The sequence below is a fragment of the Procambarus clarkii genome, chromosome 88, assembly GCF_040958095.1.
Source record: "Procambarus clarkii isolate CNS0578487 chromosome 88, FALCON_Pclarkii_2.0, whole genome shotgun sequence".
NCBI lineage: Eukaryota > Metazoa > Arthropoda > Malacostraca > Decapoda > Cambaridae > Procambarus > Procambarus clarkii.
The window spans coordinates 12,420,880-12,492,968 of NC_091237.1; the positions used below are offsets into that span (position 1 = coordinate 12,420,880).

A 72,089-nucleotide genomic window follows, 5' to 3' on the forward strand; every position below is an offset into this window, starting at 1 on the left:
AAATTTGAGAACGATGGTCCAGGACGGACCGAAACGTCGTCGTCCCTTCACATTCTAGTGTGTGGTCTGGTCATCATACTTTAGCCACGTTATTGCAACTCATCGCCTGCATACTGTACCTTTCTATGTCACACTGCAGCCTCTGAGATCGCCGCCTCCAGCCGCTACTTCCACCCACTCGAGAATTCCCCCAATTGACGGTGAAGCAGGAAACCGTCAATTAGGCATAATCCCCCCGAAAATGTATCCCCAGTTAGGGGGGACTGTAAACTGGAGGGTGGCGGCCCTGGGAGCTGGTCCAGGCGGACTGTAAACTGGAGGAAGATGGCCCGGGGAGCTGGTCGAGGCGGGCTGTAAACTGGAGGAAGATGGCCCGGGGAGCTGGTCGAGGCGGGCTGTAAACTGGAGGAAGATGGCCCTGGGAGCTGGTCGAGGCGGCCTGTAAACTGGAGGAAGATGGCCCGGGGAGCTGGTCGAGGCGGACTGTAAACTGGAGGAAGATGGCCCTGGGAGCTGGTCGAGGCGGGCTGTAAACTGGAGGAAGATGGCCCTGGGAGCTGGTCGAGGCGGCCTGTAAACTGGAGGAAGATGGCCCGGGGAGCTGGTCGAGGCGGACTGTAAACTGGAGGAAGATGGCCCTGGGAGCTGGTCGAGGCGGCCTGTAAACTGGAGGAAGATGGCCCTGGGAGCTGGTCGAGGCGGACTGTAAACTGGAGGAAGATGGCCCTGGGAGCTGGTCGAGGCGGCCTGTAAACTGGAGGAAGATGGCCCGGGGAGCTGGTCGAGGCGGCCTGTAAACTGGAGGAAGATGGCCCGGGGAGCTGGTCGAGGCGGCCTGTAAACTGGAGGAAGATGGCCTGGGGAGCTGGTCGAGGCGGCCTGTAAACTGGAGGAAGATGGCCCTGGGAGCTGGTCGAGGCGGCCTGAATATATTTCTAGGTTGTTTAGCTTGTGTTCGGTTCGTTGGCATTTAGTCGTGCAGTTAATTATTCATTTGTTGTACATTTAAGTATTTAAGCCGAGTGCCTGGTCCATATGTTGTCATTGTCTTCAGAGGTTGTTCAGTGCTATCTTGAGATCTTATCTTGATGATTTCGGGGCTTTAGTGTCCCCGCGGCCCGGTCTTCGACCAAGCCTCCACCCCCCAGGAAGCAGCCCGTGACAGCTGACTAACACCCAGGTACCTATTTTACTGCTAGGTAATAGGGGCATAGGGTGAAAGAAACTGCCCATTGTTTCTCGCCGGTGCCTGGGATCGAACCCAGGACCACAGGATCACAAGTCCAGTGAGCTGTCCGCTCGGCCGACCGGCTCCCTATGCTGTGTAATTTATTTGTAATATTTTAGTATTTTTAAAGCTATTCAGTTCGTATGTTATCTAATGTAACCGTGAATAGTGTCAGATTTATGTGTTGTACATTTCGTTGTGCATGTCATTTGTGAGTGATGCTCCTGCACCCGTTTCTTTCATCAGTTTCTCTGTCATAAATGTGTTCAGTCATTCTGCATTATTTAGACAGGTATATCGTTGCCCCTCTTACCCTAATGGAGTAGGTCGGAAGCTGCATCTTCCCCATCTTCCGCGGCCATCTACCTCTTTCCGGAGTTCAGGAAGGGAACAGAATTGTACATTTTCCTCCTTTCCCTTCGACCCATTCCACCTTTCCCCCGATCCCACTCTAACCGTGTCCAAGCTGGTAAGGCTTGGACAGGGTTCAAGCCTTACCAGCTTGATACAAACCAGTTCATACAAACTCTGCCTCCATTGCTGTGGGATTCCAAGGGATTCCAAAGGATTCCAAGGGATTCCAAGGGATTCCAAGGAAATTCCAAGGGAATTCCCCATAGTTTTCATAAAGCAAATCTGGCTTTCAAGAATGAATTTAAACCTTTTTGCAATGTTAGCACACGCAAAAATCTAGTTTTAATTCTTAGGGTGAGAATGATAACCAGGCAGGCTCTGACACACCCTCGGACTGCAAGAATGGTTTTAAAGGTGGCTCCAAGAGTTTAACTCCAGCAAGTGTCAAGTAATGAGGTTGGATGCTGGAAGCAGAAGGCCGGAAACACAATATCACGTGGGATAAAATCTGAGCAAATATCAACTGGACCTCCTGAGATAAATATGGAGAGTTGACTAGCATAAATACACATGAAGACGGAGTCGTTTGGGATCATTATACCAGACAAGTGAGGTCACTTCTTGAGTATCTTGAGATGATTTCGGGGCTTTAGTGTCCCCGCGGCCCGGTCCTCGACCAGGCCTCCACCCCCAGGAAGCAGCCCGTGACAGCTGACTAACACCTAGGTACCTAATTTACTGCTAGGTAACAGGGGCATAGGGCGAAAGAAACTCTGCCCATTGTTTCTCGCCGGCGCCCGGGATCGAACCCGGGACCACAGGATCACAAGTCCTGCGTGCTGTCCGCTCGGCCGGCCGACCGGCTCCCTTCTCATGACAGTCACTGATCTCTTGCCGCTTGCCCCGTCACTGGGAGTAGCGAGGGAACAAATCCCTGTTTTACCCTGTCGTAGCTCAGTCGATTAAGGCAGTGTCTGGGATGCTCCCAGACGCAGGTTCGAATCCTCGTCACGGCCCTTGTGGATTTGTTAATTTGATGCATCACGTTAGTGTGATCTGTGTGTGAATAACAAGGGCTTTCCATATGTTGAACATTGAGACAGTAGACAAAAGCACAAAGTGACGTAACAAAAACACACCATGAGGAGACGAAACATGTCCCATGGAAACTCAAACCGAAACTCTCTCTATTTTCCGCTTGTTACAACTTTTAATAAAGTTATTACATCTTGGCTTAACGTGTTTATGACGTATTAGAACGTTGTTACAACTTGCTATATTGGTTGTTATAACTGGTTAGGAAGTGTTAAAACTTGTTCGAACGTTGTACCGACGTCGTAGTTTCGGTGTGTGTTTGGCGGGTTAGGATAGCAAAGAGTAAAAAAAATATAGTATAGTAGGGGGGAGGAAAAGAGAATTAAATTTAAAAACAATTTGGACTCTAAAATACACATTTCAAGAGATGAAACATGTGTATGATGACTGCAAGAAACGGAGAAAAATGAGTGAGGAATTTAAAATGATAATTGAACTCTGCGAAGAATTACGAAAGTTTTTGACTATTGAGTGAAAGGGGGCAGTCACTTACGAAAAACAGAATGAAAATGTAGAAGAACATAATATGCAGTAATTTGGCGAAGTAATTGGAAGATGTTATTATTGGAAGCAGCAGCAAGGGTCACGAATCCCATCAGCCTTAGAGTAAGAACACATTAGAAGAACAAATCCACAAGGGCCGTGACGAGGGTTCGAACCTACGTCCGAGAGGATCCCAGATGCTGCCTTAATCGACTGAGCTACGACATGGTTAAAAGAATTGCAACCGGAAAATCATCCTGATTTACCAACGGTTCCTGCAGTCTCTCAGAGAGACAAACCTCGTGTAATGAAGTAAGGTGGAAGAGGTAGAACAACTTATTAACATAGCTCGGGTGCATGGGGGAATTACGTAAAACCCTGGTTTTTGTCTCATTCACTCATGCCATCTTAACTTCCCTTATATCCCACTCATTGAGGGTAAATATCAGATCAAGCATTGCTGGTTCATCCTCCTCTCTCATTCATGTCGGTCCCTTGATGTGTTGGCTTAGAAAGTTTGTTGTGGCCGCGTCAAGCAGCTTAGCTCTCCATGTATCTGGTACTCCATGCGGGTCTCTGTTCTCCCAATCTATCTTCCCGTGGTTAAAGTCCCCTGTAATTAGTAGTCCAGATCCATTCCTACTAGCGAGAGATGCTGTTCTCTCTATTATGTTAATGGTGGCCATGTTGTTTCTATCATATTCCTGTCTGGGTCTTCTGTCATTTGGTGGTGGATTATATATGACTGCGACTAAAATTCTCAAAATTTAAAAATCTTCTCAAAATCCCAGCCTTTTCTTGAATGTGTGTACTCACCTAGTTGTACTCACCTAGTTGTGCTTGCGGGGGTTGAGCTCTGGCTCTTTGGTCCCGCCTCTCAACCGTCAATCAACAGGTGTGTGTGTGTGTGTGTGTGTGTGTGTGTGTGTGTGTGTGTGTGTGTGTGTGTGTGTGTGTGTGTGTGTGTTTTAAACAAACGATTTAGATAAAGGATTGAACAACTAAATGTGGAGAGAAGACAAAGTACTCCTGCTTTTAAGACTACCTCGATAAGCATTTGAAGTGGACGAATGATTGGCGGATGTCATTCAATATTGACCAATATAGATTTCTGAGCTTAGACAATAGTAATAGTTAACAAGTATCACATGAACAATGTTGACGTTGAAAAATATGAATGTGAGAAAGGTAAGTCATCATTAGTAGGGATCTTAGCCAAGATAATCAATCATAATTGTAGGGAATATGACAAACAAGATGTTGGGGGGTTTACTTCAACAAGCACTAGCAATTAGACATGTGTTGTTAACCAGCTTGATCTTGCTGTTCTTAGGCCTCGTCTACATTATTCAGTTCAGTTTTGGTTCAAGTATGTTTATTGAGATAAGCAATAAATACATCTCAAAGGGATAGAGTAGCTTAGGCTATTTCTACCCCCGCCCAGTTTTGGTTTCCATATTGTAGAAACAATCGGTAATGGACATGAATTACTGAAAGGCGCACAAAGAAGATTGGCAAAATTAATTCCAGGATTTAGAACCCTTCCTTAAGAAGAGGGATTAAATAAGCTTAATATGCATTCTCTAGAAAGATGATGAATCGGAGTAATATTAGTGAAGTAGTGGAGTTGGATCAAAGGGAATACAAGTGATGAAAATAATATTTTACATATATCGACAAAATAGATTACGAAGTAATTGTAAATATAGTGGAGGAGTTTAGATTCATGGAAGACCTGGGTAAATATTGGTTTGGAAACTGTTGTTGAATTATGGAACAAATTACTTGGTAACATAATAGTTGTGGGTTGTTTCAAGCGTAGGTTAGACGTATATATGAGTCAGTTTGGGTGGATATAAATAGCAGCTACCTCGTATTGGCGAATCGGCCTTCTGCCCTTTCCATAATTCCAGCCCATCCTCCTGGTTTGATAGTACTTATAGTATCGACGAGGACCATGGTACATATACCGACGTACATCGAAATTAGAACGTAGAAATCTGACCTATTGAGTTGGACAAACCGGAAAACTATTTTTTTTACTTGTGTTGCTTTGACAAAATAACTAACCTATCCCTAACCTTCCTAGGCCTAATACACTATCTGAGGCCTAATATAGTACATATGTATGCTATATTAGGCCTAGGAATGTTTAAGTTTGTGTTTTAGCTTCACATATTTTAAAATAATTCCTTACTAGTCAGTATACTACTATCTGAAAGCTAAGAACGTACGAATTCTGACTATTGAGGAATGTCACAATAGGTACTATGTAAACAGGAGGATGAGTTGCCTAATTCTTATGTTTCCTTGGCCAAAGGTAAACACTAGCAGGGTAACCTGTGTGACACTTCTACGCCCCAGAATGGAGACTATACCTAAACAATTATATAAAACCACAAGAAAATGTACCAAGATTCGTAACCAGACAAGACACGTTTCTGAGCTGATGAGACTGAGGACATGGAGGACATGGAAGAGGACTTGGAGGACATGGAAGAGGACTTGGAGGACATGGAAGAGGACTTGGAGGACATGGAAGAGGACTTGGAGGACATGGAAGAGGACTTGGAGGACATGGAAGAGGACTTGGAGGACATGGAAGACATGGAAGAGGACTTGGAGGCAACCAGAGGAGAGAAGGAACAGACTAGATATATCGATTAACAATATATCTAATTGTAAAGGAAATTTATAAAGTAGAAAGAGAGGTTATCTTTAGATGATTTCGGGGCTTATTCCCAGATATCTATATACTGCTAGGTGAGCAGGGGTATCAGGATGAAACAAACTATGCTCATTTGTTTCCGCCTCCGTTGAAGATGGAACCTGGAGCCTAAGGACTACGAAGCCCGAGCGCTGTCTACTCAGCCGTCAGGGCCCCCCTTTCATTGCGTCAGGGAATGCAATACTCAAAGGTAGGAACAGCAAAGCTAGGACACTGTGTTAGTTGTATATAAGAATACTTCGTCAAATATAGAAAGAGCCGTAGCTAAATCAATATCCAATTGTAAATGTAAATCTTACAGGAAAACTAGTGGGAAAACATTAATTTAATCTAAAACAAAAAGAAATGTGTTAGCGATGAGTCACAATAACGAGGCTGAAGTATGTTGACCAGACCACACACTAGAAAGTGAAGGGACGACGACGTTTCGGTCCGTCCTGGACCATTCTCAAGTCGATTGTGAGACTTGAAAATGTGATGCAAGACAATCAACATGAGAATGGTCCAGGACGGACCGAAACGTCGTCGTCCCTTCACTTTCTAGTGTGTGGTCTGGTCAACAAAAAGAAGGGTGGACTGAAATCTTGGCTTAGGAGCTAACACTCTACCCCCAAACGCATCAATGTGAACACTTGGTGTCGTAGACATTTGACTAAGATGATTTACGAGAAAGAAATGCATTTTTCCTATTCATTTTCTCATGTGGCGTGATGCAAGAGAGAAGTTTATTATTCATTACGCCATTATTGGACTAAAGTGTGATTTATGTTTTTATTATCAAGCTCTGGCTCTCTTTGTTGGTGTTGTTTTTAAATTTAGCCCCTCAGGACGAAGTGTTCATGTAGCACGGGCTATGGTGAGCCCGGGCTATGGCTCTCTTGATTGATTGATTGATGAAGATTAAGCCACCCAAAAGGTGGCACGGGCATGAATAGCCCGTAAGTGGTGGCCCTTTTGAGCCATCACCAGTATCAATAGATGATACTGGAGATCTGTGGAGGTGCGACTGCACCCTACGTGACGGGAGATGTCTCCCGTGTGGCTCCCTTCTTCCCTCCCTCTCTATTTCTCCCTGTTCCTTCACTCCTGTCTCCACCTCTCCCCCCATATTCCTGGGCGTATGGTGGGGGATTAAATAATGTGCCCCCCCCCTCCTCCCAATAACGGGCTCACCATAGCCCGTGCTACTTGGAACTTGTTCCGAGTAGCTGAATCTATAACAACAACTCCTCCTTCCCAGATGGGGATGGGTAGGGGAGTAGTCTGAGGGAAGAAATGATAAACGTGAAATGGTTTAAAAGACGGAATTTTTTTTTTTAGTGGAGCTGTGTTTTAGTGTGTTAATCCTTCACTGTGACGTGGGGGGGGGTGATTGGAAAAAAATTGGAGGAGATGGAAGATTAGGAAACTGAATTAGTGTGGATGGGAATGGTTGGGGGCGATGAGGGAATGTTAAGAGGACACGGGTGTTGGGAAGAGACCTCGTGCAACACTTCCCCGTCTGGGCAGAGGGGGGAAACGATTAGGCAAGGAAACTAGTGGGAGGGGTAATTAACACTAAATAGATCTGGACACAGAGGTTTGGGATGTACTACAAATACAAATAATCGCCAACAGAAATTAAACACCTAACCAATACCTAAATATGCACAATATGGTAATAATAATTTATATTTTATAAAATTCCTATTTTTTTTAAATGTGAATGAACAGCATTTTAAAATTTATGAATGCGTTTTTGGGGTCGACCACTGGATGGAATGAACACAGACTGAGGACGGGTTGTATAGGGATAACCTACCTTTTATTGGTTCCGAGAATCTATATACCTGTTGCCCGCGCCATTATTTAGTAATTTTATTGTGTAAAAAGGTAGTATATATGTATTATCAACGACTGGAGAGGTATGGGTCCCCACATGAAGAATGAATCCCACGTGAGAATGTGAGAGAGGGACAGACAATTTGGCATGGGAGAGAAGAGGGAGGAAACGAGGACCCATCTGGAACCTCAAATGAGTTACATGGAAGTGTAATATATTTTGAGGGGAGGAGGCAGTGAAGGGGCGCCTCCAAGCATGACTCCAGACGCCACATAAAAACCGGGTCGGGAACCTGAGCCTAATTCCCGCAAGACTAATCCCTTAATCCCCGAAAAGTGGGTACACACACATAGCTCACTTCTCGCCTCGCCTCTCCCTTCTTATCTCTCTTCTCTCGTCTCTCTCTTGTCTCTCTCTTGTCTCTCTCTTGTCTCTCTCTTGTCTCTCTCTTGTCTCTCTCTTGTCTGTCTCTCTCTTGTCTCTCTCTTGTCTCTCTCTTGTCTCTCTCTTGACTCTCTCTTGTCTCTCTCTTGTCTCTCTCTTGTCTCTCTTGTCTCTCTCTTGTCTCTCTCTTGTCTCTCTCTTGTCTCTCTCTTGTCTCTCTTGTCTCTCTCTTGTCTCTCTCTTGTCTCTCTCTCGTCTCTCTCTTGTCTCTCTCTTGTCTCTCTCACACCGCTCATTCGAGTGCACGTCGTTTATATTTAATAAAGCATTCCTCCAATCTCCCCCCCCCCTCCCCTCCCCCTCCTCCACCCACGCGCGCGCGCTCACGCGTACACAACTGAAGCCTAACAAGACACCATGGTTAGCACAATCCACATAACCCTTGCTCAAAAACATACACACACACACACTCCTTGCATAAACACAAACATTGCCACTACCAAAAAAAAAATAATTATTTGCACAACTCGTGTTGATTTAGCCAGCAGATGCCTGTGGCAGTTGCAGGCCTTAGTTGGTCGTTGAGCAGTGCACAGTTGGGTACTTGTGCAGCCACAAGCAGCAAGGAACTTGCCTGAAGCAGTAGGGAGCCTGCTAGCAGGTTGTGGGAGGGAGGTGGGGGGGGGGGGGGAGACTAGCCTGAAACAATTGAGTAGAAGGGGATAGGGGGAGTACATGCCTTGTGCAGCAGGGGGGGGAGGACTAGGCTGGGGGATTGGGGGGAGTGCATGCCTGGTGCAGCAGGGGGGGGGACTAGGCTGAGGGGATTGGGGGAGTGCATGCCTTGGGCAGCAGGGGGGGGGGGCTAGACAGGGGGGATATGGGGGGAGTGTGAGGGGGGATAGAGGGGAGGGTGGGGGGTTAGGGGGGGGATACCCGCTATGTTGACTTCACATGTTTGAGGTTTGAATAATTTACGCTATTGGTGGAGGGGAAAGAACATTGTCTTTTGTTGAAGGTCATGTTTTTGGCGGAATTTTTTTTGAATGATTTGTTTGCCAATTGCGTGTTGCATATTTGCCAGTTGATGAATATATTTTTCTTCGTATTTTAGGTATTTTTATAGTTTCTAATTCACAGTTTAATAACTATAAAAAAAATTATTCAAAATAAGCTATTTAAAAATTACAAATGTTTGTTTTTGGACATATATATATATATATATATATATATATATATATATATATATATATATATATATATATATATATATCGCCAACATCGCCAACATCACAGACGAAAAGGCCCTTATCAAGCTAGATTTCAAAAATGCCTTCAATTTGGTGCGGAGGGACGCTGTACTCCGTGCGGTTCATAGTCATTTCCCTTCCCTCTACCCTTTTGTACATTCATGCTACAGTATGGATCTTAAGCTACTTTTTGGCGAACATGAAATTGACTCGCGAGAAGGCGTCCAACAGGGTGACCCCCTTGCTCCTCTCCTTTTCTGCTTAGTCATCAAACAAGTCACAGAGGTCCTGTCCAGCGAGCTTAACATCTGGTTCTTGGATGATGGTACCCTAGCTGGTTCCCAAGACTCCCTCCTGGAGGACATCAGAAAAATCCAGGAGCAAGGTGCAGTTTTAGGCCTCACCCTGAACCCTTCTAAATGTGAAATAATATGTTCCAACCAGGCCATCGTAGAGAGAATAGAGGGTCTTCTGCCAAATATCCATAAAACTAAACCTGAAGACAGCACACTCCTAGGAGCTCCCCTGGGGTTGAAAGCCATCGATGAGGTCCTTGATAAGAAAATCGCCGACCTTAAGAGGATGGATGGGAGGATTGAGGATATTGATGCTCATGATGCACTCTACCTCATCACCAGATGTCTGTCCCTCCCCAGGTTAACCTACTTTCTGAGGTGTTCACCATCTTACAGTAGCCAAAAACTAAGTGAGTATGACCGGTTACTGAAATCAATGCTAGAAAAAGCCCTTAACCTCTCTCTCGATGACCTACAGTGGAAACAAGCCTCTCTTCCCGTAAGACTTGGGGGCCTCGGAGTTCGAACAGCAACGCAAATCGCTGTTCCAGCCTTCCTGTCCTCCTTATCAGCATCCGACGACCTTGTGAAGGAAATTCTACCTGCCCACTTACATCAGCTGGCAGGTGTACATGATCCCAATTTTACACGCTGTGCCACAGAGTGGGCCTCTCGTGCAGGCCAATCACCTCAACCACCATCCCCAAAAGCCCACAAGCAATCCAGCTGGGATGGTCCCATTGTAGACAAGTTGCTGCAGAGTGCCTGGGTGCTGCAACAACACAACACGACATTGCTCGCCTCACAGCAGTAGCAGCACCACATGCAGGGGATTTCCTGTTAGCAACCCCAATGTCGGCAACTGGCACGCGTCTCACACCACACGCCCTCCGAATTGCTGTGGCCCTCCGCCTTGCTGCCCCAATCCACACCAGATATAGGTGTATTTGCGGCGAGGTGGTGGCTGACAGGTACGGCCACCATGGCCTACTCTGCCAAAGCACAGGGGGATGGCACTCGAGGCACAGTGAAGTTAACGACATCATCAAGAGGAGCCTCACCACAGCTGGATGCCCAGCTGAAAGAGAGCCCCGTTACCTAACGCCCCGTAACTCTGATGCTCTTATTGGTCGCCCGGATGGTATCACAGTGAACCCCTGGAAGAATGGCAAGCAGTTGGTATGGGACTACACGTGCGTATCAACCCTGGCTAACACCTACATTAACCTCAGTGTTGCACAACCAGGTGGCGCTGCCACCCACAGGGAAGCAGCCAAATCCCGTAAGTATTTAAGTATTAAATACATCTTCAGAAGGAATGATTCCTTCTGAAGATGTATTTAATATACGAAAGTACTTAAGGAAATTCCTGTTTCATTTTCCTCCGTGGTCTGACATTGTCATATATATATATATATATATATATATATATATATATATATATATATATATATATATATATATATATATATATATATATAATAACTTTACTAGCTAAAAAGATTTGAATGATAATTTGCTCATTTGTAGTTTTATTATTAATTAAATAACATGCACTATATTATAGTCGGAAAATCTTCAGATTTTCTGAGGACGTTTGGTAGCGAGGCGTGGCAGTGTGGTGATTCAGTACAGGAACAACGTAACTACGTTAATGCAATCATTCATACAAATAATGTGTATCATGCCATTAATAACGCCGACGAGGAGCGTTAGTAACACGCCGGGGACGCGTTAAACAATAGCAATACTGTATACATATATAACAGCATTGTACGTGACAGTCTATCACATGTATCTTGTTGTTTAAGATTCGCTACCTGGAACAAAAACGTCCCAAGTAGCACGGGCTATGGTGAGCCCGTAGTGGACTATCGCTTGTAGCCTTGAGCAGAGCCTGTAAGAACTCTGCTGTAGGTTGTCCCCCACACCGGCTGTGGGAGCCGGTGGCTGAGCGGACAGAACACTGGGCGCGTGATCCTGTGGTCCCGGGTTCGACCCCAGGGGCCGACGAGAAACAATGGGTTAGTTTCTTTTATCCTGATGCAACTGATACCTAACAGTAAATAGGTACCTGGGTGTTAGTCAGCTGTAACGGGCTGCTTCCTGGGGGGGTGGAGACCTGGTCAAGGACCGGGCCGCGGGGACACTATGCCCCGAAATCATCTCAAGATAACCTCAAGAAGATACACGGCCGCTCAGAACAGCATTCCGGATTGGGAATCCGTCACCTCTTAGCTCAGCATCCTTTCCAAGTTGGAATCTCGCTTAGTTCCAATCAGGATTGGGGGGTCCATCATGGGAGGTGATTATCACATTAAAGAGCCAACCTGAACAAGAATGGGAGCCCAGCAGGCAGGTAGTTTTCTACATTAAGCAGCCGTCTGGAACTGGAATGTGCAGCATGTTCCCGGCTGGAATGGGAATTCATTAAACGGAAAGTGTAGGAGTTCCCAAGTATGTTTTTTTCCAGTTGTGAAATTAGAGCCGCATTATTTATTGTGCCACGAGCTGGACTGGTGTTACACACACACACACGCACACGCACACACACACACTACACACACACACACACACACACACACACACACACACACACACACACACACACACGCACGCACACACACACACACGCGCGCACACACACACACACACACACACACACACACACACACACACACACACACACACACACTACACACACACACACACACACTACACACACACACACACACACACACTACACACACACACACACACACACTACACACACACACTACACACACACACTACACACACACTACACACACACACACTACACACACACACACTACACACACACACACACACACACACACTACACACACACACACACACACACTACACACACACACACACACACACACACTACACAAAACAGTGTGTGTGTGTGTGTGTGTGCGCTTTAAGTGTGTACTTTGTACTTTTGGCGTGTATTATGAGTACTTTGTATAATTATGAGTGCCTGTGGTGTCGACTAGTGTGTGTGTGTATTGTTACGAAATGTACATCACCTCACACCTCATTTAGGTGTGAGGTGATGAACTGAGGGTAAGTTTGGTAGCGAGGCGTGGCAGTGTGGTGATTCACCACAGGAACAACGTAGTAACTACGTTAATGCAAGGCAAAACATCACAGAACTGCAGCGGGTTTTATATTCCTCTTAATTCAACAGCAGAGAATGATTCCAGGCAGGTCATCGACGAGAATGTGTAATTATAGATAGTATATATGACGCAGATTCGGACGGACGGACGGGCGGGCGGACGGACACACACACACACACACACACACACACACACGCACACGCGCACACACGCACACACACACGCACACACGCACACACGCACACACGGACACACGGACACACGCACACACGGACACAGAACGAGAGACGGTCATACTCGGTCTTCAAGTTGAGTGCCACTTCCCTTTCCTTCCTGAAGAAGAGTGGCACTGTGCCAGGACGCTGGCGTTCAGGGTTGTGTGCCTCTGTCCCAGCCTATCCTTCCTACCCTCTTCCCCCATACCTCTATTTTGTGACTAAACTTACTCCCTTTCCCCTTCCCATTTCCTCTCCCCTTTTTCCCCTCTGTCATCTCACATCATTTCCCCTCCGAATAATTCCAATTCATGTCCTTTGTTATAAATGTTATCCCTAGAGCTTGCCTTTCAGTCATTTTATTTGTGCGTATTTTTCCGTCTCTGCATTTTTATTCGTCCCGCCATGTTGTCGCAGTTTGCGTACACCTTCTAGCCCTTGTTCCAGTCCTTAGCGCCTAGGGTGAAGTACCTACGGGCTCACCATAGACCGTGCTACTTGGAACTGTTCCAAGTAGCGAATCTTTAACAACAGCCTAGGGTGAGCAGGGGTGGAGGTGTGAGGATAGGGGGTAGGGGAGGAGCAGCAGCAGACCCTTGCATCTTGAGGATCTGAAGACGTGGCAAGGAAATTTGTCTCCATTTTGGTGTTAAGATACTTTTGTCTCTCTTATATGGACTTGTTCATAGTAGGAAGGAATCGGTCTTGTCGAGGCACTAGAAGTTTCGAGACGCCACATCTTCACTATATATTATCCTTATCACTAACTACCCAGCTCCCCCCCTCCTATATGCCACCTTCCCCCCTCCCCCTCCTATATGTCACCCTCCCCCTCCTATATGCCACCCTCCCCCTCCTATATGCCACCCCCCCCCTCCTATATGCCACCCTCCCCCTACATTCTCTTTTATAGGTATAGATTAATTGGTGTTTTTGTGAAATGTTAATTCTTTGTTCTTGCTAGAGGAATATTTGTCTGTGGTGGAAGTTGGTAGTCCCGGTGGAAATTTCTTAAAATTTCCTTTTGTTTGAATATTTTTTCCTTCTAACAGGCTTCCAAGTCAATATCTCGATAACGCCTATAAGTTTGAAACTTAAGTATGACTGCTGTTGAAATTTAGTAATGCATGGCATTCTTCCTCGCAATCAGTTTCTTGAGAAAATTCCATTGTATTGACTTTAGTTACAATCACATGTGTTGTAGGTTCTGAGGTTCCTTTCGTTATTGACCAGTATAATGACCTGAATACAACTCGCGTATTTTTATCAGTTTGGTTTTAGGGTGGAAAAGATCTGAGCTCACCAGGAGCAAATTGAGTATGTTGTATGGGGTACAAAGCTCTCAACCCTGCCCAGGGAGCCGGTCGGCCGAGCGGACAGCACACTGGACTTGTGATCCTGTGGTCCCGGGTTCGATCCTTGAGAAACAATGGACAGTTTCTTTCACCCTATGCCCCTGTTACCTAGCAGTAAAATAGGTACCTGGGTGTTAGTCAGCTGTCACAGGCTGCTTCCTGGGGGGTGAAGGCCTGGTCGAGGACCGGGCCGCTGGGACACTAAAAAGCCCCGAAATCATCTCAAGATAACCTCAAGATATAACCCATTACCTCACAGCTAATCCTCCAACATTACACCCCCCCCCACCCCCCCCCTCCACCCCCCCCCCCCCCCCCCCCCACCAACCTCAATCATTTCTACCTCAAATCCCCACTTGTGTATGCTGCTATAGATGTGTACTTCTGGTGTTAGATGTGGAGTAATGGCTACTCTTAAGGTCTCTCTTTGTATAGTGGGAAGCTACCTCTCTATGCTGTATAGTATTTGGGCTTTTCTGTTTCTCTCTCCATAGCATTGTTTTTATTTTGATTAGGGTCCAGTGCAGATTTCCCAGACCGTCTGTGTTGTCTATTACATTTTGCACGTATTAGTCTCTTGAACAAATCCACAAGAGCCGTGACGAGGATTCGAACCTGCGTCCTGGAGCATCCCAGATACTGCCTTAATCGACTGAGCTACAACAGGGAAAAGGTATTGGTCTCTTGTTCTAATTCTCATTTTTGTATCATTAGTAAGACGTGATAAGAATTAAATTATTGTGTGTATATATATAATATATAATCACTAAGAACTCTTTGACCCGGCCAGGATTCGAACCCATGCCGTCCAGGATCACCCCTAAACGTACACAGTACCGTGATCACCGCATCAATGATCGTCTATAAGGATTGGTCAGTCTTGGTGCTTATTAACTAAGCTCCCTGACTGATCAACCCCCGACGACACTCATGGATCCATTTGGGTACAGGTTTTCATCAAATTCTGGCGCATGCACGGGCCGCACTGAGTCTAACATGTGTGAGAAAGCTGCATGAACGCGCAAGCCATAGATTACTAAGAACTCTTTGATTCGGGATTCGAACCCGTGCATGCGCCCGAATTTGATGAAAAACTGTACCCAAATGGATGATATACTACTACTACTTCCAAATGGAAGTAAATATTATTGCTAAATGATAACTATGCAAGATATTCTTGATAAATATTGCTTAACTTTAAGATAACATTTTACTAGATTGATAAGATATAATTCAATTGATATGATATATAGAGAGATATATGATTTATAGATTAATATAACAAATAATAATATCTGTATATAATTGGGCCTTGCCCTACAGTGTAACGGTCAACAGCAGTAAAAAAGGAATTGCTAATGACACTTAATTGGCCAACTAAGGATAAAGTGCTCATTAAACTTATTCCAGACTGAAGACTGAGTGCCTAGTCTTACCGTTGTCAGACTTATGATCACGCTTAATGGGATTTGGTACAATATTTTGATGCGAAGATTGAGACAACTGGGGCCGGATTCACGAAGCAGTTACGCAAGTACTTACGAACCTGGGGCCAGATTCACGAAGCAGTTACGCAAGTACTTACGAACGTATACATCATTCATCAATCTTTGATGGCTTTGGTTACATTTATTATACAGTTTACAAGCATAAAAACTTTCCAATCAACTGTTGTTATTGTTGTAAACAGCCTCCTGGTGCTTCCGAGCTCATTAACTGTTTAATAATTGTAAACAAAGTCGCCAAAGATTGAGGAAAAGATGTACAGGTTCGTAAGTGCTTGAGTAACTGCTTCGTGAATCTGGCCCCTGTTTTACAGGGATCGTTATCGCAGTGGCGTTATCTATGGTTAAGGTTACACCATAGCGGCGTGTATTTACACTAGTCGCATAGCAGATATTAACGAGTCGTTAATATTAACGAACGTCTTAGACTTTTATACACAAGATAATGTTCTACACATAGATATGTTAATGTCACCACTGATTAGGATAGTTTTTGTGGTTAAGCTCATTTCTCTAGTCCACTATCACAGTAACAAGGTTATCGCGAATAACTGAACTCAATTACGGGCTCGCCATAGACCGTGCTACATGGACACTTCGTTCTGAGTAGCTAAATCTAAACCAACAACTGATTTCCCAGTCATAACACAAGTGACCACTCTGATGGGTTGTAAAGAGGGAGAGACACGGGGCTACCGTGACTCTGCCTTCTTGAGGTTATCTTGAGATGATTTCGGGGCTTTAGTGTCCCCGCGGCCCGGTCCTCGACCAGGCCTCCACCCCCAGGAAGCTGCCCGTGACAGCTGACTAACTCCCAGGTACCTATTTTACTGCTAGGTAACAGGGGCATAGGGTGACAGAAACTCTGCCCATTGTTTCTCGCCGGCGCCCGGGATCGAACCTGGGACCACAGGATCACAAGCCCAGCGTGCTGTCCGCTCGGCCGACCTGCCTCCACCTCTGATGGGCTGGTTGTTGGAGGTTGGATTTCTGGTTATTTTTTACAGCTGTAAACGAATATTTTGAGAAAATTAGTTTACTGGATTGTTGTTTTAGATTCAGCTACTCTGAACAAAACGATACAAGTAGCACGGGCTATGGTGAACCCGTAGTGGACTTACCTGGCACAGGAGCGGGGGTGTACCTGATGTAGTTTATAGGATTGAGATAACAGGGATTTAAGGATGAATAAGTATTAGTTTACTTTGATTAAATTCTTAGTCAAGCAAAAAGACGGGACGTCACGGGGCGTCACATCTTTAAATCACATCAGTATTGTGATAAATGTGATAAAAATCACATCATTATTTGCTGACCATGCAGTCTGTTGTGGGTGGGATCCACGGGCTATTATTCAGCCCGTCCTCCTAAGGTTTCCCAACTTCAAGAAAACGGTCAATTAAAAAGTGTCCTAACCTACCAGAGGACCCAAAACAGAAAACGGGACAGTACGTCACTTTCGCCAGCCGCTTCCATTTTCTAGTACGACGATTTATGGCCTCGGGTGACGCATACGAGCGAAATGCGACGTTCTTTGTAATAAGGACAGGTTGTGTTATTATGTTAATTAGCTTAATACGCTGCCCGAGGTCTGGCCTACGTGACCTCGGTGCTGTAGGTGGTAGATGCATCATGTATGATGTAGCATGTTGCTACATAAATACATATTTTATAAGATAAATATCTGTGGTGGAATTTTTCCACGTGTGTGTGTACTCACCTATTTGTATTCGCCTATTTGTGCTTGCGGTGGTTGAGCTTTGGCTTTTTGGTCCCGCCTCTCAACCGTCAACCAACTGGTGTACAGGTTCCTGAGCCTATTGGGCTCTATCATATCTACATTTAAAACTGTGTATGGAGTCAGCCTCCACCACATCACTTCCTAGTGCATTCCATTTACTAACTACTCTGACACTGAAAAAGTTCTTTCTAACGTCTCTGTGGCTCATTTGGGTACTCAGTTTCCACCTGTGTCCCCTTGTTCGCGTCCCACCAGTGTTGAATAGTTTATCCTTGTCTACCCTGTCAATACCCCTGAGGATTTTGTAGGTAGTGATCATGTCTCCCCTTACTCTTCTGTCTTCCAGTGTCGTTAGGGGCACCTCTCGCAGCCTTTCCTTGTATCTCATGCCTCTTGGTTCCGGGATTAGTCTAGTGGCATACCTCTGAACCTTTTCCAGTTTCGTCTTGTGCTTGACAAGGTACGGGCTCCATGCTGGGGCCGCATACTCCAGGATTGGTCTTACATATGTGGTATACAAGATTCTGAATGATTCCTTACACAGGTTCCTGAAGGCTGTTCTGATGTTAGCCAGCCTCGCATATGCCGCAGACGTTATTCTTTTTATGTGGGCTTCAGGAGACAGGTTTGGTGTGATATCAACTCCTAGATCTTTCTGTTTCATGGAGTACTTCCCCTCCTATTCAGTATCCTGTGTCTGGTCTTCTGTTTCCGCCGCCTAGTTTCATTACTTTGCATTTACTCGGGTTGAACTTGAGCAGCCATTTGTATGACCATTCATTCAATCCGTCCATGTCATCTTGTAGCCTCCTACTATCCTTCTCTGTTTCAATCCTCTTCATAATTTTTGCGTCATCGGCAAACATTGGGAGAAACGTCTATACCCTCTGAGAGATCATTTACATATATCAGAAACAGTATAGGTCCAAGGACTGACCCCTGCGGGACTACACTTGTGACGTCTCGCCAATCTGAGGCCTCGCCCCTCACAGTGACTCGTTGTCTTCTGCTGCTTAGGTACTCCCTTATCCAATGGAGTACCTTCCTTTTCACTCCAGCCTGCATCTCCAGCTTTTTCACTAGCCTCTTGTGTGGTACTGTATCAAAGGCTTTCTGACAATCCAAAAATATGCAGTCTGCCCACCCTTCTCTTGCTTGCCTGATTTTTGTTGCCTGGTTGTAGAATTCAATTAACCCTGTGAGGCAGGACTTGCCATCCTTGAACCCATGTTGATGCTGTGTTACAAAGTCCCTTCTCTCCAGATGTTCCACTAGCTTCCTTCGCACAATCTTCTCCATTAGCTTGCTTGTGTGTGTGTGTGTGTGTGTGTTTTTCCCACGAATAGAAAACGGGACATCACGGCAATTATGCGTTCCGCAATGATTTTTAGAACACCAGTTCATGTCTAAGGCACTACAGGCTCACCATAGCCCGTGCTACTTGGAACTTTGTTCCAGGTAGCGAATCTTTAACAACAAAACCACAACCAGTTTATGGCCGTATGGGGGGGGGGGGTCAATACGTCAAAATGCGATGTACTATTCGAGAGGCCAGGTTTGGATATGTGGGTATTTACCCTCCATGGAGTGACCTGGTGGAATAGGCACACCTTGTAGAGTCTGGCACCTCGTGCTTGGTAAGTGTGTCACTGCATCTTTAAGACCAAATTAAGATGAAGGTTTTTAATTAAGAAGCCCTCACTGTGACCAAGGTAATGTAATTAGCCAGTAGCACCTCAAGAAAGAATTTCTAATTCTTGTTTTTTAATTACACGAGTTTTATGCAAGATTCAGAGGTGAGCTCCTGGCAGTTGCTTGGCTGTTGATGGTGTCTGATTGGTCCCCTCGGTAGCTACTTTGTCTGCCTTTGTGTGTGTGTGTATTTTTATATATATATATATATATATATATATATATATATATATATATATATATTTATATATATATATATATATAATATTTACACATGTGGGTATAGGAATTGATAATTTCAGACTCTTGTTAGTATTCTGACTTTCCCTTCCCATAGGCCATGGTACGGCCCGTTCTCTCTCGTTACTATAACGGACAGAAAATGGGGTACTTAAAACAAAGGAACCTAACCGAACGACGCACGCATAGAAAACGTGAGTGTTTGTGAGCCGCTATGACTTGTACCACTATTTTCCTTACAACACGACCCGCTAGATAATCCTCCCATGCCAGGACTCGAACCCAGATTGCTGGCGAGGGGGGAAAAGACGAGTGTGTTGCGGGTTGTGTTAAGGATGTAGTGTACCGGTGACTGTAGGCAAAAGCCGCCACAGAGAACCAATAATTGACCCGCTCGTTCTCACAACGTACAAAATCCACCGTACTAACCTAACCAACCGGGGCATAGAACAATCGTGGACTTTTGGGGTACCGCTACTTTTTCATAGCACGTCGCATTTAATACGTTGGTTAGCATAGCGTGGGTAGAGAGGATCAGTTGCACCAAGGAGGCGTAGAGAACCACACCCTAACACTTGTGATGGCTTACCCAGCAAATAATTTTGTTGCCACAACATACCTGGAAAGTGTTTGAAAGTAGTGGCAACGTTTCTTTCCACGTAACAGATACGTTATTGTGTGTGGTGGTGCATAGGTTGCCACAACTTACTGCACAACGTTGGCTAAACCAAATTTGAAACCTTGTGGCAACCTTAAATGTTGCATAAATGTTGTTTTCATGATTGTTGGTAATAAAAATGTAGAAATATATAAAAAATATATATACATTTAGCAGAAATAAAACAGGAACATAATAAAGGTGGGTTTAAAATTGTTTATTCATTATTTTCACTTAATGGAGAATCCCGGGGGGGGGGTGGTTGATGCTGGGTTGTGGTTGGTGGCAATGGTGGTAGTTTGTGATTGCTGGCAGTGGTGGGTGATGGTTATTGTTGGTTTTATGGCTAGTGGTAGTGATGGGTGGTTGGTGGTGGTGGTTGATTGCCATGTTTGGTGATAGTGGTGGCTGGTGGTTGTGATTGGTGGTTGGTGGTAGTAGTTGATGGTAGTGGTAGTTGGAGGTAGTGGTGTTTGCTGGTTTATTGTAGTAGTGGTTACTGTGGCTCGTGATAGTAGTAGTTGATTATTATACTTTATGGTAGTGGCAGTTGAAGGTTATAGTTGGCAGTAGTGGTGGTTGATTGTTGTGGTTGGTGGGAATGGTTGTTGATGGTGGTTGATTGTTGTGGTTGATGGTGGTGGTAATTTATGGTTGTTGTTGGTGGTGGTTGATTTTTGTGGTTGGTGGGAATGGTTGTTGATGGTGGTTGATTGTAGTGGTGGTTGTTGTGGTTTATTGTAGTGGTGGCTGATTGTTGTATTTTGTGGTAGTGGTGATTGATGATTAAAGTTGGCAGTAGTGATGGTTGTTGTAGTTGTCGTTGGTGACAGTGCTTGATCATTGTTGGTGGTGGTTGATGGTTGATTTTTGTGGTTAGTGGTGGTGGTGGTTGGTGGTAATGGTTGTTGATGATTAAAGTGATTGAATCGTGTTGGTTGATGGCAGTTATTGATGGGTGTGGTGGTTGGTGGTTGTAGTTTGTGGAGAAGATTGGAGGATGTAGAGGAGGATGTAGAGGGAGGAGGAGGTCGAGAGGAAGAAGGAAGACGAGTAGGAAGTCTAGAAGGAAGGACAAGGAGGTGGAGTACATCAACAGGAGTTGATGTACATTATGCACATTAAGGAGTGCCGGACCAACCGGGCTGTGGTGGGCCTGCGGGCCGCTCCAAGCAACAGCCTGGTGGACCAAACTCTCACAAGTCGAGCCTGGCCTCGGGCCGGGCTTGGGGAGTAGAACAACTCCCAGAACCCCATCAACCAGGTATCAACCAGGTAACAACACCTGTAGAGTATACTCTACCTTACAGGCGTGGCTCACGTACACCAGGGTACAGTTTTAGTTTGCTTTAACTCATTGCAAAAGCAATTAAGGCCAGGTAGCAGCTGGTACTTCAGTATTAATAAAACCGTTGATATAGCTTTATAATGAATCATTAATTTTTCCTATATAAAAAAGGGTTTTCCGTTTATTTTCACGGCTTCAGCGTGTTAAATTAGCCATCGGGCTTATGGCTTGTAAATGAAATTGTGTGTGTGTGTGTGTGTGTGTGTGTGTGTGTGTGTGTGTGTGTGTGTGTGTGTGTGTGTGTGTGTACTCGCCTAATTGTGCTTGCGGGGGTTGAGCTCTGGCTCTTTGGTGGTGGTGTGTGTGTGTGTGTGTGTGTGTGTGTGTGTGTGTGTGTGTATACTCACCTAATTGTGCTTGCGGGGGTTGAGCTTTGCTCTTTAGGCCCGCCTTTCAACTGTCAATCAACTGTTAAATAACTACTTGTTTTTCTCTCCACACCACACACACCCCAGGAAGCAGCCCGTGACAGCTGACTAACTCCCAGGTACCTATTTACTGCTAGATAACAGGGGCACTTAGGGTGAAAGAAACTTTGCCCATTTGTTTCTGCCTCGTGCGGGAATCGAACCCGCGCCACAGAATTACGAATACTGGGCGCTATCCACCAGGCTACCAGGCCCCTAGACCAGAGTGCGTGTGTGTGTGTGTGTGTGTGTGTGTGTGTGTGTGGGTGTGTTGGTGCTGGTGGCTCTGGTGTGTCAGGAACTGTCTCAAGCTAGTAACTTTGTACGAGCTTTCTCCTGTCAGAATATATCCTCGTGATAAAGTTCCATAAAGCCTTATTCGCCCTCTCGTTTTTGCGTTTTTCAATGTTTTAAAAAAATCTTTTTTACATTGGCGTGTCTAAATTTTGTAAAAATGTTTGTTAGCCTTTTGCGTCCTGAGGAAGCTGCTCTGAGTGGTTTTTTCTCCTGACTCCTTGCAAATTGAAGTTTGTCTTGGGTTTTGTTATTTGTTAGTCCTTTGAGTTGCTGTTTGTGTTGTGATGATGGGAAATGTGGGGGGGTTGGGGAGGGTGTTGGGGTTGGTGATGGTGATGGTGAAGGATGGTGGTGAGGTGAGGGGGGGAGGGGGGATAGTGGTACAGTGAGAGGCGAGGATGGTGAAGGTAGAGTTGTGCGATGAGGAGGCTTGAATGGTGTGGGGTGTGGTGGTATTAGTGGAGGATGTAGGCTGTATGGTGGGGTAGGATGGGGGGTTGTGGTTTGGGAAGACGGGGGGGGGATGTAATATGGGAAGATGGATTGTGGTGGTAGGGGGAGAGGATGGATCGGTTTCGTGGTGGTAAGGATGGGGCTTTAAATAGAGGGAGGATGGATGAAGGGATGTAGCGGTGACAGGGGGAAAGATTGTGGGGGGAAGAGGGGGGTTAGTAGTAGTGGTTGAGGGATAGGTAGAGTGATAGTGGTTGGGTTGCTCTGTCCACACCGGAAGGACTAGCCAAGGATTGCTGTTGAACAACATTGCTAAATTTCATAGCCGCGTTTTTAAAGGAAAGTTGTTTAAGTTCAAAGTAATTTCGTTTAAGATTTCTAGATATAATGAATGAAAACCCCGGGGAAGAAGTATTAGAAGAAAAATATTAATTATTACAAAACCCTGAAGTATCCTGTCAGAATGGATGAATAATAATAATAATAATATAAAATAATATTAAAGGTAAGTATCTCTTGGGAGAGGTATATTGTATGTAAACTTTATCATTTAAAGAACCATCTTTATCATTTGCATTTTGTGACTCGGATAAGCTTATACATATATTTATTTCCAGGTACGTAATGCCTGAACTCCATCCAGCAGCTGGGATATAGATCAACAGTTCCAGGGACCAGCTGGGATATAGATCAACAGTTCCAGGGACCAGCTGGGATATAGATCAACAGTTCCAGGGACCAGCTGGTAAGTACATGGGCGGCCTTGGGGGACGATTATATAGCTTGTATTGATAAATATACTGTATAGGCGAATATGAACCACATAAACGATGGGAACAATACCGCAGAGTGCCGTGTTATCCAGGCAGACAAACATTGGTGTCCACGATGCAATGTTCTTGAGAGACATTGGCAGAGAAGAGCAGCACGTTCCTCCGCGTGTCTGCAGAATACTTGCTGCGTCTGGTGAGTGTGAGCAATTTGGTTCTATGTTTTTATTTTCCTCCCGACCATCAGCTGGGTCTCTGTATTTCCTCCACGTGGAAGGGTTTCAATTTTGTTCGTCCGTTTTATTTCTACACGTTATTTGTAATTTTTTTTGGTTGCTGTCTTTTGATAACCTGCGAAAAAGCAAACAGCAGAAGGCCTATTGGTTCATTCAATCTATTTTTTTATATATTCCCAATCAGTCACGTTCAAGTATTTGCCCAGCTTTTGTTCGAATTGTTGCTGCATTTTTCGTCTTCAATGTTGCTTACCAACTTCTTCCTCGAATCTTTTTAAGAAGCATTTCAGATTTTTTCTTCTTTTGGGGCAGCAAGCAGTAGGTGTGTGTGTGTGTGTGTGTGTGTGTGTGTGTGTGTGTGTGTGTGTGTGTGTGTGTGTGTGTGTGTGTGTGTTCAGCCAACTGGTGTCCTCTCAGACTCGCTTTTTTGTTTAATGTTACCTCTGCTGCTAGTGCTACTGTTGCTACCTCTGCTGCTAGTGCTACTGTTGCTACCTCTGCTGCTAGTGCTACTGTTGCTACCTCTGCTGCTAGTGCTACTGTTGCTACCTCTGCTGCTAGTGCTACTGGTGCTACCTCTGCTGCTAGTGCTACTGTTGCTACCTCTGCTGCTAGTGCTACTGTGGCTACCTCTGCTGCTAGTGCTACTGTTGCTACCTCTGCTGCTAGTGCTACTGTTGCTACCTCTGCTGCTAGTGCTACTGGTGCTGCTAGTGCTACTGTTGCTACCTCTGCTGCTAGTGCTACTGTTGCTACCTCTGCTGCTAGTGCTACTGTTGCTACCTCTGCTGCTAGTGCTACTGTTGCTACCTCTGCTGCTAGTGCTACTGTTGCTACCTCTGCTGCTAGTGCTACTGTTGCTACCTCTGCTGCTAGTGCTACTGTTGCTACCTCTGCTGCTAGTGCTACTGGTGCTACCTCTGCTGCTAGTGCTACTGGTTGCTACCTCTGCTGCTAGTGCTACTGTTGCTACTCTGCTGCTAGTGCTACTGTTGCTACCTCTGCTGCTAGTGCTACTGGTGCTACCTCTGCTGCTAGTGCTACTGTTGCTACCTCTGCTGCTAGTGCTACTGTTGCTACCTCTGCTGCTAGTGCTACTGTTGCTACCTCTGCTGCTAGTGCTACTGTTGCTACCTCTGCTGCTAGTGCTACTGTTGCTACCTCTGCTGCTAGTGCTACTGGTGCTACCTCTGCTGCTAGTGCTACTGTTGCTACCTCTGCTGCTAGTGCTACTGTTGCTACCTCTGCTGCTAGTGCTACTGTTGCTACCTCTGCTGCTAGTGCTACTGTTGCTACCTCTGCTGCTAGTGCTTGCTACCTGTTTGCTACCTCTGCTGCTAGTGCTACCTCTGCTTACTTGCTACCTCTGCTGCTAGTGCTACTGTTGCTACCTCTGCTGCTAGTGCTACTGTTGCTACCTCTGCTGCTAGTGCTACTGTTGCTACCTCTGCTGCTAGTGCTACTGTTGCTACCTCTGCTGCTAGTGCTACTGTTGCTACCTCTGCTGCTAGTGCTACTGTTGCTACCTCTGCTGCTAGTGCTACTGTTGCTACCTCTGCTGCTAGTGCTACTGTTGCTACCTCTGCTGCTAGTGCTACTGTTGCTACCTCTGCTGCTAGTGCTACTGTTGCTACCTCTGCTGCTAGTGCTACTGTTGCTACCTCTGCTGCTAGTGCTACTGTTGCTACCTCTGCTGCTAGTGCTACTGTTGCTACCTCTGCTGCTAGTGCTACTGTTGCTACCTCTGCTGCTAGTGCTACTGTTGCTACCTCTGCTGCTAGTGCTACTGTTGCTACCTCTGCTGCTAGTGCTACTGTTGCTACCTCTGCTGCTAGTGCTACTGTTGCTACCTCTGCTGCTAGTGCTACTGTTGCTACCTCTGCTGCTAGTGCTACTGTTGCTACCTCTGCTGCTAGTGCTACTGTTGCTACCTCTGCTGCTAGTGCTACTGTTGCTACCTCTGCTGCTAGTGCTACTGTTGCTACCTCTGCTGCCTAGTGCTACTGTTGCTACCTCTGCTGCTAGTGCTACTGTTGCTACCTCTGCTGCTAGTGCTACTGGTGCTACCTCTGCTGCTAGTGCTACTGTTGCTACCTCTGCTGCTAGTGCTACTGTTGCTACCTCTGCTGCTAGTGCTACTGTTGCTACCTCTGCTGCTAGTGCTACTGTTGCTACCTCTGCTGCTAGTGCTACTGTTGCTACCTCTGCTGCTAGTGCTACTGTTGCTACCTCTGCTGCTAGTGCTACTGGTGCTACCTCTGCTGCTAGTGCTACTGTTGCTACCTCTGCTGCTAGTGCTACTGTTGCTACCTCTGCTGCTAGTGCTACTGTTGCTACCTCTGCTGCTAGTGCTACTGTTGCTACCTCTGCTGCTAGTGCTACTGTTGCTACCTCTGCTGCTAGTGCTACTGTTGCTACCTCTGCTGCTAGTGCTACTGTTGCTACCTCTGCTGCTAGTGCTACTGTTGCTACCTCTGCTGCTAGTGCTACTGTTGCTACCTCTGCTGCTAGTGCTACTGTTGCTACCTCTGCTGCTAGTGCTACTGTTGCTACCTCTGCTGCTAGTGCTACTGTTGCTACCTCTGCTGCTAGTGCTACTGTTGCTACCTCTGCTGCTAGTGCTACTGTTGCTACCTCTGCTGCTAGTGCTACTGTTGCTACCTCTGCTGCTAGTGCTACTGTTGCTACCTCTGCTGCTAGTGCTACTGTTGCTACCTCTGCTGCTAGTGCTACTGTTGCTACCTCTGCTGCTAGTGCTACTGTTGCTACCTCTGCTGCTAGTGCTACTGTTGCTACCTCTGCTGCTAGTGCTACTGTTGCTACCTCTGCTGCTAGTGCTACTGTTGCTACCTCTGCTGCTAGTGCTACTGTTGCTACCTCTGCTGCTAGTGCTACTGTTGCTACCTCTGCTGCTAGTGCTACTGTTGCTACCTCTGCTGCTAGTGCTTCTGTTGCTACCTCTGCTGCTAGTGCTACTGTTGCTACCTCTGCTGCTAGTGCTACTGTTGCTACCTCTGCTGCTAGTGCTACTGTTGCTACCTCTGCTGCTAGTGCTACTGTTGCTACCTCTGCTGCTAGTGCTACTGTTGCTACCTCTGCTGCTAGTGCTACTGTTGCTACCTCTGCTGCTAGTGCTACTGTTGCTACCTCTGCTGCTAGTGCTACTGTTGCTACCTCTGCTGCTAGTGCTACTGTTGCTACCTCTGCTGCTAGTGCTACTGTTGCTACCTCTGCTGCTAGTGCTACTGGTGCTACCTCTGCTGCTAGTGCTACTGTTGCTACCTCTGCTGCTAGTGCTACTGTTGCTACCTCTGCTGCTAGTGCTACTGTTGCTACCTCTGCTGCTAGTGCTACTGTTGCTACCTCTGCTGCTAGTGCTACTGGTGCTACCTCTGCTGCTAGTGCTACTGTTGCTACCTCTGCTGCTAGTGCTACTGTTGCTACCTCTGCTGCTAGTGCTACTGTTGCTACCTCTGCTGCTAGTGCTACTGTTGCTACCTCTGCTGCTAGTGCTACTGTTGCTACCTCTGCTGCTAGTGCTACTGTTGCTACCTCTGCTGCTAGTGCTACTGGTGCTACCTCTGCTGCTAGTGCTACTGGTGCTACCTCTGCTGCTAGTGCTACTGTTGCTACCTCTGCTGCTAGTGCTACTGGTGCTACCTCTGCTGCTAGTGCTACTGGTGCTACCTCTGCTGCTAGTGCTACTGGTGCTACCTCTGCTGCTAGTGCTACTGGTGCTACCTCTGCTGCTAGTGCTACTGGTGCTACCTCTGCTGCTAGTGCTACTGGTGCTACCTCTGCTGCTAGTGCTACTGTTGCTACCTCTGCTGCTAGTGCTACTGTTGCTACCTCTGCTGCTAGTGCTACTGGTGCTACCTCTGCTGCTAGTGCTACTGGTGCTACCTCTGCTGCTAGTGCTACTGGTGCTACCTCTGCTGCTAGTGCTACTGTTGCTACCTCTGCTGCTAGTGCTACTGTTGCTACCTCTGCTGCTAGTGCTACTGTTGCTACCTCTGCTGCTAGTGCTACTGTTGCTACCTCTGCTGCTAGTGCTACTGTTGCTACCTCTGCTGCTAGTGCTACTGTTGCTACCTCTGCTGCTAGTGCTACTGTTGCTACCTCTGCTGCTAGTGCTACTGTTGCTACCTCTGCTGCTAGTGCTACTGTTGCTACCTCTGCTGCTAGTGCTACTGTTGCTACCTCTGCTGCTAGTGCTACTGGTGCTACCTCTGCTGCTAGTGCTACTGGTGCTACCTCTGCTGCTAGTGCTACTGGTGCTACCTCTGCTGCTAGTGCTACTGGTGCTACCTCTGCTGCTAGTGCTACTGGTGCTACCTCTGCTGCTAGTGCTACTGGTGCTACCTCTGCTGCTAGTGCTACTGTTGCTACCTCTGCTGCTAGTGCTACTGTTGCTACCTCTGCTGCTAGTGCTACTGTTGCTACCTCTGCTGCTAGTGCTACTGTTGCTACCTCTGCTGCTAGTGCTACTGGTGCTACCTCTGCTGCTAGTGCTACTGTTGCTACCTCTGCTGCTAGTGCTACTGTTGCTACCTCTGCTGCTAGTGCTACTGTTGCTACCTCTGTCCTAGTGCTACTGGTGCTACCTCTGCTACTGGTGCTACCTCTGCTCCTAGTCTTTCCACCCCTCTTCCTTGCCTATAAGGCAGCTCACGGCCTGTTGGGCAAGTCGGAATGTGGTAACCCATAAACATTATAATTTTAATTGTTGGTTTCTTTGGCTAAACAAACCCACGTGCTTGATCCCAGGGTAACGAAATTGCGTATGTTATTTAATCACGAGGAAGGTAGTGTTCAGTTTCTGGGGGAACCTATGTTGGGTTCCAGCTCCCGGGACTTGGCTTCCAGCTCCCTGGACTTGGCTTCCAGCTCCCTGGACTTGGCTTCCAGCTCCCTGGACTTGGCTTCCAGCTCCCTGGACTTGGCTTCCAGCTCCCTGGACTTGGCTTCCAGCTCCCGGGACTTGGCTTCCAGCTCCCTGGACTTGGCTTCCAGCTCCCTGGACTTGGCTTCCAGCTCCCGGGACTTGGCTTCCAGCTCCCGGGACTTGGCTTCCAGCTCCCGGGACTTGGCTTCCAGCTCCCGGGACTTGGCTTCCAGCTCCCGGGACTTGGCTTCCAGCTCCCTGGACTTGGCTTCCAGCTCCCTGGACTTGGCTTCCAGCTCCCGGGACTTGGCTTCCAGCTCCCTGGACTTGGCTTCCAGCTCCCTGGACTTGGCTTCCAGCTCCCTGGACTTGGCTTCCAGCTCCCGGGACTTGGCTTCCAGCTCCCGGGACTCGGCTTGAGCAACCCGTCCTCAGGCAAGGTCCTTCCCGCCAAACACACACCGAAACTACGACGTTGGTACAACGTTCGAACAAGTTTTAACACCTAACCAGTTATAACAACCAATATAGCAAGTTGTAACAACGTTCTAATCCGTCATAAACACGTTAAGCCAAGATGTAACAACTTTATTACAAGTTGTAACAAGCGGAAAATAGAGACAGTTTCGGTTTGTGTTTCCAGGGTTCCTGCTGATGTTCTTACATTGACACATTCGTCAATTTAAGTGAAGTGCGTGAAATCAAAATCAGTATTTTTCCGTGTATAAAGTAACTATTATATGATAGAATTTGGTGTATAGTTAAGCTTAAATTAGGTTACTTTAGGTTCTACTAGCAAGTATTTGTAGTACGTGGTTGAAGTGTTTACAGCGGTGAGATTCGAGCAGAGGACGTCAGCGAAGCACTGGTCTAGAAATGTTTGAATTTCTAGAATAGTTCAGCGGTATGTAAAATGGTTTTCTTTCATAAAGAGGGGGATTGACGACTGAATTAACATATTATATCTTACATTATGTTGCCTTAAATGAATACACCCGGGCAAGGGCTTTAATAAATAGAGAAATACGGTCTCCTTACGTGTGTAATGTGGCAGTTCAGTGGTGTTGGAATGCCTGTGATAAATGAATGAGGAAATAAATGGACTGGAACCTAATATAAACTACTTTAAAATAAGCATGCAAAATATAACTGATGAAAGTCCTCAGCTGGGTTGTAAGGCCTGGAAACACAAACCGAAACTGTCTCTATTTTCCGCTTGTTACAACTTGTAATAAAGTTGTTACATCTTGGCTTAACGTGCTTATGACGTGTTAGAACGTTGTTACAACTTTCTATATTGGTTGTTAGAATTACTTAGGAGGTGTTAAAACTTGTTTGAGGTGAGGTCGGTGTTTTCTATGAAGCTTTTCAAGGTAAACTACAATATTCACAATTAGTATGTCACATATGCACTTATTAAATAAGCCAATATTGACTATAAGCAAGTGCGAGAACGGGTTGGAACAACACACTCTGGCCCAGCTCATGGAATATTGGAGCCAATGATGTCATTATACTAGTAAATATAACAACTAGTTACTGCATATGATCCAAGCAAGATTTATATGCAAATATGGTCACCTGATGATAACTATGATAGCAATTGAAAACTACTTGATGAATTATAGATTATTATATATACATATATTCAGATTTTGATTGAAAATTATAACAGATGGTTACTGGATGGTGGGGATTGTCCCCGCTGCTTAACGATTCAAAATTTTACATGGACATATTAAGGTTATAAAGCATGCAGTTGGCCAATTTTCACTCTTAAAAAACACTTAATAACTTATACAAAATTGAAAACCAGTGCCCATCTGACCGTTGCCAGATTTACGATATCTCTTGATGAGATAAGGTGCAGTATTTTGGCGATATAACAGCGTTGTTGCAGTGATTGGATACCCGCTGTAGCGTTTGTCTAAAAGATTAAGATTAAGATGACGGATTAAGATGATGTGGTGGTGGTGAGCCACTCTCTACACTCGTATTTAGATAAATATATCAGTAATTTGTCCTGATTTATAGTTTTAACACCTCCCTGAGAATCTTAGGGAGGTGTTTTAGTGGATTAATACTGCTGATTGAGATTAGTTTGTGCGGTATAGTCTTGTTGATAATCTGGAGCACTACCACGTGTTCACTCGGGATGTAAACAAAGCGATCTGCTGAATAACCGCTCCAGGCGGTTACTCTCCAGGGCGGCGGCTGCCTCCCCTCACAGTGAGGGCGACGACAATGAATACTGATTTAGCTATTTTTCTTGTCTAGACAGATTGAGATAAAGTAGGATTATAAGATAAATATATATTGGATTTAATGATTATTGGTATTATAGTACAAATTTATTCTTTATTATGGATTTGAAATAACCATCACCGAACATCAAATGATGTTCCAATGGTATTTCAATTAAGACAGCGTCTTGTCAAAGCTTCTAGCTCCTTGAAGACACATGAACATAGTCATCCATAATCGTGGTAGCGGACGTGACGTATAAGATCTAGACTAGGATTTCTTAGATCAGTAGATGTAGGATATTGACTTGATGTATAATATAAAAATAATGATTCTGATGAAGGATATACATGTATACAGGAATTATCCATTTCTTAGATTATAATGTTGAATATAGTGGTGTAGTTTACCAGCAGTGGTCTCAGCACTCGCTCTACATCACACAAGTGCAGTTTCCAGCAACGGATCATGGGATTTAAAAGCATTAATTTGCAGCCTGGGTACCATTCAGGTTTTACATATGATACATATTTATAAGATGTAAGCCTCTATAGCGTTGGCAATAATTTTATATATATATATATATATATATATATATATATGTGCGTGTGTGTATATATCACGAATATAAACACGTGATTAAAAATGTGACAGTGTCAGACCACGGAGGAAAATTAAAACGGGAATTTCCTTAAGTACTTTCGTATATTAATACATCTTCAGAAGGAGTCACTCCTGAAGATGTATTAATATACGAAAGTACTTAAGGAAATTCCTGTTTCAATTCTTCCTCCGTGGTCTGACACTGACACACACACACACACACACACACACACACACACACACACATATATATAATATATTTTAATAATCTCACTAAGAACTCTGACGTGATGAGGATTGGGACCTGCGTTACCAGGGCTGGCCCCCTACAGGCGGACACAGTACTAATACCACTCCGCCAGCAAAATCCTAATAAGGATTGGCTGGTCGTGGGTGATTGACCAATATAGCAGTATAGGATGAAGAGGAGACATTCTTGTATCAGAAAAAGAGACGGACCTTGGAGTAGACATAATCTAAATTATAATGTTAGACACACATATATAACACTATTGACCGCAGCAGATGCCATTTAGGCCAAGTATTCGTGTTCTCCAGAAACTTAGACAAGGAGGTTCCCTGAATGCCCCTGTTACCTAGCAGTAAATAGGTACCTGGGAGTTAGTCAGCTGTCACGGGCTGCTTCCTGGGGGTGGAGGCCTGGTCGAGGACCGGGCCGCGGGGACACTAAAGCCCCGAAATCATCTCAAGATAAACTCAAGGAGCCTTTGGGGCGCCTATACACATCTGAGACCCACAGCTCAATATGCGTCCCTGGCATATAACCCTCACCCAAAAAAGGATAAAGAAAACTGGAGAAGGAATAAAAATGTGAAATTAGGCTCCTTCCAGAGCTGAAGGGTTTGAGATACGAGGAGCATCGGAAGAAACTGGACTTTACATCACTGAGAGGAGAGGAAACAAAATAACGTAAATGATTCTGAGGGGAAATTGACAGAGTAGACAAAGCATTAATGTTCAAAGATAGAAGCATCAGAACGAGGAGCCATAGACAAAAACTATTCACAAATGAGTCGGAACATAAATTTATAAATAATTTTTGTGTTGGAGTCTTTCAATTTAATAGTCCTACAATGGGTCACAGAAAGTAACATGTTTAATGGGGATAAGCTCCAGTTACTGCCCTATGGACAAAACGAAAATATCAATGCAGAAAACAATATAAAACAGTTAAACAACACTAGTCAAAGACAAGCAGTGTAAAGGATTTAGGAGCTGTCATGTCAGAAGACCATACGTTCAAGACCACAGCAAAGTTGTTGTCATAACTGTAAGAAAAATGACAAGCTGGATAACAGTAACCTACCAATCAAGATAACAAGATATGCCACGCCAATGATGATACTTTTTAAGACATTAGTTTTCTCTGAAGTAGAATATTGTTGTACACTAACAGCCCCATTCAAAGCTGAAAAATTGTTAACCTGGAGAGCGTGCAAAAAACGTTTACCGTTAGAAGCCAGTGAATAAAACGTTTAAAATACTGTGGACCCACTATAATTTTTTTAATCTGTATTCCCTAGAGTACAGACGGGAGACATACATAATAATTTACATTTAGAAATTATTAGAACTGGTTCCAAACCTGCACACAAAAATAACACCACATGAAACCCGAAGGTATGGCAGGATGTGCAAAGTAGCCCCACTAAAAATCAGGAGGTGCAATAGGCACGCTGAGAGAGAACTCATCTTCAAGGGCTCAAGACTTTTCAACACTTCCCCTCCACATTAGGGGCATAACTGGCCGACATCACTGTTCAAAAGGGAAGTCGACAAGCACCTTGAAAGGATACATGATCAACCAGGCTGTGACTCGTACGTCAGGCTCTGTGCAGCCGCTTCTAACAGCCTGATTGATCAGACCAGGAAGCATAGTCAGATGTCTATGTATGTATTAACACGATGTACTGAACGGGGTGAGAATAGCTTGAGCTACCTCATCCCTTTGTGTGTATTTTACCTCAAACCTATTTCAATTCAATTTCATAGTCAGAGACCGGGCCACAGGGACGTTGATCCTCGAAATCAACAGGTTCGAAAAGGTTCAAGCCCTCAATTAAGTGCACGAAGTTAGGGTAGTCTTTGAATCTGACTCCATACAAAGTTGTAAATGTAGGTATAAGAGTGTGGGAAGTCATTGTATTCATCTAAGAACCTTGTGAAGGGGGGAGGGGGAGCTAGAGACGAGCCCAACCCCTGCAAGCCAATCTAGGCTAGCATGCATACACTGACGCGCGCGCGTGCGCACATGCTAATTCCTAATGAGCCTAATATCCCCGCCAATTTAGTATTTTAACAATTAGAGCATTTTGTACATGTTTTTACCGCGGCCAAACAGTTTGTAATTAACCTGATAGTGTATTACCCGTTCATGTATATGGGCAGTGTTTTGTATAAGGGAGCCGGTCGGCCGAGCGGACAGCACACTGGACTTATGATCCTGTGGTCCGGGTTCGATCCCGGGCGCCGGCGAAATACAATGGGCAGAGTTTCTTTCACCCTATGCCCCTGTTACCTAGCAGTGAAATAGGTACCTGGGTGTTAGTCAGCTGTCACGGGTTTCTTCCCTGGGGGTGGAGGCCTGGTCGAGGACTGGGCCGCGGGGACACTAAAGCCCCGAAATCATGTCGGGATAACCTCAAGATAAGGTGGAGTCACGGATAAGGGTCAGGTATAGGTGCCTGGGCCTGACAGCTGAGTGGACAGCGCTCGGGATTCGTAGTCCTGAGGTTCGGGGTTCGATCCCCGGTGGAGACGGAAACAAATGGGCAGAGTTTCTTTCAACCTAGATGCCCCTGTTCACCTAGCAGTAAATAGGTACCTGGGAGTTAGACAGCTGCTACGGGCTGCTTCCTGGGGGTGTGCAACAAAAAGAAGTCCTGGGCGAGGACCGGGCCGCGGGGACGCTAAGCTCCGAAATCATCTCAAGATAACCTCAAGATAGGCTATGTCAGGCCTCTAAGTGTGTCGTTCAAAATTAAAAGTTTGCTGATCATTTAAATTAAAAGTCTACCTGTATCAGTACACAAGTTTAAACCTGCCAAAATGAGGTTTTTGGAGAAATTCTGCTTCATACATAGATTAATGTACTCGTCTAGATGTATTCCCTGGAAACACAAACCGTAACTCTCTCTTATTTTCTGCTTGTTACAACTTGTAATAAAGTTGTTGAACAACTATATGAACAACTGAAAGGATAAAACTTATCCTTTCAATAAGTTGTTACTTATTGGCTTGACGTGGTTATGACGTATTAGAACGTTGTTACAACTCAACCCGTTCTCGCAAATTTAATAAGTCAATATTGACTTATTAGTTGCGTGCATAGGTGACATACTAAACATAATAGTTTCCCTTGAAAAGCTTCATAGAAAACACCGACCTTACCTAACCTACTTAGTATGTTAAAATAAGCATCTTATAGCTTCGTAATTACAATTGTTACTTAACCTATTATAGGTATAGGTTAGGTAATAATTGTAATTACGAAGCAATAAGATGCTTATCTTAACATACTAAGTAGGTTAGGTAAGGTCGGTGTTTTCTATGAAGCTTTTCAAGGGAAACTATTATGTTAATTATGTCACCTATGCACATATTTAATAAGTCAATATTGACTTATTAAATTTGCGAGAACGGGTTGTACAACTTGCTATTTTGGTTGTTATAACTGGTTAGGTGGTGTTAAAACTTGTTCCAACGTTGTACCAACGTCGTAGTTTCGGTGTCTCTTAATAGTCGTAGGCTGGCAGTGTACCTTTCATGGTGTAATTTTCATATTATTTCCCAGCCTTAAAAGTAAGACTTTTGGTCTTTTGTACATGTTGTGGATCCTTTCCGATCTGTTCGTTCAGTAATTCTTCTCTGCCGTCTAGTTCCTCCATTTTGCCCTCAGGCACAACCTGGCGAGCCGTGGAAGAGTTCCAATAGATTTTTCTTTGTCTTAAAGAAGATGCAGCAGCCTATCCTCCAAATACTATCCTCAAAAAAAATCTATCCTCTATCCTATCCTATCATCTATCTATCCTCTATCCTATCCTCTATCTATCCTCTATCCTATCCTATCCTCTATCTATCTATCCTCTATCTATCTATCCTCTATCCTATCCTATCCTCTATCTATCTATCCTCTATCCTATCTATATAAAAAAACCTATCCTCAAAAAAATATACTTGCAGCATCTTTTGGTCAAACGTACAAAAATGGACTGATGGTACACACACAAAATTTGGAATAATAACTATACAATCTAACGTGTCCTAGACCTAAATAAGCTGTCCTATTTATCCTAAGCTAAATAAGCTGTCCTATTTATCCTAAGCTAAATAAGCTGTCCTATTTATCCTAAGCTAAATAAGCTGTTCTATTTATCCTAAGCTAAATAAGCTGTCCTATTTATCCTAAGCTAAATAAGCTGTCCTATTTATCCTAAGCTAAATAAGCTGTCCTATTTAGCCTAAGCTAAATAAGCTGTCCTATTTATCCTAAGCTAAATAAGCTGTCCTATTTAGCCTAAGCTAAATAAGCTGTCCTATTTAGCCTAAGCTAAATAAGCTGTCCTATTTAAGCTATTTATCTTAGGCTTATTTTAGTACACAGTTGCGTTATTAGACGTAGGAAAGAGTAGGATTGGCTGATGCCTTCTTTCTCGTGTCCTCTACAAAATGTGTAGATGACGTTAACTTTTCTTTGGGGGGATATAAGTGTGTTTCTGTACGTTCGATCAATAGTTGCTATATGTACTATCATTTCTCTATACGTTGGTGTGTACGCACGCATCTTTGTGTACATGTTCAGGCTTGTGTACATGTTTGGTGGCGCTCTGTGAGTGTGCGCGTGCGTGCATGCTTGCTTGTGTATGTATGTGCGCGCGAGCGAGCGAGCGTGTGTTGCTGGCAAGACAGCAGGTGGTAGGGCTTGTCACCCTGTAATAATGTGATCGTTGTTTACACCTTCAGGTGTATAACCCAGCCGCCGCTCCTGTAGTCCTCCACCTCCCCCCACTCCCGGCTATTTTTATCCAGTTTCTGTCTTCCTCATTTTCTTCCTTCTCCTCCTTCTCCTTCTTCTCCTCCTTCTCCTCCTCCTTCTCCTTCTTCTCCTCCTTCTCCTCCTCCTCCTCCTGTTCCGTCCAGGAGAGGCAGCGTCTAACCCACAACGTTGCCAGTTACCTCGGCTTTATTCCCAAGACTGTTAAGTAGCCTTTCATGTGGGATGGTGTCAAGCGCTCTCTGACGATCAAGAAAAACGCAGCTCACCCCTTCCTGTTATTGTCATTTTGTCTTAAAATTTCACTACATTCGTTTATACGTAAAGACTATTTTGAAACCATGTTTGTGTTTGGTGATGAAGTATTGTAGTTGTATAGTCTTCAGGAGTCGTGTTGTGATTATTGTCTCCTGTATGGAGGAATGTTTCTCACTGGTCTGTAGGTCAGTCCTTCCTCACCACTTATGAATGCTTCTTAACCCACATGAACCACATGTGAACCTTAGCTCAGTCGATTAAGGCAGCGCCTGGGATGCTCTCGGACGCAGGTTCGAATCCTCGTCACGGCCCTTGTGGATTTGTTCAACCCACATGGGGGTTTTACTTATTTTTCGACAATTCCTTTCCTCCTTTGCTGCATCTGGGGGGAGATTTCTTGTTTAAGTCCTCCAATGTATACTCGCCTATTTGTGCCTGCAGGATCGAGCTGGCACAATTGCGTGTGTGTGATTGAGTGTGTGCGTGCGCTCGCCCTGCGTGTATGCATGCGTGTGCGCGGGCGTTTGTTGATAGAGGCCAGAACGCCAGCTTGCATGACTGAAGGCATGCAGTATGCACACTGCCGTGCATGCTGGCTCACCTCTCAATTGAAAAAAAACATGTGAATGCTTAAGCACGCTTGGTGTAGTCTCTGCTGTTATTGTTTATCTTGCATTTTTTTCTTTTCCCTTTTCTCTGTGCTCTCCTCACCTCCCATCCCTCTCTCTCTCTCTCATTTGCCCTCTCTCTCATCTGCCCTCTCTCATCATCCCCCCTCTCTCTCATCCCCCCCTCTCTCTCTCATCATCCCCCCCTCTCTCTCTCATCATCCCCCTCCCTCTCTCTCTCTCATCATCCCCCCCCTCTCTCTCTCATCATCCCCCCTCTCTCATCCCCCCCTCTCTCTCTCATCATCCCTCCCCCTCTCTCATCATCCCCCCCTCTCTCTCTCATCATACCCCCTCTCTCTCTCATCATCCCCCCTCTCTCTCATCATCCCCCCCTCTCTCTCTCTCATCATCCCCCCCTCTCTCTCTCTCTCCTCTTCTCCCCTCTCTCCTCTTCTCCCCTCTCTCCTCTTCTCCCCTCTCTCCTCTTCTCCCCTCTCTCCTCTTCTCCCCTCTCTCCTCTTCTCCCCTCTCTCCTCTTCTCCCCTCTCTCCTTCCCTCCCCCTCCTCCCCTCTTCCTCTCCCTGAGGCGAGACTCGTTCTGGTTATCAGACGGAACGTGTTTCTATCAAATAATTTTCAATATCTTGGTAAAACCGTTGGAGCATTTACCAGTCCTGCCTTCTCTGTGAGGCTGGTGGCGACCACCTCGCCTGTGAGGGGTAAGACAACACACTCGCTAAAGATAAACAATAATGACAGGACAGTTTTGGTTGTTTAGGGATTATTAGGCAATGGATTTTTGTTCTAAAAATCCTGGAAAATCGTTAAATTTGCCATCCATGCCGGGAAATCGATGATATCGTAAACAATATTCGTAAATTCAAGCGTGGGTTGGACATATGATATATATGGACATATATGATATGTATATGTATATGCCATGTATATGTATATGAGTGGGATTGGGTGGAAATAAATAGGAGCTGCATCGTATGGGGCAATAGGCCTTCTGCAGTTGCCTTTGTTCTTGTGTTCTAATCTGGGCAGGTAATGGGAATTATGTATTTTTTTGGGCTTACAGGTGGAACTAATATAAGGAATATTAGTTGTGTGATGTGCAGACGTATAGGAGAGCCATAGAATAAGAGTAAGGGCGTGGGGATCCCAGTCATATGTGGACTTGTCTCTAGAAGGGCAGCTGGGAATGAATAGTTGTCAAGCACTATTTTTCTCTAATGCCCTCTAGATAAATTAAAGGCAAATGCAAAATCATTCATTGATAACTGGGACATTTTTGCATGGATATTAGTGCACTGTCCCGTTACTTGTATTTATGTATTAAATATATGTAATCCATTCATCTGTATATCCATCCATGTCTTCCATTCGTCCATCTATCCAATATCCATCCGTCTTTCAGTTGTGTGTATCTGTCTTGTAAATTTGTGAAAACTGACCCAGCTATAAATGTACAAACATTTAAGAAGTTGTTATTTAGTTTGAATAACGCTCGTCATGATGTCCAAACCTCACGTCAGAAAATTAAGACACAACGTTTCGGTCCGTCATGGACCGTCATCAAGTGGTGTAATGGGGAATGTCGTTTCGTAATTTTTTAATGTGTGGTTTGGTTATCTTCGGCCATGTTATTGTGACTCATCATAGGCTTCACTTGCAGTGTTGCCCACTCACTTGCCGGCCCAAATATTGTCACCTTGCATGTGCTTGGATTAAAATCGAGTAGCCATGTCTCAGACTATCTCAAGTTCAGCTGGAGGATATAGCAATCCTGCGGTGTCCCGATTTGTCTGTCTTATATTGCGTGTGTGGTTGTTTATGTATATTTTTGCGTATATATACATTCATGTATGAATGTGAGTGATTAAGAATTATGGAATGTGCTATTCATTCTCATTGTTTTATTTCTCTGGATACGTGTTGGGTCGACCTGTTCTGTTATCTAAGTTATGGTGTTTAAGAAATAAGTCTCCGACGGTCTATTCCTCGTGTCTGTCTATCACTTGACCCTCAAGTAATAACATCACTGGCCTCAGCCTCCCTGTCATCCCGAGCCTATAAGCTTAGCGGTGAAAACCAAACGGAATCCTCTACATCTCTGCCTTAATAGCTTCCACCTCTCTCTTGTATTTCCATACCTGTTATAACCCAGGATCCAACCTGCTGTTGAATGCCAGACAGATGTGTGTGTTCAGTCCCCGCTTGCATGTGTGCCATCGGGCTGTCACTCTCCTGTTGTGTTTGATGATAGTGATTGGAGTGTTGTGAGGGCAACCCAACTTACGAACTAATTGGTTGGGTGTCTGGTGACCACCGTTTCTGTAAATGCAGTCTACTATGGAAAGTTATGACGCAAAGATATACCCGTTTTCTAATGCAGCAGACTCGTAGGTTTGGTGAGGTGCATGGTCTCTCTCTCTCACTCTCTCACACTCTCTCTCACTCTCACACTCTCTCACACTCACTCTCATGCACACGCACGCAGAGACAGGAAGCAGCCCGTAGCAGCTGTCTAAATCTTAGGTACCTATTTACTGCTAGGTGAACAGAGCCATCATTTGAAAAAACTGCCCAATTGCTTCTGTCTCGGTTTGGAATCGAAGCAGAGCTGTAATGACTACGACCTTCCGTGTGGTGAGTGAATTCACCTAGTTATGCTTGCGGGGGTTGAGCTCTGCTCTTTCAATTGTCAATCAACTGTTTCTACTACTTTTTTTCCACACCCCACACACATACACCCCAGGAAGCAGCCCGTGACAGTTGACTAACTCCCAGATACCTATTTACTGCTAGGTAACAGGGGCATAGGGTGAAAGAAACTCTGCCCATCGTTTCTCGCCCACGCCCGGGATCGAACCCGGGACCACAGGATAACGTGTTCAGCGTGCTGTCCGCTCAGCCACCGGCCCTTGTGTGTGTGTGTGCGTGCGTGTGTGTGTGTGTGTGTGTGTGTGTGTGTGCGTGCGTGTGTGTGTGTGTGTGTGTGTGTGTGTACACTGGCCTAGCTGTGATTGCAGAGTTGAGCTAGGCACCTGGCGCCGCCTTCCGAACATTCTTAGATTAATTCAAGTACTCATATCTCAATCTTTTATCATATTTACATTTAAAACTTTCAATCAGATTAGCTTGAATGACTTCTAAGTCTCGTTTGTTCAACTGTTGAGTTGAACAGTTCACTATGGCACTGAAAATGGTTCTTTCTGACGTCTCTGTGACTCATATGCGTGTCTAGTTATAATCTATGGTCCCACATTCTGCTTTTTTTCCTGTTGAATAATGCTGCTTTGTTTACCTTATCACTTTCCATGTGAGTATTATATGTTGTCATGTCCTCCCATCTCTCCTTTCCTCCAGTGTGGTAAGGTGTAGTTCTCTGTCTTTCCTCAAAGTTTAATTCCTTCAACTCAGGAACGAGTCTTGAACATCGCTGGATCTTTCCTAGTTTCTCCTTATCCTCTTTAGGTAAGGGTTCCATGCTGGGAATGCATATTCAAGTGTGGGTGTCACTTTCGCTGTATATAAGGTCCGGAAATCCCCTTTCTCCTGATTTCTGAAGGATACACAGATGAGGGCCAGTATGCCATATGCTGCTGTTGTTATTCTGTTAATGTGGGCTTCTGGCATCAGATTTGGGGGTGTGGATAGTAGTGGGAAACGAGACAAGTCGCGACCGTTGGGAAAAGCAAAACGGTCGTGACTTGTCTCGTTTCCCACTACTGTGGACGTAATCCCAAATCTGATGCAAGGACTTTCTCCTTTTCTCCGTTTCTGGTAATTCTCAAGTCGCAGGATGCTGTGAATGCAGCTCCTTACCTCAGTAATACCAGTTCTTCCATCAGTTGGTTCTGTCCCATAGAAAATGTAGCACTCCTGAGGTAACTGAAGAGCGACATAGCCGAGACTGAGCACTGCGGCGTGTGGTTATCTTGAGATGATTTCGGGGCTTTTAGTGTCCCCGCGACTCGGTCCTCGACCAGGCCTCCACACCCAGGAAGCAGCCCGTGACAGTTGACTAACACCCAGGTACCTATTTACTGCTAGGTAACAGGGGCATCAGGGTGAAAGAAACTCTGCCCATTGTTTCTCGCCGGCGCCCGGGATCGAACCCGGGACCACAGAATCAAGCGTCCAGTGTTCTGTCCGCTCAGCTGGACGTCTGCCGTCACACTCACGGTTCGCAGACTGGTAGTCACTCCGTCTGCACTCGACTTACAACTTTTCCCAGATAAAGACGAAGTTAACCTCCCTGGAGCCCAACCGTGTGCGTCGCCCGCCACGATATCCTGTGGTTGTCTTGAGATATCTTGAGGTTATCTTGAGATGATTTTGGGGCTTAGCGTCCTTGCGGCCCAGTCCTGGACCAGGCCTCCTTTTTGTTACACCCCCCACCCCCCTAGGAAAGAGCCCATAGCAGCTGTCTAAGTCCCAGTTACCTGTTACTGCTAGGTGAACAGGTGCATCAGAGTGAAAGAAACTCTGCCCATTTGTTTCCGCCTCCACCGGGGATTGAACTCGGAACCTCAGGACTAGGAATCCCGAATGCTGTCCACTCAGCTGTCAGGCCCCGGTACAGCTGTCAGGCACTGTACCCCAGTATGGTACAGTGACAGTTCCCGGGCCAATGAGAGATGCCTGTTAGCTCCCAGGCAGTGGTGACGTAACCTCAGGGTACCTGTTGATTGGTTACTTTAAGCAACTTGCAACCAATCATCTGGTGTTTCCTCGTCCTGAGCGCCCTCCACAGCGACGACACTGCATGAAGTACCGCAACTTGCAGACTTCCTGCAGGAAAAGCAGTGTTCTCTGGGCCTTCCAGTAGGAACACACAATTGGCAGAATGACTCCTGAGGCCAGGAAAGGTATTAAACGAGATGGTTATCGTATTACTGTGAAGAGGAGTGTGTGTGTAGTCACTTAGTTGTGCTTGCGGGGGTTGAGCTTTGGCTCTTTGGTCCCGCCTCTCAACTATCAATCAACTGGTGTACAGGTTCTTGAGCCTACTGGGCTCTATCATATCTACATATGAAACTGTGTATGGAGTCAGCCTCCACCACATCACTGCCTAATGCATTCCATTTACTAACTATTCTGACACTGAAAAAGTTATTTCCAATGTCTCTGTGGGTCATTTGGGTATTAAGCTTCCACCTGTGTCCCCTTGTTCGCATACCACACGTGCGTGCGCGCGTGCGCGCGTGCACGAGCGAGCATTGGTTAGTAGGGAGGTAGATAGAAGATAGGTAGAGTTTTGACCTGTTGGGGTACGAAGAATTTGATGACACGGGGTAAGGAGGAGTGGGAGGAGGTGGGAAGGATGGAGGAAGAGGATGGTGTAAAGTAAATGTCAAGGAGAGGTTGGTGTCAAAGGGAAGGAGCGCTAGAGTGGGCGGGAGAACCCCCCAGGCTCCGCGGGGAGATAACTCTTAAGTCCTGCTTCTACACCCTCCACTCATTCTCTCTCTCTCTCTCCCTTCCTCCCGGGAGAGAGAGAGAGAGAGAGAGAACTATTAATCCTGTACTTGTTGTAGTTTAGCCTACTTCGCTCTCTTCACACACACTTGCATGGGCAGGCCATCCCATTGCTAGATAGGAGGCTTGCATGGGCCCCTAAGGATAGTGTGATAGGAGGCTTGCATGGGCCCCTAAGGATAGTGTGATAGGAGGCTTGCATGGGCCCTTAAGGATAGTGTGATGGAAGACTTGCATGGGCCCCTAAGGATAGTGTGATGGGAGGCTTGCATGGGGCCCTAAGGATAGTGTGATGGAAGGCTTGCATGGGACCCTAAGGATAGTGTGATGGGAGGCTTGCATGGGACCCTGAGGATAGTGTGATGGGAGGCTTGCATGGGGCCCTAAGGATAGTGTGATGGGAGGCTTGCATGGGACCCTGAGGATAGTGTGATGGGAGGCTTGCATGGGGCCCTAAGGATAGTGTGATGGAAGGCTTGCATGGGACCCTAAGGATAGTGTGATGGGAGGCTTGCATGGGACCCTGAGGATAGTATGATAGGAGGCTTGCATAGGCCCCTAAGGATAGTGTGATGGGAGGCTTGCATGGGCCCCTGAGGATAGTATGATAGGAGGCTTGCATAGGCCCCTAAGGATAGGAAGCAGACAAAGTGTGCTCGATTTTCACTGGATAAAAGGCTTGTGGTAACGTTGGGCTGTTGTCCTCTGTTCCCTCAAGTTTCACCCTTCCTGTTGGAAAGTCAAGCCCTCGCCCCTATGCCGCTATGGTATAACCTTAACCACAGTTAACGCCACTGCGTTATCTACAACGATCCCTGTAAAACAGGAGCCAGATTCACGAAGCAGTTACGCAAGCACTTACGAACGTGTACATCTTTTCTCAATCTTTGGCGGCTTTGTTTACAATTATTAAACAGTTAATGAGCTCCGAAGCACCAGGAGGCTGTTTATAACAATAACAACAGTATATTGGCAAGTTTTCATGCTTGTAAACTGTTTAATAAATGTAACCAAAGCCATCAAAGATTGAGAAAAGATGTACACGTTCGTAAGTACTTGCGTAACTGCTTAGTGAATCATGCCCCTGGTGTCTGGGGACAATGGCCACGGTATAGTTAATGGTATAAATGGTGGGAACCCCTCGCCATTATTCCCCCCCCCCCATTATCGATATACCCCCATTATTCCCCTCTCAGACCACCACAATGTCTGTGCATAATTATGGGATTTAATTCAATTAGTTAATTTAGCTTCATTAATAATAATTTAGCAGTTAATCGGCTCTACTTTACTACAAGATTTGATGCTCTTTACTGGCTCTATAATTACCATATAATTACTCTATACTTATCTCTTCTAGTAAGCGTCTCTCTGATATTTGAACTGTTAAATCCAATTCATCCTATAATTGAAATTCCAACAAAGGTTACCAATGGCATTTCCTAAAAAAAAAAAAAAATTGTGTTCTACTCATTCGATCATATGATGGCAGTCGTTGCAATTGATCGCTCAAACACCATTACCCGCATTGAGCAAATCCGTAGGAACCGTGATGAGGGTTCGAACCAGCGCCCGGGCTGTTCCCGGGCACATTACCTACATGGTACATAGGACCATTATCAACGTTACCATTGCCACCTCTACACGCCTCGTTGTTATTACCTTCAATAACGCCGCTCCTGCTAACGTTGTTGAACACAGAAATCACACTAACGTGATATCAAGGATATCACGTGATATCCTCGCTATATCAAAGATATAGTGAGGATATCACGTGATTTCCTCGCTATATCAAAGATATATCAAGGATATCACGTGATATCCTCGCTATATCAAAGATATATCAAGGATATCACGTGATATCCTCGCTATATCAAAGATATAGTGAGGATATCACGTGATATCCTCGCTATATCAAGGATATAGTGATATCTTTCACTAGGACTGTGAGGTCCAGTGGTGGTCCCGTGGAAGTTTAATGTCTTGGCTGTAGGGTCGCGCCACCTCTGAGTCCTAGTGAATTTTATCATCATCATATCATCATCATCATTATTATCATCATTATTATTTCCGCCACCACCAACAGCGTTATTAACAATATCATTATTCTCAGCATTATTACCGTTACTACTGTTATTATTGTTGATGTTATTGAGTTTGATCTACAGAACACAAGACTTTTACATATAAAAATTAAAGTATTTAACTACAAAACAGGGAGATTTTCACACACACACACACACACACACACACACACACTCACACTCACACTCACACACACACACACACACACACACACTCACACACTCACTCACACACTCACTCACTCACTCACTCACACACACACACACACACACACACACACACACACACTCACACTCACACTCACACACACTCACTCACTCACACACACACACACACACACACACACACACACACACACACACACACACACACACACACTCGAGAGGCAGGCGGGGGTGGGGGGAAAGGTCCTAGAATGGATAAGGAACTACCTAACAGGAAGGAGCCAAAGAGTTACGGTAAGGGGCGAGAAGTCGGACTGGCGAACAGTAACAAGTGGAGTACCACAAGGATCGGTGCTGGGACCAATTCTATTTCTTGTATATGTTAACGACATGTTTACAGGCGTAGAGTCCTACATGTCGATGTTTGCGGATGATGCAAAGTTGATGAGAAGAGTTGTGACAGATGAGGATTGCAGGATCCTCCAAGAGGACCTGAACAGATTGCAGAGATGGTCAGAGAAATGGCTACTAGAATTCAACACGAGCAAATGTAAAGTTATGGAAATGGGACTAGGAGATAGGAGACCAAAGGGACAGTACACAATGAAGGGGAACAGCCTACCTGTAACGACGCGTGAAAGAGACCTGGGGGTGGACGTAACACCTAATCTATCTCCTGAGGCACATATTAATAGGATAACGACAGCAGCGTACTCTACACTGGCAAAAGTTAGAACATCATTCAGAAACCTAAGTAAGGAGGCATTTAGGGCGCTTTACACTGCCTACGTAAGGCCAGTCTTAGAGTATGCCGCCTCATCATGGAGTCCCCATCTGAAGAAGCATATAATGAAACTGGAAAAGGTTCAGAGGTTTGCAACGAGACTCGTCCCAGAGCTACGAGGGATGGGGTATGAAGAGCGCCTGAGGGAACTGTGCCTTACGACACTAGAAAGAAGAAGGGAGAGGGGGGACATGATAGGAACGTATAAGATACTCAGAGGAATTGACAGAGTGGACATAGACGAAATGTTCACACGGAATAGTAACAGAACGAGAGGACATGGATGGAAGCTTGAAACTCAGATGAGTCACAGAGATGTAAGGAAGTTTTCTTTTAGCGTGAGAGTAGTGGGGAAATGGAATGCACTTCAGGAACAGGTTGTGGAAGCAAATACTATTCATAATTTTAAAACCAGGTATGATAGGGAAATGGGACAGGAGTCATTGCTGTAAACAACCGATGCTCGAAAGGCGGGATCCAAGAGTCGATGCTCGATCCTGCAAGCACATATAGGTGAGTACATATAGGTGAGTACACACACTCACACACACACTCACACTCACACACACTCACACACTCTCACTCTCACACACACTCTCACACACACGGAAAGAAATACTGAGAGACACAGTGAGGGGTTAGGGGTGGGAGGGGAGGGAGGGAATTATCAGGAGAAAGCGCCAAGCCATGAGGACTATATAGCACTTGGAGGGGATCAAGATTTGGGATGGGACGGAGGGAAGGAATGGTGCCCAACCACTTGTGGACAGTCGGGGATTGAACGCCGACTTGTATGGCGTGAGACCGTCGGTCTACCGTCCAGCCCAAGTGGTTGGGCAGATTGGAGGGGATTGAGAGGAAGTGGGGGATGGAAATACTCCATAATCTGCATAATTAGGTTTAGTAGGGAGTGTCAAAGCATAAAATCAAAATGGTCTCCCGGAGGTCCCGACATCATTTGCTAATACCCAGAGCGGAAAATTTCGCTGCATAATAAGCAGGTTTGTGAGGGCGTAATAAAACTGACAACCTAATTACCTTTCGTGTGTCGGGCGGAAATTAGGCGGTAATTGTAGGCAGCTTCAGGTAAGTGGGTGTAGCAGGTGGGAGTACTGGTGACACAGGTAAGTGGGTGTAGCAGGTGGGAGTACTGGTGACAGGTGTGTGGCCAGTGGTAGGTGTTAGTGGGTGAGGTATGGTGCAGGTGTGGGTGCTGGATGATTGTTTACATGTGGTGATGTTCCCTCATGATGGATGATTGTGAAGATGTGGTAGTGTTCCATGGTGATGGTCGATAGTGGATGTTTTTGTGGATGAGGTGGAAATGTTCTCTGGTGGTGGTGGTGGATGATTAGGTGCATGTGGTGGTGATGTTCCCTCGTGTTGATGGATGATTGTGTTGATGGGGTGCAAATGTTCTCTGATGATGGTGGAAGGAGGTTGATACTGTAGAAATGGAGGTACTTCTTGATGATAATAATTAGGGATGATTGTGGAACTGGTGCCAGCCTGGCCCCAGATGGAGGTGGGTGATGTTGAAACTTTGGAGGTGCTAGCGGAATTTAAGACATTAATATATCTACAATATTGATTATTATTATTGGTAATAAATAAATTTAAATACAAGTGCTAAAGGTCATTTAGGTTCTGGAGTGCATTCGAACTCAGTCGAATGGTATTCAAACCAATTTGGCATGATAGAGATGGCCTCTAGGAAGAGGTTTAGGCATTAACGTTTTTGCACAGCCCACCTGTAAGGGAGAGGAGACTACAGAAAACTACACGAGAGTAAAAAGGTAGTGGAACAAATGCAGAGGATATAAGGTAGAGTTAGGAACGAATCCATGTACATAAGAACATAGAATCTTTGAAAATGGCTGTGCATCCAAGGCAAGGAAACAAAGGTTTTACATCTTATCTTGAGGTAATCTTGAGATGATTTCGGGGCTTTAGTGTCCCCGCGGCCCGGTCCTCGACCAGGCCTCCACCTCCAGGAAGCAGCCCGTGACAGCTGACTAACACCCAGGTACCTATTTTACTTCTAGGTAACAGGGGCATAGGGTGAAAGAAACTCTGCCCATTGTTTCTCGCCGGCGCCCGAGATCGAACCCGGGACCACAGAATCACAAGTCCAGCGTGCTGTCCGCTCGGCCGACCGGCTCCCAGTGCATAGTGACACATGAAGAAAAATACTCAGAATAACCAGTGACTAGATTATGTAAAAGGGGAGGATAACGTGTTGACCAGACCACACACTAGAAGGTGAAGGGACGACGATGTTTCGGTCCGTCCTGGACCATTCTCAAGTCATACTTTAGCCACGTTATTGTGACTCATCGCCTTCGGTAGGATAACGTATTGGAAATGAGAAGGAAATTTGAGGGAAACAAAATGCTGATTTCCATGTAGTATTTATGAGGGTGTCCAGCAGCTGGAGACCCTCATAAACACTGTCAAGCAGTATCCTCCCCGCGATAACAGCCTGACGATTAAATGCGACCTCAGTACACTGAAAAGAATTACTGAACAAAAAATTGTACCAATTACTGGCTATTCATGCCCGTGCCACCTCTTGGGTGGCTTAATCTTTATCAATCATCAATTAATCAGCCGGCCCATTACGGGCTATTCATACCCATGCCACCACCTCTTGGCCGGGTGGATTACACTTCATCAATCAGGCCCAGGGTGTAATAGGTGGCCAGTGTCATGCTTAGATGAGTGTGCATATATTTTGATAGCCTTTATTTATTTGACGTCACCAAGGTGTGCTTGCTGGGGTTGAGCTCCGGCTCTTTGGTCCAGCCTCTTAGCTGACAATCAACTGGTGAACAGATACCTGAGCTTATTGGGCTCTATCATATCTATATTTGAAATTGTGTATGGAATCAGCCTCCACCACATCACTGCCTAATACATTCCATCTGTTAACTACTCTGACACTGAAAACATTCTTTCTAATGTGTCTGTGGCTCATTTGGATACCAAGTTTCTACCTGTGTTCCCTTGTGAATGTACCTCCTGTGCTAAATATAAATAGTTTGTCTTTGTCCACCCTGTCAATTCCTCTTGGGAATTTTGTAGGTGGTAATCATATCTCCCCTAACTCTTGTGTCTTCCAGTGTCGGGATATTGAAGTCCAATAGTCATTCCTCGTTGCTCATACCTCTCAGCTCGGATTGTAGCCTGTTGGAAGCTGAAGGCGAAAGCGCTTCGGCAGGTATTTCGGATTTAAAGTGTTCCACACACACACACACACACACACACACACACACACACACGAGGCCCTCCCGGGGGCCTCGTAGCCTGGTGGATAGCGCGCAGGACTCGTAATTCTGTGGCGCGGGTTCGATTCCCGCACGAGGCAGAAACAAATGGGCAAAGTTTCTTTCACCCTAAGTGCCCCTGTTACCTAGCAGTAAATAGGTACCTGGGAGTTAGTCAGCTGTCACGGGATGCTTCCTGGTGTGTGTGTGTGTGTGTGTGTGTGGTGTGGGGAAAAAAAAAAAGTAGTTAGTAAACAGTTGATTGACAGTTGAGAGGCGGGCCGAAAGAGCAAAGCTCAACCCCCGCAAAAACACAACTAGTAAACACACACACACACAATTAAACCTCACTTCGTTGGAAGACAGAAGAGTTAGGGGGGACATGATCACCACATTCAAGATCCTCAAGGGAATTGACAGGGTTGATAAAGACAGGCTGTTTAACACAAGGGGCACACGCACTAGGGGGACACAGGTGGAAACTGAGTGCCCAAATGAGCCACAGAGATATTTGAAAGAACTTTTTTTGTGTCAGAGTGGTTGACAAATGAAATGCATTAGGAAGTGATGTGGTGGAGGCTGACTCCATACACAGTTTCAAGTGTAGATATGATAGAGCCCAATAGGCTCAGGAACCTGTACACCTGTTGATTGACAGTTGAGAGGCGGGACCAAAGAGCCAGAGCTCAACCCCCGCAAGCACAACTAGGTGAGTACACACACACACACACACACACACACACACACACACACACACACACACACACACACACACACACACACACACCTCGGGGAGAACAAAAGCTAGTTGTTTCTGTTAACGTGCCCTGTACTGGTAGTTAACACGTGGAATGTTCTAAAAGAGGAAGCTGTAGAAGCCACCTTTAAGGCCGATTCGACAATGAATTTGAAAGTCGGAACAATTAGGTTGTAACGCAGTAGGTACAAGGCTAGTAGGCGGGGCCCGAAGAGCTAGATCTCGCCCCGTCCCCCGGCAGACACTAATAGGCAAGTACAACCACCCCTTTCCTCTTAACAATATTGATATTGTTAATATAATCCCCCTTAACATAATATTGCCGGAACAACCGTGGACATCAAGAGAAAACTAGACTGTTTTCTAAAAGACGTTCCGGACCAACCGGGCTGTGGTGGGTATTTGGGCCTGCGGACCGCTCCAAGCAACAGCCTGGTGGACCGACCAAACTCTCACAAATCAAGCCTGGCCTCGGGCTGGGCTTGGGGAGTAGAAGAACTCCCAGAATCCCATCAACCAGGTTAGCACTGCGCGCGCCTGTGTATGTGCACGCAGCTATGGGCTTACCCAGCTGCTGTCCCTAACCATCTAGCTTCTAGATCACACCCAAAGTTAAAAAAATCCAAAACACAAAATTCCCAATTGGTGTCTTTGCAATAACATTTTTCCCCGAAGCATCGAAGTACGGAACGATAAGTCTAAAACTTGCCGGAGAGTTGCTGCTCCACTGTATTGACCTTCCCGGCCAGCGAAGAACCCAGGCACAAGTTGGATCTCTAAAAATTCCCTCCTCAGACGTTACGACCAGACATTGAAAATGGCATAGATCGCAGGAGCGGTGGAGGCCCAGGCAGGCAGGCAGGCAGGCAGGCAGGGGAGGAGTGGTTGGCAGGCCAGATAAGTAGAAGGTCGAACACGGGGGAACGAACACGACTCTGGTAGGCAGTGACACTTTTAAGGCAGTGTCTGGGATGCTCCCGGACGCAGGTTCGAATCCTCGTCACGGCCTTTGTGGATTTGTTTACAGAGGAACGAAGGTAGTGATGTAGATCTAGGAAGTGAGTGAGTATTATAGAGAGGAGCAGAGAGGGAGGACGTTTAGAGAGCGAGTGAGTAAGGGACAGAGGAAAATAATCATATAAAATTTGAAGAAAATAGAATGCATAGAAGTACAGTGAAAGCGAGGAAACGTGGTTAAATAAATGAGGGTAAATTATTGAAAAACATGCCAGAAGAAAGGTGGATTGGATGCAGCTACAGAGGTGAAACAGAGTGGGATAGAGGGATTGTAAGAATAGTTTTGAAGGATGGGAATATCAAGAGAGGAAATGGTATAGTAAAATAGATAATGACTGCGTGTATAAGCCAAAGTGAAGAATACAAGTGATGGTTCTACCCAGTCATTCACCCAAGTCAGTTAAACAGATAAAGTCAGGCAATCTAAATCACTTTATTCTTTGCCACGTCAGTCATTTAGGCGTTCTTGTTAGCCTGTCGTTCATTCCTCCAGTAACACTCAGTCACTCCAGTCAGCTAGCCATTCTTGTAGTGCTCTCAGTTCTCCCAGTATATATCTCAAGTCATGCAGGTGTCATTCAGTCGAACGTCAGTTAAATTTATAACTGGATTTAACAGACATACACCTGTTAATCCAGTTACAAACTTGAGCACCATATCCAGTGGATCAGACCCTCCAAACCTCCGCCAGCCAACCTCCCAGTCAGTTACCAAACACAATTTTTGTTCTTTTCTTCATTTCGTTTCTTAGGAGGGAGGGAGAGGGAGGAGGGGGGGGCAGTGGGCCGAAACCATCAGCATCGCCTTCATCATATTTACAAGCGGCAGAAAGCGACGTAATTACATTGCAGTACAAACAAGCAATAGAGACTTGAGCACGCAAAAATTTGATTACCTGGATGTTGGGGAGAGCTGGCGGGGAGGGAGAGGGGGAGGAGGAGGTGGTGGGGACGTGGGAGAGGACTAGGAGAGTGAAGGGATGTGGGGAGAGGGGGAGAGGGGTGAGTTTTTTCTTTCTTCTCCTCCTCCTCACTTTTTCCGACTTGCCCGGGAGTCTGGCAGAGTTGGCCGCACAGGTTAATGAAGCCCCTGAGTCTTGCTTCACTTGGGCCCAAGTTCGTGGTATGAAAGTGGGGGTTTCAGGTTTTAAAGTTTGTTTTGTTAAGCCAAATTAGCTCGTGAGCAGGAAATTGTTATACTTTTTTTTTTAATTTTCAATGGTAGTCATGTGTGTCTGCACGTACTTACCTATGAAAACTTACCTATCAGTGATTGCGGGATAGTGGGATCTAGCATCGTGGTCAGCATTCGAAACTATGCGGTGGGTATTCCCAGGCACATGCCCCAGACAACTTGGCTACGACTTGGTCAAAAGAATTGCAACCTGAGGTGTCTGGGGCGTGTGCGTGGAAATACCCACCCCATAGGTTCGAATCCTCATCACGGCCCCTACGGATTTTCATATTGATACATCGTTTAGTGTGATTTTTCTCTGTGCAGTCTTAATATTCTTTTTGGTTCTACTACTAGCCTTGTTGTGCCTGTTGGATTATAATTTAAACTATTCTAACGTTTGAATTCTTTGTTGACTCAAGCCCTGAAGTTGTGGTTTGAGTTGCATTCCACTACAACTATTTCCAATGCATTCCACTTATTGACTTACCACTACAGGGTACAAGAACTTCCCTACATTTCTTATTCATTTGCGTTTTAAACGTCAACCTGTATCCTCTCGTCCTACGTTCACTCAAGAAGCTGTTCTTGCCCACCTCGTCACTTCCCTTCAGAACCTTGTATGTTGCGGTCATGTCCCCTCTATTTCTCCTCTGGAGTTGTCAGGTCTACTTCCTTTAGCCTATCCTCATTGCTCACCCCTCTTACATCTGGCGAATTAATCTTGTCACAAACCTTTGTGCCTTTTCATTTTTAGTTTTATAATTTACAAGTTGCAGATTCTAGGCTAGTGCTGCCTACTCTATATTGGTCTAACAAAGACTGTGTACAGTGCCTTGAAACAGCCTTGTTTAAGTTTCTTAACGACGTTCTGGTGTTTGTCAGTATACCGTTATAAAGCTGACTTAACCTGTTTGTGTTCCTCTGGAGATATTGTTGAAGCCATATTTATTCCCAAAGCTTTTTCTCTCTACGTTTCCAGTACGTTTCCAGTACGTCTCCAGTACGCTTTCTCTCTCTACGTCTTTCCCATATGATCCCCTTTCTTCCTTTTGCATCTTAATTTCCTTACACTTCTTGGAATTGAATTCTAGCAACTATATATTTGGCCATTCATGTAGTGTCAAGGTCATAAAGTAACCTTTACTCCTCGATTTTTACTGTCATTAGGTTTGTGTCGTCTGCAAACACTGACATGCCTGAACTCACTCCCTCCGGGAGATCATTCACATGAATTAGAAACAGTAGGAGTCACAGGAGCGACCCTTGGGGAACTTCACTCGTTATATTCTTCCAACTCGAAGCCTCATCTCTGTTTTCTGTTCATCAGGTAGTTAGTCCCTTCCATTGTTCGGTGTCTTGCTAGTTATCCCTGCTTGCTTCTCCATCTTGAACATCAGCCTTTCATGATGAACAGTGTCAAATGTTTATTAGCAAAATAGGAAAATATAGTCTACTCAGCCTTCTTTTAGCTTTATTGTAGTAACTGTGTCGTTGAATATGTGTTTGTAAGGCACGATTTTTCCCTTTTATATCCATACAACCTATTTGTTACACAATTTATCATGTCCAAGTGTATAATTTATCTCAACCTTAATACTTTTTCTATAACTCTACATGGAATTGACATTGGTGTGTAATTCAGTGTCTCCAGTCTGATCCCTTTTTTGAAGACTGATTACATGTGCCTTTTCCCAAAATTCTGGGAGGTTTCATCTCTGTATTTGATTGAAAACGTTAATGAGTGACAAAATGTTAAGTCTGGCGTTATTGATTCTGGTGCATCTAATTCCTGCAGCAAGCAGTGATACCTCTGGCCTCTCATCTCGCAAGTCTGGGGCCAGATTCACGAAAGCACTTACGCAAGCACTTACGAACGTGTACTACTTTCCTCAATCTTTGTCGGCTTTGGTTACATTTTGTCAGTTTGTACCAAAATGGTTTGCTGCTCCCGTCGCATCTTCTACGCCACTATTGGGAGCATCTATATCGGCTTCAACAATATGATGATAAACACAGCACCAGCTGGCAAGGCACAATACCGGCACCTGTCCTTGTTAATGAACTTGTTAGGCGGGACTTGTGTTGATGGTGTAACTTTGCCAGAAATGTGGCAGATGGTTCAAGCGTTGAAGTTAACTGGTTCATAACTGCCAGACAAATGTGTGGTAGAGAGGAGGTGTGTGACGGGTGTGGTAGAGGGGGGGGGAGGTGCGTGGCGGGTGGACTGAAGTTCCATATGGTAACCTCAAGGATTGGTAAACAAGACTGCCCAGACAGCTTCGCTACCCAGGAACAGAAGCAGCAGCAGCAGGAGCAGCTGCTAGTGGTGGTACGTTCACTATCCATCTACCAGTTTGTTCGCTCATGATGCTGCGGGGTCTAGAAAGGGGGTTCTAGTTCCTGTGGGGGTGTGGAGGGGGGGTGTGGTAATAGTGCCAGGGTTACTGCCAGCAACAGTGCCCTAGACAACACCAGTGCCAAAGTGAGCAGCTCCAATAGCAAAAAAAAAACAGCATTTAACATTACATACGAGCCAGGCGCCCTAACAGAAAAACTAGGTAATTGACCTACTCAGCGACCCAGGTGCCCATCTATCCACCCAGCTCGTTACCCATTCATAGGTCAACCAACCCCGCCTACCCAACCCAACCAAGCCACACCCAGCCAGTCACTAAGCACACCCAGCCAGCCAGCCAGCCAGCCAGCCAGCCAGCCAGCCAGTCAGCCAGCCAGCCAGCCAGTCACCATGGCACGAGCTCAACATCAACAATTTCACGTTTCTCCCGATGGTTGAATGTGTAAATATTTATACAGTACAAATATATAGACTAAGGTTTCCATTCCATTTTGTTTAATTAAAGTCAGTTTCATTGTCAGTCGTCATTACTCTGACGAGTGACAGTCAGTATTTTATCTGATTGGCAGGTATTGTATGGCATGATTTATGACTTGTATCATGATAGTGAGCGAATAACTGTGTGTTCATACTGTACTGTGACGTATATCATTATACCTCCACTATCTGTATATCATTATAGATGTTCTCATGAAAAATGTTTGCTGCCCCTTTCTGTGTGTATATACGTAGGTACTCAGGAGTTTGTCAGCTTGTGGGGTTGTATCCTGGGGGTGAAAGAGGGGTGCTCGATATATAACCCCAGCGTGTATTGAGTGCATGCTGGCTACCTGTCCCCCGACACAATGAATTACTATTATATCTTTTTAACGTTCTGTACCCCGCTCTTTCTGCACTCGTTTTGTACTCTTTCTACATCGCGCTCTCTCTCTCTCCCCTCTGTCTCTCTCTCTCCCTCTCTCCCCTGTCTCTCTCTCTCTCTCCCTCTCTCCCCTGTCTCTCTCTCTCTCTCTCTCCCCTGTCTCTCTCTCTCCCTCTCTCCCCTGTCTCTCTCTCTCCCTCCCTCTCTCCCCTGTCTCTCTCTCTCCCCTGTCTCTCTCTCTCTCTCTTTAGTTTCCATGGAGTATTCACTGCTGATCTGGAACAGCTCCCGGTGCTAGTAGAGGTGACCTGGGACGAGTATAGAGGCATCAGCAGAGGAAGTATTGTAACGACTATTGCCTCTAGCTCAAACTAAAGCTATTGGACCAAATGGTGTATCACAGGAGATATTGTAAACCTGCAGACACCTTCACTATACCTGTGGTCTTTAATGGTTCATTTGCGAAGGGAGAGATGCCCGGCTGCTGAAAGATGGCCAAATGTGATACAATATATACAATCGTGGATAGAGAGGAGGCACTTCACTACAGACAAGTGTCACTGACGAGCATCCATTGCAAAATATTATAAATAATAACAATGATTTGACTGGTTCAACACTTAGAGGAGTATATCCCCCCCAAAATATCGCTGTTCCACGCATGTGAGTGCTACACTAACTTGACAGGCAGGCAGGCAGTCAGGAGTAAGTGGAAGGACACTTTATGGGGAAGGGAGAGTACCTAGCAGACGGAAGCCAGTGAGGGGAATGAAGTCGGAATGGTGGTAAGTAACAAACGGAATATCTAAGAATCGGTGCTACGATTCGTACTATTTTTTGTTATTAACGTAATTATTTGGGTTGAGTCCCACATTTCGACGTTTAGGAGTCGATTCAAAAAGTATTAAAGTAATCGCCAGATAAGGATTGTAAAATACTTTAAGATGACGTAGACAAGCTGCGGAGAACATTAGAGAAATGGCTGCTGGATTTCCTCATAAGCCAAGAGTAAGGTGGTGTGTAAATAAAGATTAAATGGTCTTTTACTCAATAAGGTCTAAATGGACCAGATAGACAATACTCAGTGATGAACTACCTCAGTAACGACTAGATAAAAAGACTTGGGAGTGGACATACTTATATTGATAGGAAGACTCTGCATTATACTCTAGACTGGCAAAAGTGACAATCATACTGAACCTAAATAAGGAAGCATTCAAATCACTGAACACAACCTACGTGAGACCCGTCATGTAGGAGACAGCCTCATCGTGGAACACACAATCTCCAAAAATACGTACGGAAACTCGGAACGGCGCAGGAGTCTTGTAAAGAGGCTCGTCCGAAAATTACGAGGGGATGGGGTAGGAAGAAAGTGTGAAAGATCTAGACCCAAGATCGGGAGCTGGTCGGCCGAGCGGACAGCACGCTGGACTTGTGATCCTGTGGCCCTGGGTTCGATCCCAGGCGCCGGCGAGAAACAATGGGCAGTGTTTCTTTCACCCTATGCCCCTGTTACCTAGCAGTAAAATAGATACCTGGGTACGTGTTAGTCAGCTATCACGGGCTGCTTCCTGGGGGTGGAGGCCTGGTCGAGGACCGGGCCGCGGGGACACTAAAAAAAAAAAAGCCTCGAAATCATCTCAAGATAACCAAGATAAGACGGGGGGAGGGAGAGAGAGAGGCAGGCAGGCAGGTATGCTGTTCAGAGTGAAAAAGGGAGAAATGTTTACAAACCAAATACCAATCAAACAATAGGATATGGATGAAAGTTCAAGAACCAGAAGAGTCAAAGATTTTTTAACTTTTTTTTTTTTTAGCTAAAGAGTAGAACGTAAATGAAATAAACTGAATGGGCATAGTGCAAAAGCTTAATTTATTAAAATAAAAAAATAAAAATAGGTCCGATAGACAAAAATAGGGTGGGAGAAATTGTATTAGACAGCCGGCTACTGGAGAAAGAAGGTCCAAGAGCTAGAGCTGACTGCTACAGATACCAATGAATTAGTTCAAGTAGGCGAGTGCACCCTCGCCAACCCGTTCTCGCACTTTCTTACAGTCAATATTGACTTATTAAATACGTGCATATGTGACATACTAAACATACTAGTTTACCTTGAAAAGCTTCATAGAAAACACCGACCTTACCTAACCTTCTTAGTATGTTAAGATAAGCATCTTATTGCTTATCTTAAGGTCGGTGTTTTCTATGAAGCTTTTCAAGGTAAACTAGTATGTTTAGTATATCACATGCACGTATTTAATAAGTCAATATTGACTATACGAAAGTGCGAGAACGGGTTGCCCTCGCACAGAGTACTATATCTACCTAATTATACTTGCTTCAGCTTACATATCTCCGACAGCAAGACTCCACATTAATAACTTTCGTCAAGAAAGTGTCGCGTAATCAGAGTTTACATATTTAGTGATGATAAATTAGCCATTAAAGTTATTTTATCAAAATAAGGTACTTGAACTCTTGTTAAAACATGACAAACAAGAGTAATTAGCCTCTTTCTGTAATGTCTTTTATTATAGAGCAGTCGGCCATGTTTAGTTAGAATGTGTCCCGTCACTTCTGTCTCCAGACGACTCTTGACATCTTCTGAACACCAAACCTGAAATACCGAATTGTGGCACCTTGGCTCTGTTTCATTTTTAAAGGTGAAAGGTAATATTTGTCTTAAATGAAGAAGATAGAAATACAAGATAAGGAGTTAAACTGTGAACACAGATAAGCGTTAATATCTAGGTCACACACACACACACACACACACACACACACACACACACACACACACACACACACACACACACACACACACACACACACAAAAGCTATTTATGTCAATACTTGAGCATCCTTGGAGGTGGTGGCGTTCCCCCCCCCCCCCCCCCCTCTTAAGAACGCCAGAAACCCTCAGGAAATGCCTGGCATCACCGCACACCTTTCTTCACATTCCCACCCCACCATTTTCGACTTAAGAAATAAGACTTAACTTATTATTACTAATATGACTTAATTATTAAGAAATAATTTTAGTTATTTTTTCAAAAAAATAACTAAAAAAAAAATAAAGCAATTCCCAAGTTAAAATTTTGCTATGGCATTCAGAGTCTATTTTTGCACTACAGTGAATTAGAATACACGAAAATCGTCCTTAAAGAGGATGAAAATGCAATTTTAAAACTATAACAAATTAAAATATTAAAGAAACAAGCCATGCACAATAACAGCAGGATAATTCTACACATCTCGCAACCGTCCGTAATCATTATCAAGTTAACACAAGACAACTCAAACGGTGGGACACAAAAATTATAAGAATGTTGGAAAAAATCATTGATATTTTGAAAGTTGGAAAATGTGTGAGGGATAAAACAAGTGAGGAAGGGTGTTGACCTGACCCAGCTGGGAAGCCCTACGGAAGTTCATTACCTTCTCTGTTTACTTTGGCAGGTTCCGTCGGTGGCCCTCGACCCGCTGGTGGGGGAGGTGGTAGCTCGCTATCCCTTGTTACAGCAGTAACCATACTGGGAGAGCGGGTATTGTTGTCACACCGTACTGGGAGAGCGGGTATTGTTGTCACACCGTACTGGGAGAGCGGGTACTTGCTGCGACACCGTACTGGGAGAGCGGGTACTTGCTGCGACACCGTACTGGGAGAGCGGGTACTTGCTGCGACACCGTACTGGGAGAGCGGGTATTGTTGTCACACCGTACTGGGAGAGCGGGTATTGTTGTCACACCGTACTGGGAGAGCGGGTATTGTCACACCCTACTGGGAGAGCGGGTATTGTTGTCACACCGTACTGGGAGAGCGGGTATTGTTGTCACACCGTACTGGGAGAGCGGGCATTGTTGTCACACCGTACTGGGAGAGCGGGTACTAGCTGCGACACCGTACTGGGAGAGCGGGTACTAGCTGCGACACCGTACTGGGAGAGCGGGTACTAGCTGCGACACCGTACTGGGAGAGCGGGTACTAGCTGCGACACCGTACTGGGAGAGCGGGTACTAGCTGCGACACCGTACTGGGAGAGCGGGTACTAGCTGCGACACCGTACTGGGAGAGCGGGTACTAGCTGCGACACCGTACTGGGAGAGCGGGTACTAGCTGCGACACCGTACTGGGAGAGCGGGTACTAGCTGCGACACCGTACTGGGAGAGCGGGTATTGCTGTGACACCAACTTCCAGGGTCATGCGAGCTGGAGCCATGGAAGGAAGGTGTGGAAGAGGATGACACAGCTTGGCTGGGAGAGGTACATGGCCAGCTACGAGACCAGGCTGCCTCGCGAGGCGACATCAAAATCTTCAGTCTTCATTGTAACCAGAATTTTGGTGGTGGTGCCTGACCAAATGCCAGGACTACTCTTAACAGTGCACTTATGGTCCTTTTGTAGAGCTGATTCGATTATCTGAAGTGAAATTAAATATTGAATCTTGCAGGAAAGGCCAACTTTTTGGAATGATTTTTGGCAGTCGTAACGATGCAAGGTTTTGGAAAGATTTTATGACTGATTCCTTCAATAGTGGCTGAGACTCGGAATTCGGTATTACAAGAAATTTATTTTACATTTAACTGAATTTCAAATGACCTACAATTACGAAATTACAATCGAACACAAGAGAATAAGGATAAAGATCGGTCAGATTTCTTTGTCATAAAAGGGAAGGCAGTTGCTGTAACGGAAATAAGAATGCAAACTTGTCATCACCATAAGAATTTAAAGCATCAAAATATTAATATTAGAATAGGCGACAGCCGATAACATTGCGGCATACCAAAGTTTATGACGAAAAAGATACAAGAAGTTGAGCGCTCCTACACACCTGCGATACATCGGAGGACAAGATGTTTATGTCGTGCACAAGGAGGTGGAAAGCCAGAGGTCGGTGGCTTGAAGAGTACATGACCTAAGCTGTGGCCTTATAGGGCTGACTTCAGATTATCCATACTGACGAAGGGATGAGAGAGAGAACTGAGGTGGGACCTGGACAGACGTGGTTCACCAGCCTGAGGTGGGTTCCAGACAGACGTGGTTCACCAGTCTTAAATGGGTTCCAGACAGACGTGATTCAGGTGGGTTCCAGACAGACGTGATTCAGGTGGGTTCCAGACAGAAGTGGTTCAGGTGGGTTCCAGACAGAAGTGGTTCAGGTGGGTTCCAGACAGACGTGATTCAGGTGGGTTCCAGACAGACGTGATTCAGGTGGGTTCCAGACAGACGTGATTCAGGTGGGTTCCAGACAGAAGTGGTTCAGGTGGGTTCTAGACAGACGTGATTCAGGTGGGTTCCAGACAGACGTGATTCAGGTGGGTTCCAGACAGACGTGATTCAGGTGGGTTCCAGACAGACGTGATTCAGGTGGGTTCTAGACAGAAGTGATTCAGGTGGGTTCCAGGCAGACGTGATTCAGGTGGGTTCCAGACAGACGTGATTCAGGTGGGTTCCAGACAGACGTGATTCAGGTGGGTTCCAGACAGACGGTCCACCAGCCTGAGGTGGGCTCGAGGCACGTGTGAGCAGGCGTGTATGCAACTTTGAGTCACATGCAAGTATAATGAGGGAAGGAGACCGCCTTAACAAGCGACCTACCCACTTGAGACCGGTTACCTGGTGATGGCCAGCGCGGTGGAGAACAGGAGAAGGGAGAGAACGAGAAAGAAAGAGTTAGAGGAGAGAAAGGAAGGGGTAAGAGTCTCTCTCTCACACTCTTGGGGAGGAGGGGGGGGGGGATCCTCTGTATGAGGAATAGATAACTTACAAGGCCGCCTCCTATCTCAATTTTCTCTTTATTTCCATTTCTAATTCATACTCGTCTTGTAATCCTATTTTTAGTTTGTTTTACTTTTTTTCTCTCCACGGTTGATTTATTTGTAACTCTTTAATTTTTCTGGAGATTTATCTTCAGGTCCGACATTTCAGCATTATTTTCAAATTAGTAACATGATAATACTCTCCTTCGCAGTTTTAATTAATTTAAATCAACAAATTTCTGGATTTGTAATATCTTTTTTTTTTCCAGCCTCACTGTTATTAGTTATAGTGACTCCCAACACCTTTTTTTCCTTGAGTAATTTTGAGCTAAATTCGCGAAAAATGTCACTTCAAATAATAACATTAATATGAATAATTGTGTTAATATTGTATAAGGCTGCCTCCAAATAATGTCAAGAGTCAAGGCTAGGCCCGTTTTCTCTGTTTAATGTGTTCAAAATAGTTTTCTTTGGCGGAACGTTACGGTCACAGGGCAGCCTAAATTATTCTCTACTTTTGAATTTTGATGGGCTGTATTATTTGGAATTTTTTTAGAAACCATTTATTCTGTATGTACAAAGCAGAGGTAGGTTGATTACACATACACATGTGAATACATGCCCACATATACATACACACATACATATAAACACGTATATACACACACACATGCTTCCTGGGGTGGGGTGGGGGGGGGGGGGGAGGGGGAAATAGATAGTAGTTAGTAACAGTTGATTGATTGACAGTTGAGAGGCAGGCCGAAAGAGCACAGCTCAACCCCTGCAAGCACAACTAGGTGAATACACACACACACACACACACACACACACACACACACACACACACACACACACACACACACACACACACACACACACACACACACACACACACACTACTGGTATACAGGTTCCTGAGCCTATTGGGCTCGATCATATCTACATTTGAAACTGTGTATGGAGTCAGCCTCCACCACATCACTGCCTAATGCATTCCATTTACTAACTACTCTGACACTGAAAAAGTTCTTTTTAAAGTCTCTGTGGCTCATTTGGGCACTCAGCTTCCACCTTTGTCCCCTTGTGCGTGTACCACCCGTGTTAAATAATGTCTTTATCTAACCTGTCAATTCCGAGAATTTTTGTATGTGGTGATCATGTCTCCGCGAGTTCTTCTGTCTTTAGAGTGTGATCGGGGTCATGCGGGTGCACGTGTGTAAGTAGAGAATGACGTGCACATGAACTCCGATTATAATGCACAATACGCACTCCCCTCCCTCACCCCTTCCCCTGCCTTCCCCCCCTCCCTCACCCCTCCCCCCTCCCCCTGCCTACCCCCCCCTCCCTAACCCCTCCCCCTGCCTTCCCCCCCTCCCTCCCTTACCCCTCCCTCTCTCATGCCCCCTCCCTCACCCCTCCCCCTGTCATCCCCCCCTCCCTCACCCCTCCCCCACAAAGCAGTACACGGGTAGTAACGACGCCCCTCACTCCTCACATCTACCCCCCCCCCCCCCCACTCCCTCTACTCTGACGACGCATACAATTCGTTTACGGAATCGACTGCTCCGTTAAAACCGGCTTGGTGCCTTCTTTTGATAATTACTTACTTGCTCTGGTAAAAAAATTGTTACGCATTAGTCAAAATTAAGGCATTTTAATAGTGACGTTTTCTGTTCTATAGCATCGGTGGGTTAGATGGGTTGCTTGGGTTTGTATGTTTCGGAGTAGGAAAAATAATTATATTCTTTTGCGGAGTAGCCAATCAAGAGAACGGATTAGACGTGGTACAGGAGGAACGGGTTCCGTGGGAATATATTAGTACTCACCTATTTGTACTTGTGGGGGTTGAGCTTTGGCTCTTTGGTCCTGCCTCTCAACTGTTAATCAACTGAATTAGTGTGCGTGCGCGCGCGTATTCACCTAATTGTGCTTGCGGGGGTTGAGCTCTGCTCTTTCGGCCCTCCTCTCAACCAACTACTTGCCCCCCCCCCCCGCACACACACACAGGAAGCAGCCCGTGACAGCTGACTAACTCCCAGGTACCTATTTACTGCTAGGTAATAGGGGCATCAGGGTGAAAGAAAATCTGCCCATTGTTTCTCGCCGGCACCGGGAATCGAACCCGGGACCTCAGGATCACGCGTCCAGCGTGCTGTCCAGTCAGCCACCGGCCCCCCTATGCGTGTGTGTGTGTGATTATTCTGTTAGTTACGGGATATTCATGCCCGTGCCACCTCATGGGTGGCTTAATTTTCATCAATCAGTCGGGTCTGACAAGGGGCCCGTGGAACACCTGCAGAAGGTGTCCCACGGGCCTTCTTAAAGTGTCCCATGGGGGCTGGACCCAGATTCACGAAGCAGTTACCCAAGTACTTACGAACGTGTACATCTTTCTTCAATCTTTGACGGCTTTGGTTATATTTATTAAACAGTTTACAAGCATGAAAACTTGCCAATCAACTGTTGTTATTGTTATAAACAGCCTCCTGGTGCTTCGGAGCTCATTAACTGTTTAATAATTGTAAACAAAGCCGCCAAAGATTGATAAAAGATGTACAGGTTCGTAAGTGCTTGCGTAACTGCTTCGTGAATCCGGGTCCTGACCTGCAGAATCTGAAGGAATTGTCTGACAGATGGCTACTAGATTTCAACCCGAGAAAGTATGCTATTGAGCGTCGGGCAGGTAATGAAGAGACGACAGCCTCTGGAAACGTAAAAGCAAAATGCCTGAGCTGTACAAAAATACCAAGCAGGTCTCTAGAGGTACATGTGAACAGAACCACATCAGTGGCGTATGAAGAGCTGGCAAACATGAGAGTAACGTTCAGAATCAGGACAAGATGCCATTTCGGGCACTATAAGCTGAACACTAAACAAGGACAAGACACACCTCGAGAAAGCCGAGAGAGATGCCATGTACGAGACAAGGTCCAGACCTGAGGGGATTGGAGTACAAAGAAACACCCTGAGAACAGAAGGGTTATAGATGAAGCAGATAAGTAAAAACTGTTTAGCAGAAGCCATCTTGAGTTGATTTCGGGGCTTTTTAGTGTCCCCGCGGCCCGGTCCTCGACCAGGCCTCCACCCCCAGGAAGCAGCCCGTGACAGCTGACTAACTCCCAGGTACCTATTTTACTGCTAGGTAACAGTGGGGCTACTGCAGCCATAGTAGAGAATAATTTCTCTCTCCTAATAGGTGCAATAAAATGTTATGAGCTAGAGGCGGATATAGTCGAGGCTTGTATGATAAATATCTCGCATGTCAACAAACAACTGAATTCATGTCGACTACTGCAGCAGGAACAGCTGCAGTAGCCGACCGACAGTGGGACAAGCGTGGCCCAGTAGCAGACGTTGGGGCCTGCCCGCACAATCAGGCGAGTACACAAACCAAGGCAATCTTGTATTGATGGAGCCTTATTGACTTGACCCACTCTCACACAGCCACACGCGAACCCACTCTCACACAGCCACACGCGAACCCACTCTCACACAGCCACACGCGAACCCACTCTCACACAGCCACACGCGAACACTCTCACACAGCCACACGCGAACCCACTCTCACACAGCCACACGCGAACCCACTCTCACACAGCCACACGCGAACACTCTCACACAGCCACACGGCACCCACTCACACACACCCACACGGCACCCACACGGCACCCACACGCCACCCACTCACACACCAGTCGCCTCGGGCAACATAACCCACAGGTAAACACCGACAACATCTAAGCAGAAGCCTAAGCGGGTGATGACTGAGGACAAGTCTGGGAAGACCTCGGGAGAGAGACGGAAGAGGGTGGAGGAAGGGAAAGAAGATAAAAAAAAACAAGGAGAGAGAGAGAGGAAAGGTTGTAAGGGGAAAGGAGGGAGGGGGGAGGTGGAGGTAAGGAGGAGTTCTTTTGACACACGTAAAGCAAACGGTAGCACAAAGGTTTGGTCCAAGCTCATCCCCCCTTCCCCTCCCCTCCCCTTCCTTCCCCTCCCTCTCCCCTTCCTTCCCCTCCCCCTCCTACCTACACTACACCACTCAATGACTCGCCCTTCTTCCCTTTCCACCCCTATTCTTACTACTCCTCCCACTGTTTAACACGCACGATCACCCCCTCCCTCTTCCTTCCCTCTCCCCCTACACCTCCCCCTACACCTCTCCCTCCCCCGTCTACCTACATCTTTCCGTACCTTTAAAGAAAACTAGCATGAAAAAGCCATTTCAAAACACGTCGACCATATGATAAAACAATCCAGGAGCTCCGTGAATTCCTTCACAACTCGTTTACCATGTTAAGACAGCAGGACACCACGTGGGTATGAAACATAATCGAAATATAAGATGGTCCGCTGCTAGAAAAATTACTCCCAAGGTGAGACGCCTCATCTTAGGAGTCAGGTGAGGCGTCGGCCTGTGGCCCAAGAGCTTCCGTCCTCATGAGGACAACCAAGCCTCACAATATACAATTCCAAGATTAAATTTTAACGCCCGTGACACACAAAAAACTCCCATGAAAATTAATAAAAAGTAAAAATTGCCCTGCAAAAATGAACATAAAAAGATGATGTACATAGTCATCCGAGTGTGTGTGTGATCGCTCCACAACATTCCTCTATTGACAATCATGTGTGTTTTGTAATGTATGTGAGGAGCCCTACACTCTCCACCTTCCGGGTGAGAGGCACTGCAAGCTTAGCTATCAAACACATCGTGTCAGCAAGGCGGACAGTCCGCCTGCTGTCGTAACTTGCACAATATTCTGTATATCTAATCATTTTCCTTGACACTCCCCTCCCTCTTCCCCCTACACCACCCGTCCTCCCCTCTCTCCCCCATCCCCCACCCACAAAAACCTAACCCCCCCCTCCTCCCAACCATTCTCTCACCCTCCTATCCACTACCATCTTTTCAGGCCCCACTTTCTCCTAACACAGACAGCCCCCCCCCCTATCTCTTCCTCACTTACTACTATCCCATTCACTCTCCTTCCCTCATTCTTTTCACATCCTTCTCCCCTCACCTTCCCCCACTCTCTTCACACCCTCCGTCACACGCAACACTCCCCCCTGCCAGTAACCCGGCATGTCACTCCTGCTGGGCTCTATATATAGGTCACTGGAGCGCAGTATTTCAAACGAAAATATTAAATCACGCAAGCTCAGGGGAGTAGAGGTGTGGGAGCGGCGGCCGGACACAAGAGCTGGGTACCCGGGCACACTAGGGGGGTCGCTAGTAGGGGACACACCAGGGGGGGTCGCTAGTAGGGGGCACATTAGGGGGGTCGCTAGTAGGGGACACACCAGGGGGGGTCGCTAGTAGGGGGCACATTAGGGGGTCGCTAGTAGGGGACACACCAGGGGGTCGCTAGTAGGGGACACACCAGGGGGGGGGTCGCTAGTAGGGGGCACATTAGGGAGTCGCTAGTAGGGGACACACCAGGGGGGGTCGCTAGTAGGGGACACACCAGGGGGGTCGCTTGTTGGGGACACACCAGGGGGGGGGGGGGGTCGCTAGTAGGGGACGCACCAGGGGGGGTCGCTAGTAGGGGACACACCAGGGGGGGTCGCTAGTAGGGGGCACATTAGGGGGTCGCTAGTAGGGGACACACCAGGGGGTCGCTAGTAGGGGACACACCAGGGGGGGTCGCTTGTTGGGGACACACCAGGGGGGTCGCTTGTTGGGGACACACCAGGGGGGTCGCTTGTTGGGGACACACCAGGGGGGGTCGCTAGTAGGGGGCACACCAGGGGGGGTCGCTAGTAGGGGACACACCAGGGGGGTCGCTTGTTGGGGACACACCAGGGGGGTCGCTAGTAGGGGGCACACCAGGGGGGGGGTCGCTTGTTGGGGACACACCAGGGGGGTCGCTTGTTGGGGACACACCAGGGGGGTCGCTTGTTGGGGACACACCAGGGGGGGTTGCTAGTAGGGGGCACACCAGGGGTGGTCGCTAGTAGGGGGCACACCAGGGGTGGTCGCTAGTAGGGGGCACACCAGGGGTGGTCGCTAGTAGGGGGCACACCAGGGGGGGGTCGCTAGTAGAGGACACACCAGGGGGGTTGCTAGTAGGGGACATACCAGGGGGGGTCGCTAGTAGGGGACACACCAGGGGGGCGGTTGTTAGTAGGGGGGACTCCAGGGGGGGTCGCTAGTAGGGGACACACCAGGGGGGGTCGCTAGTAGGGGAAACACCAGGGGGGAGGGTCGCTAGTAGGGGACACACCAGGGTGGGTCGCTAGTAGGGGACACACCAGGGGGGGGGTCGCTAGTAGGGGACACACCAGGGGGGGTCGCTAGTACGGGACATACCAGGGTGGGTCGCTAGTAGGGAACACACCAGGGGGGGGTCGCTAGTAGAGGACACACCAGGGGGGTTGCTAGTAGGGGACACACCAGGGGGGTCGCTAGTAGGGGACACACCAGGGTGGGTCGCTAGTAGGGGGCACACCAGGGGGGGGTCGCTAGTAGAGGGCACACCAGGGGGGGTCGCTAGTAGAGGACACACCAGGGGGGTTGCTAGTAGGGGACATACCAGGGGGGGTCGCTAGTAGGGGACACACCAGGGGGGAGGGTCGCTAGTAGGGGACACACCAGGGTGGGTCGCTAGTAGGGGACACACCAGGGGGGGGGTCGCTAGTAGGGGACACACCAGGGGGGGTCGCTAGTACGGGACATACCAGGGTGGGTCGCTAGTAGGGAACACACCAGGGGGGGGGTCGCTAGTAGAGGACACACCAGGGGGGTTGCTAGTAGGGGACACACCAGGGGGGTCGCTAGTAGGGGACACACCAGGGTGGGTCGCTAGTAGGGGGCACACCAGGGGGGGGGTCGCTAGTAGAGGGCACACCAGGGGGGGTCGCTAGTAGAGGACACACCAGGGGGGTTGCTAGTAGGGGACATACCAGGGGGGGTCGCTAGTAGGGGACACACCAGGGGGGCGGTTGTTAGTAGGGGGGACTCCAGGGGGGGTCGCTAGTAGGGGACACACTAGGGGGGGTCGCTAGTAGGGGCACATTAGGGGGTCGCTAGTAGGGGACACACCAGGGGGTCGCTAGTAGGGGACACACCAGGGGGGGTCGCTAGTAGGGGACACACCAAGGGGGGTCGCTTGTTGGGGACACACCAGGGGGTCCCTAGTAGGGGACACACCAGGGGGGGTCGCTAGTAGGGGACACACCAGGGGGGGGTCGCTAGTAGGGGGCACACTAGGGGGGGGTCGCTAGTAGGGGACACACCAGGGGGGTCGCTAGTAAGGGACACACCAGGGGGGTCGCTAGTAGGGGGCACACCAGGGGGGGGTCGCTAGTAGGGGGCACACCAGGGGGGGTCGCTAATAGGGGACACACCAGGGGGGTCGCTAGTAGGGGACACACCAGGGGGGGTCGCTAGTAGGGGACACACCAGGGGGGTCGCTAGTAGGGGACACACCAGGGGGGGTCGCTAGTAGGGGACACACCAGTGGGGGGTCGCTAGTAGGGGACACACCAGGGGGGGGTCGCTAGTAGGGGGCACACTAGGGGGGGTCGCTAGTAGGGGACACACCAGGGGGGTCGCTAGTAAGGGACACACCAGGGGGGTCGCTATATATAGTAGGGGGCACACCAGGGGGGGTCGCTAGTAGGGGGCACACCAGGGGGGGTCGCTAATAGGGGACACACCAGGGGGGTCGCTAGTAGGGGACACACCAGGGGGGTCGCTAGTAGGGGACACACCAGGGGGGTCGCTAGTAGGGGACACACCAGGGGGGGTCGCTAGTAGGGGACACACCAGGGGGGGTCGCTAGTAGGGGACACACCAGGGGGGGGTCGCTAGTAGGGGACACACCAGGGGGGGTCGCTAGTAGGGGGCACACCAGGGGGGTCGCTAGTAGGGGACACACCAGGGGGGGTCGCTAGTAGGGGACACACCAGGGGGGGTCGCTAGTAGGGGACACACCAGGGGGGGGTCGCTAGTAGGGGACACACCAGGGGGGGTCGCTAGTAGGGGACACACCAGGGGGGTCGCTAGTAGGGGACACACCAGGGGGGGGTCGCTAGTAGGGGACACACTAGGGGGGGTCGCTAGTAGGGGGCACACCAGGGGGGGTCGCTAGTAGGGGACACACCAGGGGGGGTCGCTAGTAGGGGACACACCAGGGGGGGGTCACTAGTACGGGACACACCAGGGGGGGTCGCTAGTAGGGGACACACCAGGGGGGTCACTAGTAAGGGACACACCAGGGGGGTCGCTAGTATGGGACACACCAGGGGTGGGGTCGCTAGTAGGGGACACACCAGGGGGGGTCGCTAGTAGGGGACACACCAGGGGGGTCGCTAGTAGGGGACACACCAGGGGGGGTCGCTAGTAGGGGACACACCAGGGGGGTCGCTAGTAGGGGACACACCAGGGGGGTCGCTAGTAGGGGACACACCAAGGAGGTCGCTAGTAGGGGACACACCAGGGGGTCGCTAGTAGGGGACACACCAGGGGGGTCGCTAGTAGGGGACACACCAGGGGGTCGCTAATAGAGGAAAAATGAAACGCTCAATTGAATCTGAAATTAAAAACCGTGATTCGTTCAAGAACTTGTTTACAACCTACGTGAGAAACGTTCAGGCACTTGCAGCGCCGGTGTGTTAGCAGCAAGAGCACTTGCTGCTGCTATATGCCAAGCTGGAACAGTAGCAGTAGTACCTGCTGCTGTATGGCGAAGACCAGCAGCAGGAGCAGCGGTGTAGCAAACACCAGCAAGGGGCCTCGTAGCCTGGTGGATAGCGCGCAGGACGCGTAATTCTGTGGCGCGGGTTCGATTCCCGCACGAGGCAGAAACAAATGGGCAAAGTTTCTTTCACCCTGAATGCCCCTGTTACCTAGCAGTAAATAGGTACCTGGGAGTTAGTCAGCTGTCACGGGCTGCTTCCTGGGGGTGGAGGCCTGGTCGAGGACCGGGCCGCGGGGACACTAAAAAGCCCCGAAATCATCTCAAGATAACCTCAAGATAACCTCAAGATAACAGCACTGCGACTTGGGAGACAACGTCAAGGCTATTAAATAAACATTACTGCGCAAGGAACGGCAAGAGCGGACTGTGACGTGCCAGTGACCAGATCTGTACAAGTCATAGGGAGGGGGGGGGGGGGAGGGACAGACAGACACAGACAGGCAGGCAGGCAGAGGCAGACAGACAGACAGAGAGGCAGACAGACAGACAGACAGAGAGGCAGACAGACAGAGAGGCAGACAGACAGAGAGGCAGACAGACAGGCAGACAGAGAGGCAGACAGGCAGGCAGGCAGGCAGAGAGGCAGAGGCAGGTAGACAGACAAAGAGAGGCAGGTAGACAGAGAGAGGGGGGCAGAGAGAGAGAGGGGGGGGGCAGAGAGAGCGAGAGGGGGGGGGCAGAGAGAGCGAGAGGGGGGGGGCAGAGAGAGAGAGAGAGAGAGAGAGGGGGGGGGGGCAGACAGACAGAGGCAGGCAGGCAGGCAGACAGACACAGACAGAGGCAGGCAGACAGACAGACAGAGAGAGGCAGGCAGGCAGACAGACACAGACAGACAGACAGAGAGAGGCAGGCAGGCAGACACAGACAGAGGCAGAGAGAAAGAGAGAGGGGGGGGCAGAGAGAGAGGAGGGGGGCAGAGAGAGAGGAGGGGGGCAGAGAGAGAGGAGGGGGGCAGAGAGAGAGAGAGAGAGAGAGAGAGAGAGAGAGAGAGAGAGAGAGAGAGAGAGAGAGAGAGAGAGAGAGAGAGAGAGAGAGAGAGAGAGAGAGAGAGAGGCAGAGAGAGAGAGAGAGAGACACACACACAGACAGACAGAGCGTGCGTGCGTGGTCTTACCTGAATTTCCTATAAGGCACAGTAGCCAGTACTGCGAGATAAAGAAATACACCAATTTGAGGCCCACCGATCTTAATGTTACATGTACCGACCCATGTATTAATTAACAGCATCGTTATCATCTCACAATTGACTAAATAACTGTTTAATTGGGATTTGCTCTAATATGGAATTTACAATCTGCATGACAAAGTGATTTAAGCGTTGGCGTTATAGAGCAAAGAGAGGTGGAGCCGGGGATGTAAGTCAAGTCTGCTGGCTTTGCTGGTTATTCGTTGTCTGCTTCACATGGCACTGGCACTCCCTCCTTCCCTGGCACTGGCACTCCCTCCTTCCCTGGCACTGACACTGTCTGCTCTCCCCCTGGCACTGGCACTCCCTGGCAGTCCCTCCCCAGGCACTGACATATTATTTATTCCTAGGACGGTTCTGTTGCTTCTTGATATTTTGATGTTACACATCGTACCCAGAGACGAGGAACTCCTGTATTGTGAGAGGTAGGAAGAAACACTGGGAGAGGAGGGACGGAATGTTTATGGGAAAGCGAAAAGCCATTACGACTATATAGCACTTGGAAAGGGTCCGGATTTGGGATGGGACCGGGGGAAAGGAATGGTGCCCAAACACTTGGACGGTCGGGGATTGAACGCCGACATGCATGAAGCGACACTTTTTTAGTGTCCCTAAAAAAAAAGAGAGGAAAAAACGTCTTACTACATTATAAACGTTAATGTGCTGCATGTGTGTGTGTAAATTAAACTGGTTTATACACGCAAGTGTTTGTAATTGTTCTTTAATGTTGTATGTGGTTTACTGTGCCGCTTCCGTCCGTACGCTCGTCCTCACACTCATCCTCACAATCATCCTCACACTCATCCTCACACTCATCACATGAGTATGATGAGAATTTGACAGTGTAACTGTCTGTTATTGATGACCATTTTGCCGCATCTCGAGCTAAAAGAAAGACGTGAATTTCCTGAAAGAAGTCAATTTGTTATCTTTGTCAGTAACTCTGTGGCTATTTAACAGATTACCTGAAATTTAGAGTAATAATGTTTAATACTAAAAGATCCTCGCTGGGTCACTTTCACAGGCGTTTGTAAAGGTCTTTCCGATTACACGAAGCATTCACGTTTTTTTCCCTGCTTCGTTGCAAATGAATTTGGGAAGCATAGTTTTAAGGAAACTTCTGCCCGACCTAACATTATTTTATGCCAAAAACTGGGTTTGT

General features: G+C 46.8%; 1 protein-coding gene across 1 annotated transcript; it reads right to left on the minus strand.

Annotated features, from left to right (window-relative positions):
- Positions 1 to 28,515: 28,515 nt before the first annotated feature.
- LOC123745728 (uncharacterized) lies at positions 28,516 to 40,811 on the minus strand. The gene is made up of 5 exons (XM_069317737.1): positions 40,629 to 40,811; positions 36,465 to 36,582; positions 32,763 to 32,864; positions 30,417 to 30,515; positions 28,516 to 29,003 (listed from the first exon to the last, which is right to left on the minus strand). Exons 1-5 carry the CDS (start codon positions 40,809 to 40,811, stop codon positions 28,516 to 28,518), a joined length of 990 nt encoding a protein of 329 aa, XP_069173838.1.
- Between the last annotated feature and the right edge of the window lie 31,278 nt (positions 40,812 to 72,089).

What these genes read in the sequence shown, in the direction of transcription:
- LOC123745728 (XM_069317737.1), bottom strand. Translation starts at nt 40,811, where the DNA reads ATGGAACCCTTACCTAAAGAGGATAAGGAGAAACTAGGAAAGATCCAG. An exon ending in CTCACATGGAAAGTGATAAG is followed by an intron (nt 36,583 to 40,628) that starts GTAAACAAAGCA and finishes TGGACGGAACAG; the next exon opens with GAGGAGGAGGAGGAGAAGGA. An exon ending in CTGGATAAAAATAGCCGGGA is followed by an intron (nt 32,865 to 36,464) that starts GTGGGGGGAGGT and finishes ACAATTTTTCAG; the next exon opens with CTTTGAATGGGGCTGTTAGT.